General features: G+C 53.8%; 2 protein-coding genes across 3 annotated transcripts; one reads left to right on the forward strand and one right to left on the reverse strand.

Moving 5' to 3' along the window:
- Window positions 1-6,712: 6,712 nt before the first annotated feature.
- THOC5 (THO complex subunit 5) lies at window positions 6,713-31,867 on the forward strand. 2 transcript variants are annotated; one of them, XM_084649140.1, is made up of 20 exons: window positions 6,713-6,827; window positions 8,346-8,456; window positions 9,212-9,355; window positions 10,570-10,683; window positions 12,429-12,526; window positions 13,212-13,358; window positions 15,873-15,987; window positions 16,640-16,772; window positions 19,262-19,339; window positions 19,810-19,850; window positions 22,216-22,315; window positions 23,810-23,918; window positions 25,776-25,877; window positions 26,385-26,481; window positions 27,028-27,142; window positions 28,019-28,122; window positions 28,295-28,382; window positions 29,101-29,216; window positions 29,642-29,832; window positions 31,610-31,867. In XM_084649140.1, the coding sequence occupies exons 2-20, from the start codon at window positions 8,361-8,363 to the stop codon at window positions 31,671-31,673; spliced, it is 2,052 nt and encodes a 683-aa protein (XP_084505266.1). In that variant the 5' UTR covers window positions 6,713-6,827; window positions 8,346-8,360; the 3' UTR covers window positions 31,674-31,867. The 2 variants fall into 2 exon arrangements, with proteins under 2 accessions (XP_084505266.1, XP_084505267.1); XM_084649141.1 differs by lacking the exon at window positions 6,713-6,827 and adding an exon at window positions 7,193-7,626.
- A 13,275-nt stretch (window positions 31,868-45,142) lies between these two features.
- On the reverse strand, window positions 45,143-54,715 carry NEFH (neurofilament heavy chain). Its single transcript, XM_084649417.1, has 4 exons — window positions 53,880-54,715; window positions 49,577-49,776; window positions 48,009-48,133; window positions 45,143-47,278 (listed from the first exon to the last, which is right to left on the reverse strand). The coding sequence occupies exons 1-4, from the start codon at window positions 54,682-54,684 to the stop codon at window positions 45,751-45,753; spliced, it is 2,658 nt and encodes an 885-aa protein (XP_084505543.1). The 5' UTR covers window positions 54,685-54,715; the 3' UTR covers window positions 45,143-45,750.
- Between the last annotated feature and the right edge of the window lie 2,411 nt (window positions 54,716-57,126).

Genomic DNA, 57,126 nt, shown 5'->3' on the forward strand with positions numbered 1-57,126 from the left:
ACTATTCTGCTAGGGGACTTCTTTACAAGCCAGTAACCCCTTGCCATGATTAGTGTTGTAGAGCAGCCAGGACAGCAGCATGCTTTAGCTGTGGCAATGGGACCGTGGTTAAAACCCATTTTGGTCCTGTCTATGCTGTGAGAGTGAGCTGTGTTAGAACTGCCCTGGGGATCATAGAAGAATCACAGAAGATTAGGGTTGGAAGAGACCTCAGGAGGTCATCTAGTCCAACCCCTGCGCAAAGCAGGACCAACACCAACTAAATCATCCCAGCCAAGGCTTTGTCAAGCCAGGCCTTAAAAACCTCTAAGGAAGGAGATTCCACCACCTCCCTAGGTAAGCCATTCCAGTGTTTCACCACCCTCCTCATGAAACAGTTTTTCCTAATAACCAACCTAGACCTCCCCCACTGCAACTTGAGACCATTGCTCCTTGTTCTGTCATCTGCCACCACAGAGAACAACCTAGCTCCATCCTCTTTGGAACCCCCCTTCAGGTAGCTGAAAGCAGCTATCAAATCCCCCCTTACTCTTCTCTTCTGCAGACTAAATAACCCGAGTTCTCTCAGCCTCTCCTCAGAAGTCATGTGTCCCAGCCCCCTAATCATTTTTGTTGCCCTCCACTGGACTCTCAAAAAATTGTCCACATCCCTTCTGTAGTGGGGGGCCCAAAACCAGATGTGGCCTCACCAGTGCCAGATAGAGGGGAATAATCCCTTCCCTCGATCCGTTGGCAATGCTCCTACTAATGCAGCCCAATATGCCGTTTGCCTTCTTGGCAACAAGGGCACACTGCTGACTCATATCAAGCTTCTCATCCACTGTAATCTCATCCACTTGTAAGCAGGTTCCCATGGTGCTGGTGGGGCAGGAGCAGAGGGGCTATCTCTGCCTCTGGGGAGGAGGAAGCAGTTACTGTATTGTGGCCTGGTTCTCAACCTGCAGCCGCATGCGGCCCAATTAGCACACAGCGGCAGCCCAGCTGTGTGCTAAGAAAAATATCAAAATTTGCCACTCAGGTCTGGCAGGAGGTGGGGCTGGCTGATGGGGAGACAGCATCAGGCAGTGAGTGCTCCTGCCAGCAGCGGTCCAGTGAGTGGATCTGTCATAAACATACAGCTAAGGGTAGCATTAAATCCCTCCTTTACCTGTAAGGGGTTAAAAGCTCAAATAACCTGGTTGCACCTGACCAAAAGAACCAATAAAGGAAGATCTTTTTACATCTGTGGGGGGTGGTTTTGTTTGTGCTCTCTAGGGACCAGGCAGGAAAAAAAACCTCTCCTAAAACCTTACCTGAAATAAGCATCTAAAATTACAAAAATTGTAAGTAAAGCAAGGAAATGCATTAGATTATCTTTTGTTTTAGCTTGTGAATTTTCCCTATGCAAAGAGGGAGGTTTATTCCTGTTTTCTGTAACTTTGAAGTTTTGCCTAGAGGGGAATCCTCTGTGTTTTAAATCTTATTACCCTGTAAAATTACCTTCCATCCTTATTTTACAGAGGTGCTTCTTTTACTTTTTCTTTATAATAAAGTTCTGCTTTTAAGACCCTAATTGGTTTTTAGTGCCATAAAAACCCAAGGGTCTGGTTTGTGCTCACCTTTTTACCTATTTGGTTGGTATATTATTCTCAAGCCTCCCCAGGAAAGGGGGTGAAGGGGCTTGGGGGGATATTTTGGGGAAACAGGAACTCCAAGTGGTCCTTTTCCTGAATCTTTGTCTAACTCACTTGGTGGTGGCAGAAATACCATCCAAGGACCAGGAAGAATTTGTGCCTTGGGGAAGTTTTTAACCTAAGCTGGTAGAAATAAGCTTAGGGGGTCTTTCATGCAGGTCCCCACATCTGTACCCCAGAGTTCAGAGTGGGGAGGGAACCCTGACAGGATCTCTGGAGAGGGTTGTGGGTGGGCTCTGTGCAGTGAGGGGCTGGGCTGGGGGGTGCTGGGCAGCAAAGGTGAAGGAACTATGGGGTTTGCAGCCCACAACATTTTGGCACCTGAGGTGCGGAGCTCAAATGATGTCCCCTCGCTTGAGCCAAAACTTTGAAAGGTCTCAATTCTGCTTTCTTCCTGTTCTACTCCTCTCATGGTGCTGCTCTATTCCTACCCCGATAAAGGAGAATTAACAACTTAAAATGCCTTGTTCAAAAATTTTAAGTAACACTTAACTTTCAAACACCTGAACAGCAAATGGAACTTTTCTTTTCTGCCTAGTAAACACTGGCATTTTTATCTGTTTGAATAATCAAAGTGGTGCTTTCCGTGCCTTCTTGGTTGCAAAGATTTGCACTGCTTCAGAAGGTCCACAGGCTGGGCCAGTTCATGCTCTGTTGAGATGGTTGCAAGGCCGACCAGCCTCTCCTGTGTCATTGTGGAGCGTAGATGTGTTTTTATTAACTTCAGCTTGGAGAAGCTGCGTTCTCCACTGGCAACTGTTACAGGAAGTGTTAGATGTATGCGCAGAGCAACAAAAGCATTTGGAAAGAGGGTGGTCATCTTATTTTTGCACATATATTCCAGAACAGCCTTTGGAGTTGATCCTGCTGAAATGTATCTTGAAAGGGCTTTCAGTTCATCACCTAACTCACTCGCATCAATATTGCGCATGTCATCAGGTGTCATCAACACTGTCTCTAGTGCTCTACATTGCTGGTGTAGGTCTTCTTCAGGTATAGTGAGGAGTTTTGGAATATCATGCAACATCCCAAATATACTGCTGTGTTCCTTGAGCTGCATGAAACGTTCTTCAACTGACTGTATTGCACAATCTAGCACCTGGTTAAAAAATTCAACTTTGAATTGTTGTTTGGAGTCTCTTAGGGGATTATCCCATGCCTCATAATCAAAATGTCTTCTTCGGTGACTCTTGTATTCTTGAATGGGTGGGAAAATAGCTTCAGTGTGAAGTTCTTCTGCCAACTTCTATGCACTCTTCAGAACATCTTGAAATCCCGCATCTGACCAGTAAGATTGTAGGTATGACTTTGCTTTGTCCAGTTATTCCATTGCTCCAGATATATCAAGGTCAACACCTTGGAGTCTCTTGCTTACAACATTTATTTCAACCAGTATGTCATGCCACAACACTAAGCCACACAGAAATTTGAAGTTATGTATGTTTCTGGTGATTCCATTTCCCTTTGCCACTGTTCTCCCACGAACAGTTCCTGTCATAGCATTACCTCTATTATGGCAACTATGGCATCATCTGGCTTCCCAATTTGGTGTTTGATAGGCTTTATCGCCTCCACTCAACTTTCCCATCATGTGGGACTCAGTGGTTTCAGTGTCAGAGAGGATGTTCCCAGATGTTGCTTCAAAATTTGCCATCGATGAGTTGATGCAGAGAAAAATACATAGATGCTTTGAATTACATTAAAAAATTCAGCAGACGCTCACTAGAAGCTGATGGTGCATCACTGACTACCAAGCTCAATGAATGAGAACCTACATGGGAGAAAAAAAGCTCGAGGGTTTAAAATCCGTGTCTGCACTCCTCTGTTCTTTCCTCTCATGTTGGCACAATTATCATAGCCCTGACCTCTCATGTTAGCTATTGTAATTCCTGTATCTTCCAGCTTTTTAAGAAGCACATTTGTCATATCAGCTTCTGTAGTACGATCAATGTCAATAAATTCTAGAAAATGCTCTCTGACAGTCACCATTGCAGGGACATTTTCACTAGGTTCTGTTGTTGTTACAAAAAGGAGCATTAAAGTCATTTGTTCCATATGGCTGATGTCAGGTGTGCAGTCCAGAATAACAGAGTAATCTCTTGCTGACTTCAGATTTGCCACAATCTTCTGTTTGACTTTTGTTGCCAGTAACTGTATGATCTCATTTTGAATTGTTTTTCCAAGGTAGTGGGGGGGTGTACATTTCTTGGGTGGTGACTCTTCTTAGATGCTCCTGGAGTACAGCATCAAACTCAGCCATCAGCTCCACAATCTTAAGGAAGTTTCCATTGTTTGGCACATACAGCTGATCTGAAGGGCCACGCAGTGCTAGGTTTTGGGTAGCAAGCATTCTCACAATGCAATGAGCCTTTTCAGAACATTTTGCCAGTAAAGATACTCTGATGCAATCTTTTTTGATGCTGATCATCTATGGTGGCTTTTAACCTTAGTCTCATCTCAAGCTCTTTCCACCTATGGAATGCTCTCTGGTGATTTGCTGCCTTCTCATGGCATGCCAGATTTCTAGCCAGATTCTTCCAGTCCTTTGTTCCTGTAGAACCCAATGTGGCTGGAACATTAGACTGGAAGAATTTGCAACAAAAACAGTATGCAACATTCTGGGTTTTTGAGTACATAAGCCATGGCCTCTCCACTTTGTCACCACTGGGGATTTCACGCCAGTAATGTGTTGGATGGAAACTTCTATTTTCATTGTCTTTGGGGAACATGAAGTTTTTCACTTACTGTGGCCCATGCAGTACAAGCAAGTCCCTCAGGCTACTGCTCAAGTGGATCCACAGTCCTGGATCCTCTAGACTTAAGGAACTAAACTCAGCAGCAGCTGTTTCTTGCGCCTCCACCACACTCTTCTCTGATCTATCCTTTTCTTCGGGAATGTGCATGGCCACATCCATTTGAGATGGAGATACAGATGCTGCAGTAGCTGCCAGGTCACCTGCACTCTGACTAACTGGAAGACCATAGAATCATAGAATATCAAGGTTGGAAGGGACCTCAGGAGGTCATCTAGTCCAACCCCTGCTCAAAGCAGGACCAATCCCCAATTTTTGCCCCAAATCCCTAAATGGCCCCCTCAAGGATTGAACTCACAACCCTGGGTTTAGCAGGCCAATGCTCAAACCACCGAGCTATCCCTCCCCCCCCAAGGCATCTCCTCACCACTCACATCTTCACTGGGGCCGGAAGGCTCACCGTGAACATTTGAGTCTATGTATCTCAGGAGAGCTCCTTCCTGCTTAGATAGAAAAGCTTCCTTTGCTTGCTTGCTTTTACTGAATGCTGCCCCAGAGGGGCGTTTTCTTCTTTCACTCATGACTGCTGTTCTGAGCCAGCGATAGTGGCTCCCAGCACTCAGTTGAAGGGGACAAATAAGCAGGCCGGTAGCAGGGCCTGAGTGAAGGAAGATATCAGCGTCTTAAGGGCCTAACTGGCTCCTACTACTTCAGTTGGCTGCCTGTTCTCCTTAAGTGGGTTCAGGGAAGCAGCAGGAAACAGGAAGCTCCCTGAGAAGCTGGGGTTAATCAGTCCAGGCCCTGGGGGGGGGGGCTAGAAAGGTACATAAGAGTTTCCTCCTCCTCTCTCCCCTTGCAGCTCCTGCTGCTTTCTGTGATTCCCTCTCCCCTTTTCTCCTGCCTGCCTGTTCTGTCTCTTGTGCCCTCCTCCCCATGGGATGTCCCTCGTGAGCGTGAGCGTGGGGCAACCGACCTCCTTCCTGGGCGGGGACCCTAGTGAAGACTGTCCACCTTTCGATGCCGTGGCTACTATGCCGGCCATGGAGCCAGAGCCCGGCATCACGGAGGGCCCCCTTCCCACCCCCCAGATCCCTGAGCTTGCCTGAGAGGAGCCATTTTCCAGCAGCCTGGCTACTGGGGCCCAGGATCCTGCCTCTGCCCCTCTCCCTGATTCTGCTCCCAACCCCTGCCCTGCTCCTACATTGGATCCAGCACAGCATTCCCCCATCTCTGTGCATCTAGCGCAGAGAGAATCCAGATGCACCAGCAGCAGACACCATTTTCTACACTCTGGGTCCTAGTGGCCCCCCCAGTCTGGCATCTGAGGCAACTGCCTCAATTCGCCTCAGGGTAAGGCCAGCCCTGTGCAGCACCCCCAGGTTTTACATGAGACTCCGCTCCTGGCCCTGTGCCTGGGGTCCTGGTTGCCAACCCTGGCCCCAGGGCTCTGCTCCTAGCCCCACGCTAGGGCTCGGGTCCTGGCTACCCGGCCCAGTGTGGCGTGGCTTGGGCCCTGGCTGCCCAGCCTGGCGCAGGGCTCTGCTCCTGGCCCCGCTCTGTGGAGGGGTCTCTGGCATGGGATGTGGAGGGGGGCTGAAACAATTTTTATAGTGGGGGGGCCGAGAGCCATTGAAGCAAACTGTAAACCCTGTATATGATGGAAACCCCTTCAGGCTAGTTCCAGCGCCTCTGGCCTCTGGGTGCGGGGCGCTGGGCATAGCCTGGGGTCTGGGGGGGGTTTAGCAGGAGGTGGTGCTGTGGTTTTCAACTTGTGCCCCACGGAACGCGTTGTGGGCCGCGTTTGCAGCCCACCATGATCCATAGGTTGAGAACCGCTGCTCTAACCCCTGCTATTCGCAGCCCATCAGCTGTCAGTGCGGGTGCAGACCCCGCTCCAGCCTGATGGGGAGTGGGCCCTGTGTGCTGGGGGGCAGGGGCTAACCAGCCAGACCCCCCGCTCTCACGGCCCCGGGGACCTCAGCAAGTCTGATTCCTCCTGCCAAGTGCTGCCCAGCTGGGCCCCGGTACCATGTCCCACACCGATAACCCCCGTCTCCTCCCTGAACCCCCTCTGTGTGGGGCAGAGCCCCCTTGGGGCATTTACCTGCCTGGCCCCCAGGTGCCCCATGGGCGGGGAGCGGCCGAGGGGAGACACCCCCACGTGCTGCGGACGAGGGGCAGCGGCTCAGGGATGGAAGGGACAGGGCCCCTGGTGAATGGGGCCCCGCCCCAAGTCTATGGGGCGGGGGGGGGGCCTGCGGGTGGAGGGATCTGTCTCCTCCAAGGGCCAGCAGAGGGCGGTGAAGCTCGGCGGACGCTCTAGCCCTCGCTGACCGCGGACTCGTCTCCTCCTGCCCCGGCACTTCCGCTGGGAGACTGGAGGTGGCGGGGCGGGAGCCCGGTGAGCGCCCGGGGCAGCGGGGAGCGCGGCGGGGCGAGGCAGCTCGGTCCGAGGGGGGGGGCGAGGCCAGGCCGCTCCGGCGGGGGCTGGGCTGTGTGTGGTGAGGCTGCTCGGTCCAGGTGGCCGGCGGTGCTGGACGCTTGGGGCCCGGGCCCCTGAGGACGTTGCTGGGGCCCGGGCCCCTGAGGACGTTGCTGGGGCCCGGGCCCCTGAGGACGTTGCTGGGGCCCGGGCCCCTGAGGACGTTGCTGGGGCCCGGGCCCCTGAGGACGTTGCTGGGGCCCGGGCCCCTGAGGACGTTGCTGGGGCCCGGGCCCCTGAGGACGTTGCTGGGGCCCGGGCCCCTGAGGACGTTGCTGGGGCCCGGGCCCCTGAGGACGTTGCTGGGGCCCGCTCTGGGGAGAGCTGTTCCCGGGCACGGCGCTCCCCGGGGCGAGACGCGCTCCCTGCCTGTGCGTGTGGCTGGGCGCCAGGCGGTCACGCCGTGGCCGCTGCCCGAGGGGCTGACGCCGGGATCCTGTGCGCTAGGTCTCGCCGCCGCTGGAAGGAGGCGGTCTGGGTCTGGGGGGGCGCTGGCTGCGTGAATCCCCAAGGACAGAGACGAGGAACGGGAGTGAGGGGGTGGTTCTCATTCCCATTTCCTGTACTGATGGTGACTGTATCTGCAGCGCCCGCCAGTGAGCGGAGTTCTTCGTGGGACAGATAGAAAGACAAGGACCCTACCCCAAGGAGCTAGCCATGGAATTTCAGCTGTGATGTGCCCAAGCACTGGGGGAACAGACCCCAGAGAGGGAATGAGGTTCTTGCAGCAATTAGATCAAGCAGCTGGCTTGGGTTTGGTTACATCTGGGGCTGTTTCTTGTGGGCAGTGAGGCAGAGGGATTTGAATGAGGACAGGGAATGGCTTGGCAAGGCAAAGCTGGGAGGGCGTTCATAAGAGTGGCCCTACTGGATCAGACCAAAGGTCCATCTAGCCCAGTGTCCTGTTTTCTGACAGTGGCCAATGCCAGGTGCCCCAGAGGGAATGAACAGAACAGGTCGTCATCAAGTGATGCGTCATGCATAAGACATACATAGCGTGGGAAGCAACATAGAGGTGGCTGTGGGGTGAAGCAGACAAACAAACGAGGCACTGACACATCCTTGGGGGTGGGGATGTGATGTGATGAGGCTAGGTGGGATAAGCAGATGAGGCAGAGTGCTGGAGGGCCTCAAAGGTGAGCAGGAGGGGTTTGACACAGAAATGGGGAGGCAGCGAAAGGATTCAGTGATGTGGGCAGATCACACGAGGAGTCTCATTTTAGCAGATATGCTCTGAGGGGGGTGACATTGCTTTGAGGAGTTGAGAGGGGAGATGATTAGGACAAGAGTTATAGTGACTAGGATAGGAAGGGAGGGGTTGGATTACCCTCCCACTGGAGTACTAGTGCTCTGACAGTAGCTCCGGTTTGTTCCCAAGGAATTGAGGGACTCCCCTTTGGAGAGGAGTGATTTTTGTATTCCTCTCCTGTTCCACAGCCTGTGAAATAAGAAATGTCATCTGATTCAAGCAAGAAGAGGAAACCCAAGGTCATCCGCACCGATGGGGCCCCACAGGAGAGCAAGCGGAGCAGGGCTGACCCTGACCAGGTGGGGTAGAGTGATTGTAAGCCTGTGACAATTCTGCATGCAGATCAGACACCTGTAGGGCTGGTTGGAATGCAGAAGAAGAGGCTGTCGCTCAACTCAGTGGTTTGTTCTGAAAGCTCTTGACATCAGAAAAATATCACCCCTATATGTACACTGTGTTATAAGGGTGAGCTTTTCAAAAGCACTCAGGGTTGGTCTTACGCTACTCTTACCAAAGTAAATGGGAATTTTAGCAATCACCAGCATCCTGAGAAAAGATGGTTTCTGACTCTGGGAGCTAGAGTTTGCGCCTTGTGCTTTCTGAGCAATTTTCTTGCTGTGTCACAAGTTTGCACTGGCCCCCGAAAAGATCTTGGGGTGTTTTAAGAAGCCCTGAAAAGATTGAGGGGGGATTGAGTGAGGGTGGCAACTAAACTGGAGCCTAGTGCTAACGAACTGTCTTCCATCCTGTCTGATAATTGAAAGAACTTTACTCACTGCTCTTGTTCTTCTCTTGATTGTCAAATTACATGGGGTGGGAACTGATACTGGCGTCTGGTGACAGTGTAAGAGACAGTCTGAGCTCACTAGACTTTGAGATCCCCAGTGGAGTTTGCCGCACCAGCAATTAGTTAGATCTTCTGAGGTTGCATAAAGCTGCTTTAAACTTGGAATGGAGGGAGTGTTGATTTGAGAGACCCCACGGGGCCCTTTTCAGAGGAGAGCGGGGGGATGAGTTGTGTTGTGTGCTACTCTGTATTTCTGGCTCTTTGCAGGATGTGAAGTATTACAGTGAAGAGGCAGAGGTGGAACTCCGAGATCCCAACAAAGACTATGAACTCTACAAGCAAACCTGCCAGGAACTTCAGAGGCTCATGGCAGAAATCCAGGATCTGAAGAGCAAAGGCAGCAAAGACAGTGTAGGAAAAAGCCCCTAGAGTTCTTTCCCCTGAGCATTTTTAAATACCTTTCTGCTGCTCCAAGAAAGCCGTGGGTTTGAAGTCCACATGGCATCCTAGCAAGATGCACAAAGGGGGAAGGCGTTTATTACAGTCTCAGCAAAACCAAATAAAATATGAGGACTGATTAGCTCAGGAGAGTGGTGTGGGGATAGGAGGCCTTTTACCAGCGAGAGAATCCAGCCCAAATTATTGATTACCCCTGCCTGATGCCTGTTTGGGGGCCTGTGTGAAGCAAGTTGGTGAGTCTCGTTCTAATTCCGGCTAGGGAGGTGTTCACATAGCAAGCTGACTCTAGTGACTGCTGTTTAGAGAGCAAAGAGCATGGAGATAGAATGCACCTCTGGCCTGCACGGGATGGCCACATCAGCTCAGAGTTGAGACATACTGTTAAGGAAAGCTTGCACTGCAGCTGCCTGTTCTGTGGCTGAGAGGAGAACTTCAGCCAGGGCTGTCAGGCTAGCAGCTCTCGCTACACCGAAGACCATGGAAACAGGGGTGCGAGTCTTTGACTGAAGTCTGTGTGCCTCCAGGATAGGGTAGATCCACCTGGTAATAGTCAGGCTTGTTTGATGATTTTACCAAAGGGTAAACACACTTGGTCTCTGAAAGGTTTAAATCCCAGTGAAGGATGTCATGAAACTGGCCTCCTGAGCGAAAAAGAGCCCTGTACTGAGCCCATGGGGAATCTTGTGATTCTGATCTCTTCCTGGACTAAGGAAAGAGTCTGTGCATGTCTGTTTCCACTGAACCTGGAAATGTGTGGCACCTTAGGAAGTCCTAGAGATATTAACCAGTGTTTCACGTTTGAGAATTGTCTCATAGATTCCAAAGCCAGAAGGGACCATTGTGATCATCCCATCTGACTTCCTGTATAACACAGGCTGAAGACCTGCCTCAAAATAATTCCTAGAGCAGAGCTTCTTGAAAAACATCCAATCTTGATTTACCAATGATCAGTGATCCACCCACCTGACCCTTGGTAAATTGTTCCAATGGTTTGGTACCCTCGCTGCCAAAAATGTACGCCTTATTTCCAGTCTCTGCAGATCCCTGCTTGTTCTAGTTACTTCTCCCATGCACAGTAACAAAGTGGCTCTGCAGTGGCAATCTACGCAAGCAACAGTTACTAGTGAGTAAACTTCCTTACCCCAGCTCTCCTTCCTACTTGTCAGGCTGTTGCAATAGAAGAGCGTCGGATCCAGAGCTGCATGCACTTCATGACCCTGAAGAAACTCAACCGTTTGGCTCATATTCGACTAAAGAAGGGGAGAGATCAGACCCATGAGGTACAATGGAGGCCAGAGATTGAAAGGGATGCTACCTGGAATGGCAGAGGGATTAGGGATCTTCTGGAATGGCAGAGGGGGAGTGGGGGTTACTGTCTGGTACCTTAGTACACACTGGATTAGGTCCAAGTGGTCTCTGAGTTGGAGGCTCACAGGGAAACTCCACTGAAGTGGAGCAGATAATCTAATAACTAGAATGAATGAAGAAGCAGCAGCACCCTCTTAATGTCTGATGTGATTTAACAGTCAAGAAGCTGCTGTTGATCTGATGTACAGCAGGGCTGAGAAGAAAATAGTGCCTTGCTCTTGTGTAGAACTTTGCATCCCTAGATCTCAAAGCACTTTACAAAGGAGGTGTGAGTATCATTTTCGCCATTGTACGGGGAGGAGAATTGACTGGCCCCAGGTTACCCAGCCGAGCTGGTATAGGCTCCAGGGCTCTCAAGTACCAGTCCATGCTGCCCTGCATTTTCTCCCTCCTGTTCTATCTGGAGATCCTGCTTGGAAGTATCCATGTCGATACAATCAGACCGTTCACGGTGAGGGGGATAAAGACACAGTGATGGGTGTTCCTGAAAAAACTTGACTTATGTTCTTATCAAGTAAATATGCACGTAGTGAGCTGAGAAGCTGTGTTGTTGCTAATCGCTGCAGCCTCTTCCCCAGAACGTGGTGTGACCTGTCCCTTGATTCAGCCATGCAGTCTTTATTTTTAATGTGGAGAATCAAGTAGATTATTCAGATTCCAGATTTCTGCAGGGATCAAAATCCTCTCTCTAGGTATTTCTAATTCACCCATTACCATAGCACCAGTAATTGTCATCTTGATAGTATATCAATGTAGAAGTAACTGGTAAATCCCAAACACTATGTTTAAGATAAACCTGTATTAATTACTCATACACCTCCAAGTAAGCTGAGTTGATACTACTAAACTCCTTAGAACAGGGGTCCACAAACTGGGGGGTGCGGCTGGGGCCTTGGAGGAAGTGCCACCCAGCTCCACTGCTGGCCTTGGCTTCCAGTCCAGCCTCTGCCCCCTTACCCCTGTCTGTGGCCTCCCTGCTCCTGGAGCCACAGCTTCTCTTCCGGCCCCACTCCCGGTGTGTGTGGGGAGATGCGGACAGGGGTAAAGTAGGGCATGAGGTAAAAAGTTTGGGGACCACTGCCCCAGAACCTTCCCAGACTGACTAGCTCCTGGAACCCTACATACCTGCATGCTTGCTCTAACCCACTCGCTGGTTTTCAGTTTTGCAAAACTTTTTTGAAGTGAGTAGTGCCCACAGGAATGAAAAGCCTTAGCAGTGTCCTTATAGCAGGCACATAGAGTTACAAAGCCAGCTTCTCTTCTGATCTGACAGCTTTTGTTTGCCGTGGTTATAGATTCAGAAGGGACCACTGTGATCATCTGCCCTGACCACCTATTTAACACAGGCCAGAGAATTAATTATTCTTTGAACTAGAGCAGATCTTTTAGAAGAACATCCAATTTGATTTGGTTCTCACCTTGCATGCCCTGATCTCCCCACTAGTAATGAACTCAAGGCCATTTTGTACAGGCTGGTGGTGGAGTGCCAACCAGTGCCCATGATACCTCCTGGGTTTCACCATGGCCATTCCATAAAATCTGCCATCTCCAAATGGCAGCCCTTGGTCCTTGCCATCTGTTGGGCATGTTGCTCTATTAATTCCGGTTTTATCTGCACTGTTATTTTTACGCTCACCTGATCACATTCTTCTTTCAGGCAAAGCAGAAAGTAGACGCCTATCACCTGCAACTCCAGAACCTATTGTATGAGGTGATGCATCTGCAGAAGGAGATCACCAAATGCCTGGAGTTTAAGTGAGTACAGCAAGAGAGAAGGAGGCTGTAACTTGAGTTGCACGTGTCAGATACAAAGGGTCTTAGGGAGGGTGTAATGCCTAGAGTCACAAGGAGAGCCTAGCTCCCATCACTGAAAGATCATAAGAATCCTGAATGCTGCCATACCAGGGCTGAGAATCTGGCATGTGGTCTGGATATCCTGGAGGTTCCTGGGGCAAGTGGAAGGAGACGGGTGCATAGGGAAGAGTCAGGACAGTCAGGATAAATACTGTGAAGGTTTTTGATAGGAATTGTGCTGGTCCAACAATGTTTTCTTTGGATCAGTTTTTAAAATGCTTAGCTGAACTGCATCAGTGTAGTTATTCCAAAGGCTGCACCTTCCACAGTCAAGTCTCTGAGCTCTTACGAAGTGCGACTGTCCCTCGGCTGACTTCTGAATAAATCTGAGGACAGACAGCCAGGCAGGGAACACACATTGGCAACACCCAGGAAAGGAATGGCCCTGTTCAGATATGAACTGTGCGCTTAGCGGGGCCTGTTGCAATTTTGCTTTCTGGAACGTTAGTAAATTCATGTTTCAAGGTGGGTCTCGTAATCCGGAAACAAATAGTGAATGCTGAGGTTGTGAGATTGCCGGTAATGGTGCAGCTCTGCACTGGGATTCCCAGCCTCCCCCAGACTCATCCCTTCTCCATCCCTGCAGGTCAAAACATGAGGAGATTGATCTAGTGAGCGTGGATGAATTTTACAAAGAGGCTCCTCCAGAAATCAGCAAACCTGACATTACCCTCAATGAGCCGCACCAACAGACCCTGGCCCGCCTCGACTGGGAGCTGGAGCAGCGCAAAAGGTAAGCCAACAGGCCACCATTCAGATCAGTCCTGTCTCTACCTGGCACCAAGCGTTTGTTGGTATATATTTCACAGCCCAGGGATATGCACTTTGAAAATAACCTTTTGTATTTCACTTGTCAATCACTAAATGAAACAAACAATACAGTAACAGCAAAGAAAGGCTACACAGTCAGTTTAAACTAGTTACTAAAGGACAAATGGCAGATCCCTTTTTAACACACAGATGGGCCTGTCTCTCAGATCTGTTTTTACTGTTTATTCTGAACAGTGTCTTGATCCTGTTTTTCAGTTCAGGGAGTCTTCTCTTATGTGGCTAATTAAAGGGAGGCAGAGCTATGCCCTGGTCTCTTCCCAGAAGAACAACACTCATTGTTTGACAGAAGTGGGCTGTGAAGGGTGTAATTCTGCATTTAAAATGGCCCCCTCAAGGATTGAACTCTCAACCCTGGGTTTAGCAGGCCAATGCTCAAACCACTGAGCTATCCCTCCCCCCACATATTATATGCACCACAGGGTGGAGCTGAGAGCATGCAATTCTTTGTCCATTGCTCCATTTCAAAGAGTCGTCATTAACGGGCTCGGCCATCACCAATCTGAAATCATCCATCGGTAACCGCAGGAGGAGCGTCCTGCCAACGGATTACTTTAATGTCCCACTAAAAATGTCTGCACCTTGGAAACCGACTTTAAAAAGCAAAGAAGAGCTAGGATGAGGTTTCCCCACAGTAGTGAGTGGAAGGTGTGTGGTTAAATCACTAGTCATCTGTGCAAATCCTAGCCCTAGTGCCTACAGTGTTCATGGTCTCTTTCCCCTCACTTGGCAGCTCTAATTTGTGGGGTGTACTAGCTTAAAAGTAGGTTTTATTTATGAGAACTCTTCTGACTGGAAGCTTTGTGGTTTTTCCATTTCTGCCTTCTCCAGCCAGTCACACACCCTCCCATACTATCATCTGATAGTTATGACTATGCCTCTTAGCTAAAGCTGTGCTTCTAAGTGAGGGCCTGTGTAAAACTGGCATTGTGGGGTTCTGTGTTTGTCTCAGCAGGTCCATTCCAGACAGCCTTAGCTTTCCTGTCTAAACTGTTTTTCTGATGGAAAATTGGGTTTTCCACAATCAGAATTTTTCACAAACGGCTCTGCTTTCCCTGTCTGTTTCACCCACTCCATTTGTTTGGGGTGAAAAACTGAATGCTCAAAAGCTGAAATATTTTTATTTTGAAATGCCACCGCAGCGTGTAATGGGAGTTGTGGTTTGGCTGCCCCATGCTTCCATTCTTCTCTATGGGCCAGGTTCCCCTGCTGGACTTCATCTGCCATGATGCAAAACTGCTATGATACATGCCATCCCTCTTCAAGAGGGGAGACCATGGTACATCCTGGGAGATGTAGACCAGTTAAGTAGCCTGTATAGAGCAAAATGGAAGCATTAGGCACCCACAGTACAACATGAGACACTGCGGTGGCATTCCCAAATCAAAATATTTTGATTTTCAGGCTTTCTGTTTTCTGATGAAAAAAATCACAGGGAGAAAGAACCATTTTCTGATCAGCAATTGTCCTCAGTTCACAATTAAAAATAGTGAGGGAGGTTTCCCCTCTTGGGCTCTGAGAGTTAAGCTGGTGTCTCTCTCATTTATCAGAGCCAGTAGTAAAGATTCTTTATGTCAAATAAGTCCTTCAGTGTTATGTGAAACCTCATTGTCTTCCAGGGGTTTGCACAGCTATTACTGATAGGCACTTAATAAAAATTAAAAAACCAAAATGCTTCTGTTGACAGCACAAGATGGAAAAGACTCTCCTGTAGCTATTTTAGATCTACAGGGCTAACAGACCCAATAAAGCAGCATGAAGAATGTACTTTGTCGCTGAAGTCAGCGGTTGAGATGCGAATATGGGAGCAGATCAGGGGAGTAAGGAGGGGCCGTTCGTATGTCCTCATTTCTTAGAGTAGAAGAGAGCTTGGAATATGTTGCTGTGTTTACTAAATGGCACATTTACTCTTCAGATTTCTCAAGTAGTTTCTCCTCAGTTTTATTTTCATAGATTCCAAAGCCAGAAGGGACCAGCTAGTCTGGAATGGAGTTTACTACCTGCTTTGGGATGCTTCCACAGGCATCTGAGAAGATCCGTGCGGAGATCCCACCTCAACAGTTATCTTTTAACAGTTTCGCGCTCTCTTGAACGCTCTTCAGAATTCTTTTCAATTTTCCCAGTTTTCCAGCTCTGCTAGGTTTCTTGCGGTTTGTTTTCCCTTTCCCTTGGATTTTAATGAACTCTTCATTTATCACATCACTTCAGAGGTGACAGCAAGGTCAGATATTGATCAAAATAGGCTCTGAAGCTGACTTCAAAGCATAGAGTGACCTATCTCAGTTCGGGAGCTCCTGCCCATGGAATCAGGAGCCCTGGATCCTGAGGTTTAGAAATGCACCAATAGGGAGCAGAGATTCTGATCTGACATCTGTCTCCTTTGTGAATGCGGTGCTGTAAATGAGCTTCTCTTGTGCAGGCTGGCGGAGAAGTATAAGGAGTGTCTGGCCAACAAGGAGAAGATCCTGAAGGAGATAGAAGTGAAGAAGGAATATCTGAGCAGCCTCCAGCCCCGGCTCAACAGCATCATGCAGGTACTTCCTGAGCTCAACAAAGCCCTCCTCTTTGCCTGTGAGACTGGCTGCTTGCAGTGAGAGTCTGTGTGTTTCCTGCTAGATGGATCAGAGCCCTTTGTGCTGGCCCTTGCCTGTCTGCCCTCTAACCTTCAGTTGTTGGGAGGTAGATGGTGTGGGGACAGGCTGGCGAAATCCGCAGTAAGGGAGGTTCAGAGCACTGGGAGCATGGGGACCGAGGCTGTTTGGAGGTGTTGGAACTGCTCCTTTACCTGTGCTTCCAGATCCTCACAGGGCGAGGATTTCCTGTGCAATCTCATTGTGCAGCAGTCCCTGCTGAGATGCTGGCAGAAGACTCGTTAGATGGGACCTTCCATGGAGAGCAATTGTAGCTTCCTCCCCTTGCGTCAGACTTGGCTGGGAAGAGCGGGTGAAAGAAGTAGGTTCTCTCCCGTCTGCAAAGCCATTAGTCCTCCCCCTAAGGAGAGCTGAGCTTCCCGGTGGCTGCTGCTGAACATCCCAAGGGGCATCTCTGCCCAGAGGGTTGTGTATGTTCCTGGCGCAGGTTCCAGGTCTCCTGCACAGCCGCATCGAGCACAAACCGCTCGGTGACTGGGCTGGTGTGCAAACAATTCCAGTACCAATCGTGTGTGTGTGATTTGTGTCCCACCAGGCCTCCCTTCCTGTCCAGGAGTATCTCTTCATGCCTTTCGACCAGGCACACAAGCAGTACGAGACAGCTAGACACTTGCCACCACCTCTCTATGTTCTCTTTGTCCAAGCCAACGCCTATGGTCAGGCCTGTGGTGAGTATCAATGTCGGGGGAGGGGAGTAAGGCGGTTGTGACAGCCTTCATCTGTGTCACTGAAAGCTGTGATGTGAGTGGAGCGGGGAGTCCGTCCCCCCATGGGCCAAATTTCACAGCTGCCTGCAGAAAATCCTGCTGTTGTGAGATGTGCGGATGACTCTGCTGCATCCGATCCACTCTGCCTCCGCCACTTCAGCATAGCTCCTCCACCGCTGCTCTTGGAGCCTGCTTGGGGGCAGCCACAGCCTGGGAGCCGGCCTGATGAAGCAGCATCATATGAGAACCTCGTTCGTTTGGCTGCTGCGGCTGAGCCCCTCGCCCCTCCCTCCCTCCCACGCCTCTCCTGGAAGAGTTGCTCTGAGAGCTCTTTTCAAACCTGTGCCCCACTCAAGGGATTGTGGGCACTGCAGCAGTGATGGCTTTAAAGCCAGCCGCCTAGCTCAAGTATGCTCCGTCCACAGCCCCCATGGTATGGCGCTGGCATTCGGCACTCCTGCCTGTTGGGCTGTCGTGATCCGGGACCATTCAGAACGGGCTGTCGAAGGCCATGTCCGCGCTGCTGGGACAACAGCGGCTTAGCTATGCAGGCATAGCCCCATGGTGGGAGGGGTTTTTCCATCAGTGTCAGCACTCCAGTGCCCCAAGCAGTGGAAGCGTTCTTCTGTCAATCTAGCTGTGTCTACACCATGGCTTAGGTCAGCATAGCTATGGCACTCGGAGGGGTGGGATTTTCACACCCCTGAACGGTGTAACAGCCTGGAGCAGGCCTCACTGCTTGCTGGGTCGGTGCTGAGGGGGTGTCAGTTCCTGCATGGCTTCCTGTAGCAGGACAAAGCCCATAACTTGTCGGGGAGACTGGTCCAGGGCAGAGCCTTGAAACTGACATGGCTCCTGTCCTCTATGTGGCTCGTGTGCAGTGAGGAGGTGATCCAACCCTTCAAGTCCTCTGTCAAAGCATAAGGGTTGGCAGCTCCCAGGAGAGCCCAGACTAATGCCCTCTGTGCTTACTGTGGCTCAGTGCACTCCTGCAACTTCATCTGCCAGTCAAGGGGCCCCCTTCCTTGCCTGGCAAATTCCCTGTCGCTGAGACCTGTTTAACTGTCACCTGCTTCTCAACACACACAGCAAGGGGATAGCACTTCTCTTCTTCACTCTTCCCCTCTCTCCCTCCCTCCCTTCCTTCCTGTCCTTTTCCGGCCCACCCCATTAGCTAACATGAAACCCTTCTCCCAGCCGCTCAGGTAGGGTGAGTACCTTTCTTTCCTTGCGTCTGAAATCTGCCAGAAGCCCCCTTTGTAGCAGAAGGTGGTTGTTTTTAAAATAGCCAAATCCCCACCCCTGGGTTTAGAGCTTCCTAGGGACCAGACAGGGCACAGTGTAGAGCCCCAGTGTGTGGCCCTCTCTAATTCTCTGTTCAGTGCTTGGATACTGTGGTGATGGGCACCCTGGAAAACCCTAAACCGGTCCCACAGTGAGCTCCTGAGGCTGAGACTCCTTAGGGGTTGCCAGCCTAGATTGGACCAGGGGCCAGTCTACTCCAGCATCCTGTCTCCAAGAGTGGCCAGCACCAGATGCTTCAGGGGAAGGTGTAAGAAACCTGCAGTAGCAAATGTGGGATAATGGACCCCCATATTAGGTCTCAACCTGATCTCTAATAGTTATGTCCTGGAGCACCCAAAACTATTATTAATATAACTGGATATTCTTGTTATCCATATGCATGACCAATCCTTTTTTAGACTCTTGCCAAATTCTTGGCCTCAGCAACTTCCAGTGTAACTGAGTTCCATAGTCTTAATTAAATGTGTGGAAAAGGATGTCCTCTGATCGTTTTTGAATTATTCTTTTTACTCACTCATTCCAGTTGCTGACATGTAGAGATGTGCATGCCAAATGCTGCTGACCAGCTTTCATCTCTGGTTCTCCTTTCTTCTTGTGATGTCTCATTTCAGGCTCCTCAGCCCACATGCAGTTACCTGCTACAGCGATGAGCCTGGTAAAAATACCTTGATGGGTACTGCATTGCACAAAAGCCATTTAAGACAGGATCACAACCCATCTGGCATTTTGCCCCTGACGTAGGGGATACCTTGCATTTGGGGAACGGGGCATATTGATGGAGGGTAATGTGAAACAATAATCGGAGTGGGAAATTTGTGATCCCCCTCGCACCACAATGTCACTAGTGTGTCTGTGTGTCATTACTGCTGTTCCACCTGTGGAGAGGTGCACAGAGCATTGGATGGGAAGGTGATCTCACCACAGCTCTGGAGCATGCTTACAAACAAAATGTCTTGCATCTTGGCTGCCCACTAGGCCCTGAATCTGCCTGTTGCTAGTGGGGAAGAGGCTACAAAAGTAACTTGACAAACTCTTTGGCATCCTTGCTTCCAAGCTTGATGCCTCTCTAGGTGGCTGGCAGCAGCAACCTTCCCTTTAACTGCATGGCCCTCAAGAAGTGCTGAATGGCGCTTTGCCCTCCACAGATAAGAAGCTGGCTGTGGCAATCGAAGGGAGTGTGGAAGAAGCCAAGGCCCTCTACAAGCCACCAGAGGACTCCCAAGGTAAGTTATAACTTGGCATCCCCGCCTGCCTTGGCCCAGCCTGGGGGCTGAAAGCTGATACGGGGGGTGGCGGGGGAAGGATCTGAGGAGCAATATTGTTCCTTGGGCAGGGCTGCAATAGCTCTATAGCTTATCTCTGTGCAGTGGCTGCTTAAATAGCCTTGGCTCCTCCCTCACACCCGACTCACCCTCCTGGGGAGACGGGTGGCCGAGTGTTAGGAAGAGTCCCTCCAGCAGTGCCCGGTGGCACATGGGGGATCTCGGTCATGTAGAGGCTGTAAAGGGGCCAAAAGGCATGTAACACATCGAGGGCCTCAGCTGTGCTAAGTTCCCCTTTGTGGGCACCTGTGTCTTCTAGGGATAACACTGCAGTGCAGGGGTAGTGGGTCCCTGGGGCATGACTGTTTGGACAGTCTCTCAAATGGATCCCTGCGCTTGGCTCTTGCTTATCCCTCTGTTTGAATGTGCAGATGACGAGAGTGATTCTGATGCTGAAGAGGAGCAGACCACGGTAAGGGACTAGCACTGCCCCAATATTGAAATTCTGGGATCTCCTCGCATGGGTGGACCCACTTCTGTTTCTCCCAGTGAAGCATTGGGTAGTGCTTAGAGTGGGGGGCAGGGCTGGGGCTTCTCTTTCCTGCTCTGCCACTGATCTGATGTGTGACCTTGAGCCTCAACGTTCCCATCTGTAAATAGGACCAATGATGCCTCCTGTCACAGATCCACAGGGTCTAGTCCATGCCCAGCCTATAACCAGTCCCTTGGGAGTGATCCCTTTAGTGCACTGGGCCCCAAGGACCCTCACAATTCCACAGGGGCAGGCCTGTGGCCTCCACAACTCCAAAACTGGGCATTTCCTGTTTCTCCTTGACTCCCTGCAGCAAATCGAGCCAAGCCAGACTCCTGCAGGAGGCTTATATTGTGCTCCTAAAGTATCTGCAGTACCACCAGACAGCCTTTCCAAACCAAGGTAACGATTTCTTAGTCTCCTGGCCTCCAGAATCGGAAAGTCCTTTGGTTAGCAGGAAGGGTTTATTTAAATCAGCAATGTAAATCATGATTTAAATCACCCAGTGGAAAACCTCACTTATATCATTGATTTTAATCACCTTTTCCATTTGTACTTCAGTGATTTTTATGAAGTGCAACTTTATTGGTTGATCTAACCATGAAAACTTGTTGATTTACAAGTAAATAGAGTCTGTACACTAGATTTGATACATCTTTTTGTTACCTTGGAGGATAAACTATAACTATATCAATTTATTTAAATAATTATATAGCTTAATAGTTTCAAATTCTTATTAATTGTACACGTTCAGTAAGTTAGAAAAGGGTGAATGACCTATTGCTTATTTACTAGGTAATTCACTTTTTGCTCCTGATTTGTGTCATTCTGCGTTAGGGTGGTAACTGGAATTGAATTAAACACACAAATCAGCATAATAAGATTTATTTTTATTATACAAACCAACTTTTAAATGTTTTGGATACATAAACTTCTCTTACCAAAACGTGTTTCCCATTTACAACTAAATAGGGATTAATTGTAGTCAGTGAATTAAATTGATTATTTCAGGTCAACCTGGGAAAATTTTCAAATATGCCGATGGGAAAGTGACTGGAGCTTAAGTTCCTACTCACCTAAGTCTCATAAAAAGGATACCATTTCCTAAGTTACTTGTGCTGTCCTTCAGACTTTCAAAACTAGTAGATTTCATACCCTCCCTCCCTCCTCGTTTTCATTCATTTTAAACTGGTTTACAAGAAAAACTTACTATGACTGGAATAACAACATCAAAAAGAATCTGATTTTAAATAAAATCTAATTTAATTTTTTTTTCTTTTTTCAAAAAATGCCTCACTGATTTTTCTGAACCCTGGTGTGGAGAGGCAAAGGTTGGGGTAGAATTCAACCTGGCCAACACTGCCATCTGTCCCTTTCTCCTGAGTCCCTGGTGTCTGTCTGCCTCCAAAGGCGAGCTCTTAGCTCATAGCTCCTTTCCCCTTTGTTCTCCAGCTCCAGGCCTTTGCTTTGCTTCTCCCTGCAGGGGGGGATCTGCTTCCTCTTGGCTGTGGGTTTCTAGGTGTGAATGTCCTGGCTATTGGGGTTCCCTTTGCCTTTCCAGATCCCCCATTGATATGGGTCAGTTTCAGCCAGTCCTGACACACCCATTTATACCATCCCAGGCAGTTACATGGCCCAACACCTCCTGTCCACTCCTCTGCCTCATGAACAGCTTTTTAACCCTTTATACTCCGTGCATAGCAATGCAAAGCTTGGGGGAAACAGAGGCATACAGAGGATTAATAAAAATATTACCAAAATTCTCCCTTTGTCACACTTCCCAAGAAGGGGATGTGAGGGTTAATGTTTGCAGAGCCCTTTAGGGGATACATTTTCAAAGGCAGTGAGAGTTGAGCACTGAATTGCCCTAAGTGCCTTTGGAAATCTCCTCCTCAGAGGTTTGCATGACTGGGGTATGTGTATGCCAAGCATTGCTCACAGCTGGCTCTGGCAGGGTTCAGGTTCTTAGTGCTTTGAGAGAAGGTCCACTCCGAGTATGGGCCGTCAGACGTGCAGATGCTATTGGAGAGAGCACTCAGCAACTCCTGAGATCTGACCCCAATTACCCTTTGTGGACTTGACAAGTCACAGCTCTGTGCCTCAGTTTCCCTCTCTGTAAATTCTCTACCTGGCACCCAGGATGCTGCATGGAGTAGTTATAATTAGGTTGCTGTGTAAGTGCTAAGCATTGTTTTGCCTGCAAAAGACAGAGAAGCTTGCCCCATTTGCTGTGAACACATAGCCATGGGGTGGGAAGAATGTGACATGTTTTCAGGTGCTGTGATTCTGCTCTCCCCTGCCGCAGAAGCGTCGCCGCCCCACGCTGGGCGTGCAGCTGGACGACAAGCGCAAGGAGATGCTGAAGAGACACCCACTGTCTGTTACCATTGACCTCAAGTGCAAAGGTACAAGGGCGTTAGACTCCAAGAGTCAGGTTCTGATCTCAGTGTAAATCCATTGACTTCAGCGAGCCATTGGATGTACACCGGTGCCTGTGAGATCAGAATGTGGCCCTAGGAGTCGAGTTTCAAAGATCCACCTTTCTGGGTAGCTGGGGGTGAGTCACACAAGAGTCCCCCCTACGTGAATGAACGATGATCTTCACGGCAGGTCGGCCCAGAGTGAGCCAAACCATTCCATGTAGGCGGGGGGGACAAAGACGGGAGAGACCACTGCCCTGGCCTCTCTAACAAAGGGGCAAGTGAACTCGAACTGTGGTAATGGCGGAGTTGCCAGAGTGCCTTGGCGCAGCTGTGCTGGGGAGAGAAACTTGTCTGGCTTTCTACTGTATGGTATTCTCATGCCCTCTGGATGGGCCAGGGTGTTTGTTCCTCAGTAGTCTCTAGGCTGTTCTTTGTTTGCCTCTCTGCTCTTAGGCACAGAGGGAGCAGAGTTTTATCTGTTGGTTCTGAGACCATGGAGCCATTGGTGCAAAAATGAGGGCCCTCTGGCCGTGCCCTTTGGCCTCTGCACCAGCAGCTCTGCTCTCCCGGGCTTGCAGGGAAGTGCTTGGCTCTGCCTCCTCCAGCAGAGACTCCTCTGCATGGAGCTTGGCACCCTGCGACACCAGGATTCAGGAGCTTCTGCTGCACTGTTAGTCTTGACAGCCTGTGAGACCACCTCTGAGGGGAACCTCGCCCGGCGTTGGTGCGGCCTAGCACAGGACAGGGGCCGTGCTGCTGCACGCATTTCAGAGGGCACCTCTGTGCCATTTCCAGATGTGGCAGGGCTTGTCCTGTTGGCGTGAGGGGCCAGGGAGAGAGGGGTTCCTTGGCCATGTGTTGCACTCGTCTCACATGCGTGGGATTCCCAGGGTAGCAGTATGTAGGGTCTCTAGCTGTCCAGTCTCAGGCTTCCACAAGCGAAGCAGGATCAGGCGGGTCAGTACCTGGATGGGAAGGCTCCAAGGAAAAGCGGTGCTGGCAGCTCAGCAAGGGGCACGCTTTGCTTGGCGTCAGTATTGCCCCAGGGCTCTGGCCTGCGGCTAGGGGATCAAACTACCTTTCAGAGGAGACCTAGAACCACAGGCCTCCCACCTATGCTTATTCAAGATCCTCAGCACATCTCGTTAGAGAAGGGGTGTTCACTCCAGTGGCCTGGCCAGATCCCAGGCTGGGATATTGTATGCTGCCCCTGCACTTTCAGTTCACCTGGATCACTGACTCCCTTATCTCAAGTTTCCTTCCCCTGATTTCTAGCTTAGAATTGTACATAGTTTCCTCCCCCGATTTGGTGTCCGTGTCCACATCTGGCCAGTCAGTCAGCAGCCACATGAACCAGTGAAAGCAGCATGGGGTTTCTGCTCCTCTTGACTGTTTTCTTCCTTTCTTGTCTGCCCTGCTCCTTCATCCCCACAAATGGCTTTTCTTTCCCATGCCGTCACCAATGTCACCACGCAGATGACAGCGTGCTCCACCTGATCTTCTTCTACCTGATAAACCTCAATGTCATGACGGTGAAAACCAAGGTGACCACTGCTACGGAGATGACCACGCCCATCAGTGCTGGGTAAGCCAAACCCACGGAGGTGTCAAGGCCAAGTCTGTTCCCCGTCCTTGCACTGGGAATGGAATTTTTCTGACCTTGATCTCACCGCAGAGGAGCTGCTGTCCTCCGCATTCTCTGTTCAAAGTGACCCTAGGGGGATGTACCAAGCACCCCACGTGACAGAGGCTTGACTGGGGTTGAGCTCAGCAGAGTGCTTAGCAGGACTCCTTCGCCCTGGCCTCTAAGAAGCAGCCGCGGGGCTGCGAAGTGAAAGCTGTTGTCAGGATGTGCCTCGCTCCTCTCTTCCCTGGCTGAAAAGCTACAAGCTACTTTCTGTTGAAATGCTGCCTGCATTTCTCCTGCCTCCGCTTGAGCAACCCAGCGGAGCTGGGACCTGGCGGCTTTATCTCAGCCTGCCCTGCGTGAGGCAGAACGTGAAGCGCCCACCAGCAAGGGGAGCTGGAGACTTGAAAACCCTCCCGAACGAGGCAGTGGGCCGCATTGCTCATGCAGCGTCCTTCCCTTCAGCAAGGGGGACCCGTCCTGCAGCCCTTTGTCGGCCAGCCGCCAGGGTGATGCAGCTGCTCACGCAGCTACAGTTCGGAAGGCAAGGGACTGAGTTGTCGGTACAGAGACAGAGTCTTTCTCTAATCTGATTTATCCTTTGCAGTGAGACTGAAGGATCAGGGTAAAAGGAGACGGTCACGTGGCTTTGATCATTGGGAAAATAAATCTGCTTCCCTTGGAGTACCGCGTGTCTGCTGCCATGGCCAGCGGGCCCAGATTAATAGGTTAGCGCACAGGCAGAGGAGGAGCTGGGGCATCTCATCTGCTTGTCACATTTAATTACCATCTTGCAGATGAATGGTTTCCTTCCCTGCCCCAAGCCTGTGTCTGGCACTCTCCCTCCACCTCCTTGTTCTCCAGGTCACCTTGTCTCGAGAGCCGTGGATAATGCCTTCTGCTGGAGAACCCATCCAAGTTTGATTAGTGTGAGAACTGGGCTGAAACTGCAGCTGCAGAAACCTGCCCTGGACGTTAATTCAGTAGAAAATGCCCAGTTCTGAAGGAGCTCCAGGGATGAGATGGGAAGTGGGGGCTGCTTGTCTGTGCATCTCATAGCATGAGCTTCCACGTGGCAGTGGACAGATCCCCCGGCTTGGAGCACTTTCTCCATGGCAGTGCCCCCTTGCTGGTCAGGGGCAGGGAGGAGGGATGTTCCTGTGCAGCAAATCCTTCATCTGCTGGAGTCGTAGTTGGCAGCAGGCTGCCTACAGACTCTCCCAGCTGGGTCCTTTGTCACCTGCAGCTGCCCTTCACCAACTTACCTCTCCTCCTCAGGGCCCCATGTGCTTTGCAGCGAGCCGGCCCTGTGTTCTGTCGTGGTTTGGGGTGTGGTGTTGATGCTGTGGCAAGTGCAGAACACCTTTCAAACAAAGGTTTCTGTTGCATGGTGTGATCAGCCAGCCGCCCCTCTTGTCTGCGGGGAGATTAGCAGCCATTTCTTTTACACCAGCTCTGCAGTTTGTTTTCAGCAGCCCACAGATTGGCCATCTTTAGGTTTCAGCGTCAACCCATTTAGATGGCTTGGCGAAGCTCACCCCTCAGTTGCTCCTCCAGGTTCCCACAAACTCGGCACATCAGTGCATCAGATTACACGCGGGTCGTGTTTTCAGTTATCGCTACAGCTGGACAGGGGAAACAGCTTCCAGGAAAAGGATACTCTGATTCCAGTTCTACGGCCAGGGGTGAAATCCGTGGCTGTGGGGCCCTGAAATGCGTCTCGTCCGTTGCCAGTGCACTCTGCTCTTAATGATCCCAAAGAGCACTGTCATTCTGGAAAATCTGTGGCTGACTTTAGCCTTCCTTCTCCCCCAGAGATCTGCTGTCTCCAGGCTCCCTGCTGAACTGCCTGTATCCTGGGGATCATGGGAGGAGAACTCCAAATCCAGCCAACCAGTTCCAGTTCGATAAAGTCGGGTGAGTCAGCTGCACACCTGCCCCTGCCCTTAGTCATGTCCAGCATTGTCCATGGAGGCCAGTCAGGCAGGGCAGCCTAGAGCAGGAGACTAGGGTGCTTGCATTGTTCCCATCGCGATGTGGGACCTAAAGGGCTTCTTCTGCCAGTGTGTGCTGTGGGGAAGCTTTCTAGCCCAGGACAGCTGGGGCAGCCAGGCCAAATGGCAATACCCTACACTCAGGGCTGGACTGCTGCTTCTGGAACAGCTGGGTGAGATGGTGGCTCGTCTATAATGGAAGCCTTGTTTAGCTGGGAAAAGAACTCTGATACCTGGAGTTCGGGACACACATGCCTGCCCGTTTGGTGTGTGCATGGCTGCATCAGGAGCTGGAGTCATACTCTTGGCAAGTGTCGGGGAGGTGGGTCTGTCTGCTGCTTTCGGCACTCCAGGTCTGGCTCTCTCACACTGGGGAGACCGCCCCCTCTGTCTTAGGTGGCACTGTGATATTTTCCTTTTGTTTCCTAAGCATCCTGACCCTGAGTGATTATGTGACAGATCTGGGGCACCCCTACATGTGGGTGCAGAAGCTGGGTGGCCTGCATTTCCCCAAAGATCAGCCTCAGGTATGTCTGAGGCACAGCCTCCGGAAAGCAAAACCCTAGTGAGGGAAGGTGTTTCCTGAGGCCCTGCCAGGCTGTCATCCCCTCTGCTCTACCCGGTGGCTACTCTCACACTTGGGATCTCAAGCCCACGGTTGCCATTCTTTTAAGCTCCAAAGCCAGGTGCAGCCAGCTTTGGTGGCTCCTGCAGTATCAAAAGGCAGTCACTCCTGAGCTCAGGAATCTAACTGCAGCTGAATTAGGGGCTGAATTGGGGCGAGGACAGGCTGGTGTTGCCACAGTCTGGCTTGGCAATGGCCCAGCCTTGTTAGTTTGCTGGGAGCCAAATCTAGCTCCTCTTCCCAAGTGGGCATTAGTCTCCTTCAGGCTAATTAGATGGAGGAAGATGAGCATGTTCCAGAGAGTAACCAGAGGAAAATGTATTTTCCCAGTGTGCTGTGCACTGTGGAATACTGTGCTTAAGGGATTCCAGTACAACCAGCTGTCGGCCCCTGCTAGTGGGTAAGGAAAGAAATCCAGGCTCTAGGTCACAGTCCTTCCTGTCCGCAGCACACAGTGACCGCAGATAACTCGCTGAGTGCCAGCCACATGGAGATGACTATGAAGTTGCTCAGGACGAGGCTGCAGTCCCGCCTGGCTCTCCACAAGCAGTTTGCTTCACTTGGTAAGGACAGTGCACCCTCCCAGTGGTCTCCCTCCTCCCCTGAGCGTAGGACATTGGCCATCAGAGCAGGGTTGTCCATTTGAATCCTGTTTAGAAGAGGTGACAATAGTGTTTCCTTGAAGGGATTCCAGGGCCCTCGTCCTTCCGACAGACATGGTACGCAGCTCCTGCTTTCAGAGCAGAAAAGCGAGATTCTGGTCCCTGTAGTGATGGTCTCTGACCCCCCTCGTTGGAGCTCTGCTTACAGTGGCTCTGTACAAATGTCCCCGTGGGTGTCTCTGGCCAGATCGAACTCCCCGTATACTCAGTGGAAGGTTGGTCGAACTGGCCAGTGCTGCAAGTTCCACCTGGCTTCAGAAAGTCCAGCTGTTCTTTCTGCCTTTGGTGCTGTCACCAGCTGTGAAGGCTCTGCAGATAGCGTGTAGCTAGCGGTTTTACTGTTAAAGTGTGAGGCAGGCTTTGCTTCAGCTCGCTCGCTCCTAGCAGCTGGACTGGGTTGCGTTCACTCTGCCCTCAAACACCACACTGGGAATCAGTTCGGCATGTGGAGAGAGATGAGTTGCTCACCTCACAGCCTGCACTTTGCCAAAGTTTCTCCCATCCATGTGCAGACCTGCCCCACCCTGCCCAGCCTGTGGGCTCTGGAGGGATCACGGCTCAGGTTGGTGAGCTGCCGGATGCTCTCGCATGCCCCTCTATTCAGTGTCTGTAGACATCAGCTGCAACTAAAGAGGCCCATGGACTCCAGATTTGACTGTACCTGAGCTTCTTCCCCCCTCCCCTGTTCTGTCTTGGTTGTCCCAGACAGTGGTAGTGGGGCTTGATCCTGCCTGTGGGTTTTCAGTTCAGCTCAACTGGGTTTGTCGTTGCTTTCAGAGCATGGCATCGTGCCGGTCTCCAGCGAGTGCCAGCATCTCTTCCCTTCCAAGGTCGTGTCACGCTTGGTGAAGTGGGCTGCGCTCCCCTACGAGGATTACCTGGTAGGTGCAGATAGCCTTAGGTGCAACGCCAGAGCAAGGGACCAGCTTCAGCTTCCCACTCCCCTGGCAGAAGCAGATCAATAACCCTGCACTTTCCCGTCTTCGGTGCCCACGCTGCAGATCTGAGCACACAGCTTTGTTTATCCCCATTCCCCGGCGTCTCCCCCTGCAGGAGCTGTCCTACACCAAAGATGTGGTGGAGGCTGGCTTGGCTGAAGACACTCACCTCTATTATATGGCTCTGGTAGAGAGAGGGACAGGTGGGTGTGTTTCCCCTCCTTTGGTCTCAGGCTCCAGGGAGTGCTGCGTGTGGCTTCCTTTGTTCCCTCTGACATTACACTCAGAAGCAGCCAGTGGTGTCCTCATGCCATCTGTTCACCAGCCCTCAAGCCCTGAGGAGAGGCTGGCACGTGGTGATTGTCCTTGAAAGGCTGAGACGTCACTAGCAGGTGTTAGCAGCAGAAGCTGTTGGGACAGTTAGATCAGTGGGTCTCAACCTTTGTGGACAACTGGGCCCTTTCACTAGACAGTGGCCCCGTGGCAATCTGCCACTGTTCCTCCCCCAATAAGTGACTGGCATGGGCTCTTCTAGACTTTGACTTGGGCCAGTGCACAGCTCCAGTCTGCCATCTGGGGGGCCAGGCAAAGCTGTCTTCCCTCCTCCCTCACTTAGCCCGCACCCTGGGTTCTCCCTGGAATCCTGGGAGGCATAACCATGCCTGGAAGCTATGCTGGCTTTCTTTCCATCATTGCCTCCCTGACGGGCACCAGTGTCGCTCTCCAGAATGCTCTGGCTCCATCACTGTGAGTGGCTGGTTGGGGGAGACAGAGTCCTCACAGGCCATCAACCTAGATTCCGAAAAGCAGATCCAGTGCGCTGGAAACAAGCCAAACTGGGTGAGAGGGTTAGGGAGCTGGTGCGGGGAGGAGGTTCAGGGGTAGTGTGTAATCCTAGATCTCTTCCCTTGCACGTCTCAGCCAAACTCCAGGCAGCTGTCGTGCTGAATCCGGGCTACTCCTCCATGCCACCCATCTTTAACCTGTGTCTGAACTGGAAAGGGGAGAAAACCAATAGCAACGATGACAACATTCGGGTAAACTGGAGGGGAGAAGAGTCTTCTCTCACGGGGTCAGATCTAATGTGGTTTGGAAGCGCCAGAGCCACTGTTGGGTGATGCCAGTTGCTGGCCTGTTGGAAAGAGTAGATCAGCAAGCACGGCAGAGGCCAGGGGGTGAATGGGCTGTGGAGTCTGAACTCCCCTCTCGCCTTCTGGAGGTAGCCTGGCTGAAGCGTCTTGGTAGCAACTGTGCCAGGGCTGCTGGAGGGGAATGGGGGAAGACGGAGAGATCTTGGGTTTCTGGGGGTGTCGAGCCAGCCCCTTCACCAGAAAGCGAGGTTCCTGCAGCAGACCGGGGGTCCCTGGAGGAGACACTGTCCATAGCGTAGGAAGGGAAAGTAATTAGTGATCAGCTAGCCAGAGTTCCCTGGGAGACTGATTCCATCCCCTGGCTCTTGCAGGCAATGGAGAGCGAGGTCAACGTGTGCTACAAGGAGCTGTGTGGGCCAAGGCCTGGCTACCAGCTGCTGACCAATCAGCTGCAGCGCTTGTGCGTCGTGCTGGACGTCTACCTGGAAACAGAGTCCCATGACACCAGCGTGGAAGGGCCCAAGGAGTTCCCCCAGGAGAAGATGTGCCTGCGTCTTGTCAGGTGAGGGCCCAGCCCACTGCCAGGAGGCTCTGGGGAACGGGCAGAGGGCTGCCCTGGAGCCAAGGCAGCCACACAGGGACTGTACATAACTCTCTGGCCAGCAAGACTCCATGTCGGGGACACGCCAGGGAGGGAAACGATTAATATGAAGTGAATCAGAGGCCGTCTAATGAGGCAGTTTCTAGAGCTTCACTGTCTGCACTGTTCCCTGGAGTGTGCAGCTCTGCAAACCGCTTCCTCCCACCTTCCACTTGATACCAGCTGAGCATCACTCGGCGCACCTCGTTCGCTGCCTGCAGAGACCCCCCCCCCCCCCCCCCCATGAGATGCGGTTCCTCCTGTCCCCGCTTCTTCCTGCTGCTCCCGGCATGTACACAGTTCCACCAGGAGCCAGCCTGGGCTGCTCCGAGATCAGCCAATGCCATTTACTCCCTGTTTTCCAGGCCTTGGTCTTTGTGGCTGATGCCTCCCCTCCCTGCCCCCTCCTTGCCTGATCTGCCCCACACAGGCCCTTGATTGAATCCTGCACCTGGGCAGTGGAGATCCTGGGTGGAGCCATTCAGGATGGTGCCCTGTGAGCTGAGGCTCTTGTTTCTCTAGTAGCTGCCCCTTGCTCTCTGCCATGGTGTAGCGTAGATGGCAGCTGCTCCTTGCCAAGAAGTCTGTCCTGGGCTCATCCACACCTGCTGGTCTGGCCCTTAACCATGAGTGACGGACCTTAAAACTGTGAAGTCCCATGGTCTGTCCTGCCACTAGGTAGAAGCTTCTTCCCCACCCCCAAGAAATGGTTTCTCAGGAGCATCCCCCTGTGTCTCCTGCTGAACCCACCACACACACCTCATTCCAGCAAGCAGGTTCTCCTGCTCTGGCAGGTGCCTCTTGCCTTTTTATCCCTTTCTCCGAGCACTGGACTAACGCTCACCAGTTGCCCCAGTCCACACTCAGCCAAAGAATAGTCACTGGGCAGGCTTCCCCCAGATAGTACTGCTGTTCCAGTCTGAGCATCCTCCCAATCCCTCTCCCACTGCGCCGTGATCCTGCCCTGCAGCTCCCTGGCCAGCTTGAGCAGCTACTGCCTTTGAGCCTAATTGTCCTGGCAGTTTTACACTGGGGCAAATGGCTCTTGGAATGAGACTGTGAAGCTCCCTGCAGTAGTGACTCTGAATGAGGCTCAGCCCATAGGCTCCTGGTTTGTTTCCTCTGCACCCACACTTGAGAGATCCCCCTCATCCCCTGTCGATTCTCCCCCTCTTGAAATGCCACTGATTCCCCCCAGCCTGTCTCGCCTGCCGCTCTGTTTGTTTCACTCTGTTCTTCCCAGCTCCCCTCCCCACTGTGCTGAATAAGATTGAGACATAGGATAAAAATCCCCTTCTAGTGCAGTGGTTCTCAACCATGAGTCCAGGGCCCCCTGGGGGGCCGCAAGCAGGTTTCAGAGGGTCCTCTAAGCATGGCCAGCATTAGACTTGGGCCCAGGGCAGAAAGCCGAAGTCTCACTGTGTGGGGCTGAAGCCCTGAGCCCTGCCACCTGGGGCTGAAGCCAAAGCCGAGTAACTTAGCTTCACGGGGAAAACGTGTGGCATGGGGCCCCAGGCAATTGACCTGCTTGCTAACCCCTAATGCCAGCCCTGGCTTTTATATGCAGATAACCAGTGGTTGTGGTACAGGTGGGCTGTGGAGTTTTTATAGCATGTTGGGGGGCCTCAGAAAACGTTGGAACCCCTGGTCTAGTACATACTGCAGCCTAACCTCCCCGCTCTCTCATCCCCTCTTGCAGGGGGCCCAACCGCATGAAGCCGTTCAAGTACAACCATCCTCAGGGGTTCTTCAGTCACCGCTGACCCCATCACCCGGATTGTCCTGCCTCCAGCCACTGAACTCCCGCAGCACTTGAATCTCTGTGTGACCGTGGTTCTCAGCTGGTTGGGGGTCAACCACGTCCTCCAGGAACCTCCCCTGCCCCTTCATGCAGCGCTCTCATTCCAGCGTTGCTTCCCAGGGGTGTTGTAAAGTATTAAATTGTAGATGAAGAAAAGTCCGTGTCTGATCCATGTGTGTGAATGCCAGCTGCACCTTGGTAGGTGGGTCTGGTGGCAGCCCAGCTGAGGGGAGCGGCTGGATCATTGCTAGCGATGCCTATTAGGGAGCTATGCTCACAGCTTCTCTAAAGGGTCCCGGGTGGATGTCCCAAGGGCGTGGCTTAGCAAATAGCCCATGAAAAGTGGCAGCTCCCAGGCTTCTGCGCTAGGGACACAGAGATGATGGAGGAGATGTCATTGGACTGTCACTCCCTTCTCATTCTCTGTGCCCATGCGGGCCTTTTCAGCCACCCGCCCCCATTTGCCCCTCTGTCCTGCCCTTCTGCTGGGCCCAAGAGAGGACTTTGATCACCCCTGCACCAGCACTTCCAGGCCTTGAGGAAGCTCTTTTGATCAGGGATGGAAAATCCTATCCCAGCTCCTGTGGGAGGAGCTTCAGCTCCTTTGACTTCAGAGCCACTTCCCTCCTTTGCCGTGAGCCCCTGGCAATGGCAAGTGGAATGGGTGTATGTGTGAGCCCACAGCTGCAGGAGTGTGGCTGGGCTCAGAGGAGGTGGCATATCTAAGCTAGCTCGGGGTTTGCTCTGAAACCTAGCAACAAATCTGCTGTCTCAGAAGGGGGGTTCCTGGTATGCGCTGCCCCTTGCCTGGCTCTGTCGGTTCTCCCCCTCTTGAAATGCCACTGATTCCCCCCAGCCTGTCTCGCCTGCCGCTCTGTTTGTTTCGCTCTGTTCTTCCCAGCTGCCCTCCCCACTGTGCTGAATGAGATGGAGACAGAGGATAAAAATAGCCCCTTGATGGAACCTGCACTGCAGCCTGGACTCTCACCCTCCTTTGCTGGCAGCGTGCCAGCTGACTAGACAGAAAAAGCACTTCTCACAGAGCAGGAAATGGATTTGGGGAAGGGAGGGTGAACTTGCTCTTGCCTGCCACTGGTGGCATTGCCATTTAATCACCTGCAAAGCTAGGCTAATCCCACTCTAGGCTCAGCTCTGCTCTCCTCCAAAGCAGCCCATGGAGTCCCATGCTGCTTGCTGTGCTGAGGGCCTCTGCCACGTTCTCACTCGGGTCCCGTCTGCACTGCATAGATGTTCGAAATCCCATGGTGCTGCCTATTACAGGAGAGCTTTCCCTTATGTCCTTGGCCAGATGTACATCCTCTCCCCACCTTTCTGGCTCTGTGTCTTGGGGCTGAGCCCGTCCATCCCACAGGAGGCGGCAGTCCAGGGCCAAAGCAATTCCTGTGAGTTTACAGTTTGTGACGGGGGGTTGAGAGCTCAGGTAACCTGGTCTCAGGCTTTAGGATTCCATGTGGAGCTGTTCAGCTGACTTGGCCTGGTAGCCAGAGCAGGGGCGGGGGGGTGTGTGTCTCATTAACTCCATCTCTGGAGTCTTTAGGGGACTTTCCCTCTGTCCTGGCTGCCTTCCCACTTCATATGTGCAGAGCTCTGCCCTCCTGCACCTCTCCCAGCCTTCCTCTGTCCCAGGGAGGCAATAGGGTAGAGTGGACAAAGCACTGGACTGGGAGGCAGGAGACCTGCATTCTATTGCTGACGGCCACTGACTTGCTTAACCTCAGTTTTCCCAATCTGTCAAATGGAGATGATTCCAATTTACACACTTTGAGAGCTGTGGAGGGAAAGTGCCATAGAGGTGATTAGTGTTAATCACCCCTTAGCTCTCCTCTGCCCCCTTTTCCCAAGTGGCACTCGGGAGGGTCCTGATCACCCAGCAGCTGGCCCTGTTCCTCCAGCCACTCCCCTCATTCTCACTGCTGCTTCCTCTGCCTGGTGCGTTTTCTGAGTGCTAATCAGAGCAAGCAGGTACGTGCCCCCGAGGCTGGGGCCCAGCACACCCATCTCAGCCCCGTGCAGGAACAGGGGGAGGTTGCTGAGCCTCCGCCCCAGAATGGAGGCTGCCGTTGTCCCTGGAGGGGTGGTTGAGGACAGCATCTGAAGCGGGGAAGGCTGGATCGAAACTTCTGGAGCAGCGAGGCGATGGCAACCGCAACTTGCCTTCAGCTCTAATGCAGGCGACGGGGCCGCTCTTGCCAGCTGTCTGCCAGGGGACAAAATGTGCTGAGACAGGCCAGGTTTACACACTTCATCCACGCAAATCTGAGGCACTTGGCTCAGTTGGGGCTTTTGCAACCTTAACATTCGGGGAGGGGGAAGCTCTCAAAGGGCTGTCGTTGGGGCATCCAAGGACCAGTTTGCACTGGGCTGGACAATAAGCCACCCCAGGTAAGGGTAGTGGTGATGTGGCATTTTTAGGGAATCTGAGAGGGGAAATGGGAGAGGTAACCCTGGCATTATTGCCCCCAGCTGCAAGAGGGGATTTGGGGTGAGGTGGAATCGTGACAGGCCTCTTAACCCAGTATGGCACAGTCCCCTTCCTGTCTGGGAATAGCTGTGGTCCCCTGGAGAACTGTGCTCGGTCTAGGGCCCTTGTACTGCTTTTTCCCAGCATAGTTAAAGTCCTTGCGTGTGTAGCTGGTGCATCTGGTGGTGCTGCAGCCCCAGAGAGAGAATCCCAGAGGTGGTTTGAGCCTCCAGAAATCTCAAAATTAAAAAATTGGGGGTAATTTGTCATTCAGCTCACGATTCAGCCAGTGGCCAATGGAGAGGCTGCCTGCCTTAGGGCATGTCTACACTGGCAGAGTTACAGCACTGCTCAGAGAGTGCTGAAGGGCAACCGCTGTTGTGTGTTCACACTGACAGCTGCCTGTGCAATAATGCAGCGGCATTCGGAGCGGTGCACTCTGGGCAGCTGTCCCACAGAACATCTCTTCCTCTTCTGCCACTAAGACTTCTGGGAAGACGGAGGGGTCACGGGGCATCCTGGGCCCTGTCCCAAAGCCCCGTGATGCACGGCTTCGCATCCCAGCAATCCCTATGCTTCCATCTGCATTCGGAGCCATCTTTCAGTGGTTTGTGTACTGCGCGCTCTGCCTCTGCAGGAATGGATCCCGCACTGTTGACCAATATGCCGCTCGCTCTGACTAACACGTCACGAGTGGCAGTGGAGTTACTCCTGAAACTACAAAGGCAAGAGGAGTGTGACATTGATCTCGCCACATGTAGTAGCTACGACAGGAGATTGTTTGTGGCATTCACGGAGGTGCTGACCACAGTGGAACGCCACTTCGGGCTCCGGAAACGAGCACTGAGTGGTGGGATCACATCGTGATGCACGTCTGGGATGACGAGCAGTGGCTGCAGAACTTTCGTATGAGGAAAGCCACTGTCATGGGACTGTGTGATGAGCTCACCCGAGCCCTGCGGTGCAAGGACACACAAATGAGAGCTGCCCGGCCATTGGAGAAGAACGTGGCGATTGCACTGTGGAAGCTGGCTACTTCAGACTGCTACCGATCGGTCGCGAACCAGTTCGGAGTGGGAAAGTCGACCATTGACCATTGGACTCATGTTGATGGAAGTGTGCAGGGCCATTAATCACATCCTGCTCCGAAAGACTATGACTCTGGGCAATGTGCATGACATTGTGGATAGCTTTGCACAAATGGGTTTCCCTAACTGTGGAGGGGCGATAGATGGGACGTATATTCCAATTCTGGCACCAGACCACCTAGCCACCGAGTACATTAATCACAAGGGGTATTTCTCTGTGGTTCTCCAGGCACTTGTGGATCACCATGGGCATTTCACAGACATTAACGCAGGCTGGTCCAGAAAGGTGCATGACGCACGCATCTTTTGGAACACTGACCTGTTCAGGAAGCTGCAAGCTGGGACTTTCTTCCAGGACCAAGAGATCACCGTAGGGGAAGTTGAAATGCCAATTGTGATCCTGGGAGACCCTGCCTACCCCTTAATGCCGTGGCTTATGAAGCCACACACGAGGCACGTTGAGAGCAGCAAGGAGCGGTTCAACAACAGGCTGAGCAAGGGCAGAATGACTGTGGAGTGTGCTTTTGACCATTTAAAGGCCTGCTGGTGCTGCCTATATGGGAAGATGGACCTGGCCAATGACAATATTCCTATGCTTATAGCCGCGTGCTGTACGCTCCATAATATTTGTGAAAGGAACGGTGAAAGCTTCACTCAAGGCTGGACCGCTGAGGCTCAGCGCCTGGAGGCTGAATTTGAACAGCCGGAGACCAGGGCTATTAGAGGGGCACAGTGCGGGGCCATAAGGATCAGGGGTGCCTTGAGGCAGCAATTTGAAGCTGAAAGCCACTAATATTTGTTGCTGTGCTCGGGAATGCAGTGCTTGTAATGCTAGGAGGTGATTGTGATTGGTGCAGATGATGCACTATGAAGGTTTAAGAAAATTATCTGTTGCTTTGCAGGGCTCTGTTTGCTTTCAATTAATAGAATTAAGATTGCTTTCAAAGCAACACAATTCTTTTATTAAAAAACAACAACCGGAGGGGAGAGAAACAAAAGAACACCTCAGCACTGAGGGGGATGGTAGAAGGGAAGGCCTCAAGAGGAGAAGGGGTCTCGGGACGGTTAAAAATTTGTGTATGTCCAGGGCTCATATCCATCCTTCTCCTTTGGAGTACAGTGCGAGTACTGTACTTCAGCAGGGCAAAACTGCAGCGGGACGGGTGTTGAGTGCAGTGGGTAGTGGGAGTCCGCAGGGCTGGACTGTGATGGGGCAGGAGTGGAATGCTGCGGGTACGGACTGGAGCCAGGAGGTTGATAAGTGTGTTGGTGGTGTCTGGGGGGTGCGTGGGAAAGAGTTTTGCGACAGCGGCTGCAGGGGAAGGCGGGCGGGCAGCTGATTGGTTTGCAGTGCTAGTAGCACCTGGAGTGTGTCTGCTTGGCGCGCCATAACATTCAATAGCTGCTCCGTGGCTTCCTTCTGGTGCGCCGTGTTCTCCTTTCGGTCCCTCTTCTCGCTGTCCCGCCACTACTTCAGTTCTTGTTTTTCGGCCGCAGAGTGCATCATGACATCACGCAGAAAGTTCTCTTTAGTTCTTCGTGGCCGCTTTCTAATTCTGTGCAGCCATTCAGCCGGTGATGATAAAGAGGGAGGCTGGGCTCCCAAGGTCTTATCTATTAAGCCAAAGTGCAACAATTTACAGAAACCGCATTGTTTGCAACACACAGACCGCTGATTCAGTGATTTAAAATAGCCACTATTCACATACCTGTCACTAAGTGGCTGACCCCAGGCAAGCACACATGAGCCACAAGACCCCCAAAATGGTGAGTAGCCGCAGGGGCAGGGGAAATCACTGTTCCTGGACCCCGCTGTACACTGGGCATGTGGCTCTTGGGGAAAGCTGGCATTGTAGGGGGGCCTTCTAATCATTATGGTCCCCACATTTTCCACAGGCTGTGTTCATTATGGAAGATCTCGTTGCTGAGGGTGAGCACAGAACCAAGACTGTGGATTCCACCCGGGCCCTTATGCGGCTCACCTGTGCACAGTCATGGTCCCCACCCCCCATGACAGCAGAATGGCGCAGGAAAGTTACCCTTAATGGGGCAAGAAACAAAGCAGCTCTGCCAAAGAACCTGCGGCAGCAGATTGCCCAGCATCTCCATGAGAGTTTCCTGGAGATCTTTGAGGCAGATTCCCGTAAAGTGAGGGAGTCAATCAATACCTTGCTCTGCCGCTCAGACTAGGCATGTGGTGGTACCCACATCATACAGACACAAGCCTGCTTTCTCCAATCCTCCTGCCCCCAACAACTCACTTCAGTAATTCCAAAAATCAAAGCCACTTACCAGGGGCCTCCTCTCCTGTTTGCGCTTCGCCAAGATCCGACAGCTGTGACTAGCTAGGGCTCCTCTGGGATAGAGAAGAGCTCCTGGCTGCATGCATCTCTGACCTCCGAGTTGTCTTCTGGCTCTGGGTCCCCCTACCCCGGCACATCCTCGTCCAAGATTTCCTCCGCCTGGCTCTGTCCACTCTCGACTGGCCCGCGAGCCACCAAAGTATCCACAGTGGCCTTCGCAGTGGAGGTGGGGTCGCCACCAAGGATCGCGTCCAGCTCTTTGTAGAACCAGCAGCTCGTGGGTGCAGCACCGGAGCGGCAGTTTGCCTCCTGCGCCTTGTGGTATGTGTTCCACAGCTCCTTCGCTTTGACCCTGCACTGCAATGTGTCCCGCTCACGGCCCCTTTCTGTCATGCATCGTGAAATCTGTCCATAGGTATCATAATTCTGACTGTTGGAGTGCAGCTGGGGCTGGATAGCCTCCTCTCCCCAAGTGCTGATGAGGTCCAGCAGCTCGGCACTGCGCCAAGCGGGGGATCGTCTGGTCCATGGAGCAGGCTTGGCCACCTGGAAAGATGCGCTGAGACCACTGCACGCACCACCAAGCCAACAGGACAGGGACTTTCCCAATTCCCAAGGAATTTACGGGGTGGGGCTCACGGTTCGTCACCTGAGGACAGAGCAGTGGAGTTCAAACCAATGACCAGAGAGGCAAGAACAGGCATTGTGGGACACCTCCCGGAGGCCAATCGCAGGGCTGTCATCGACCAGGGTGTCTGTACCCCCGGCGCAGAAGGCTGCACGTCTCTCGTCGGGGTGGTGTTTTTACAGCACTGCAACTGTGCAGTGTCTGCACACTCAGCGGCTTGGCCGCGTGACTCCTGCTGAACGCTGCTTTACTGCGCAGAAACCGGCCAGTGTAGACAGGGCCTTAGGCAAGGCTGCTGTAGGGCCAGTCCGTGCTCCACATCAATTGCTAATGAGGGCAGACAGCCGGGCAGGGTGTGTCTTTGGAGCTGTCTGTTGCACTAGGTGTGTTGGCCTGGGAACTTTTGCTGGCTCCTTTTCTTCTCCATTCCAAGCGTGCAGGCTGAGTTTTGCCCCATCTACTTTCCCTCTGCACATGCTGTTCTGATTGCCTTGTCGTCTTCTCCCTCTGCTCTTGTTACCCAGACACATTGACTTTCAATGGGACGTGCATTTCTAAATCGCTTAGGTGCTATTGAAAATCCTTCCCATAGTCCTCTTCTCCGATGGACTTGCCTCATTCCCCTTCTGCTAGGGACAGCAAAGGCACCTAGGTTCCCTTTTGTTGTCCACCTGGGATCAGGTTCTGCTTTGCAACCAGGAGCCTGCAGCTTGAAAGGAGGAGGGGAGCCGGTTCCCTCTGGATCACAAGCAAGTGTTCCATGGACCGCCTCGAGGAGCCCCACTAAGATCTGTAAGTACCGTCAGAGAGAGATCAGCTACTGCAAGTACCGTGTGCTGAATGGTACCGTGCCCTGCAGCCACCGAGGGGCGCTGCTGCAGTGAGCGCTCATATCCTCACCTGCCCTCTTAGCTTGTATTCCCAGAGAGCCGTGACTCTCCCACGGTCCCAACGGGCTTTACAAACTGAGCCATGCTGCCCTCTTAGTCTGCCTCTTGCATGTAACCCCCACCACAGGCAATGGGACTGCTGAAGTGGGGAGCCAAGAAAGATCTATTCCACTGTGGCTAGGGCCCAACCCCACAGTGATTCAGCCGCTCCTAGGCCTACCCCATGAGTAGGATGTTGCATGACTGGGTAAGGATGGGGGCAGTAAAATATTTGGGAAGGAAACTGGGCAATCTCTGAGCCTTAGGGAAGAAAGCAGCATGGCAGCCGTAGTGTCAAAGCTCTGTTTGAACACCACCTTTATTAGGCTAGGGATTAGGAGCCAGCTGAGATCTGTGCCCCATTTTGCTCATTGCTGTACTTTCATGTAGTAAAAGACAATCTCTGCCCCAAAGAGCTTGCAATCTAAATAGGCAAGACAGACAAGGGAAATACCATTATCCCTATTTTTACATATGGGGAAACTGAGGCGCAGAGTTTAAGTGACTTGGTCAAGATCACACAGGAAGTCTAGGGCAGAGTCAGGAATTGAGCCCACTACTCCTGAATCCCCGTCCGCACTCCCAGCCTTCCTCACTTCGTTCCTTGTCTGAGCCAATCCTACACGGTTCAGCTGCCTGCAACTTAATTTGTCTACCAGTGTGGAGAGAATTAGCCAGCTCACCAATTAATAGTTAAACAATCATGTACCTTTAATTAGTCCTGGATCTCCATCATGAAATTGCTGCTTTGTTTCATCTTTGATGTGATGGTGGTGATTCTCCTGAATGACCCTCTTCCCAGGGAACCGCAGAGCCTGCGTTAGGTAGAACCGGCACATTTCCCTCCTCTAAAGCAACTGATGTGTTTTTGAAGCAAATTTAGGAGCTCAGCAAGTGTGACTGTGAGATCCATGGGGACAGCTCAGTGACAGGCCAGGCCAGCATGCAGCAGATGGCTGGGATGTGTTAAAGCTCTATTAGGTGGCGGAAGGTTGTGAAGAAATATTAAAAATAATTAGTACATCTTCCCTCCATTCTGACAATCAAAGCTTTGCTTCCTGGAATTCTTCCCACTTCATTTGAGAGACTAGGAAAGTGACTTTATTATAAAATGATTAATTAAAAACCTCAGTAAGATCCCAGCTCAGTAATGGGAAATGGGCCTCGACTTCAATTCCAAATGGCCCAAGGGGATGATTTAATCCCATAACCATCAGGTCTGAAGTGTCTAGACTTCCTGGAACTGCCCATTCCTGACCCCAGCAGCACTGAGTCAGCCCTTCACAGCAGATGAATTGCATTACAAGGGATGAATATTCAAAATCCGGTTCCTTTTTTGCTCTGTGTGGCCGTGAGATCCCACGGCCCTTCTCCTCAGCATGGGAGAACACCAGCCTCGGAGTGTGGCATGGGTAGCTGTAGACACAGAAATACTTTGCTTTTCTGTGCATTGCTGTTTAACTTGCTGAGCACCCTGCCTGTCTGCAGAGGCAGCTGCCTCGAGCTCTGAGTCTGGGTCAGTGGCATCACGCACCCTTTGCTCTCCGGCAAAGACTTTTGCTCTTTCTTGCTCTTTGTACTTAGTATGAAAAGTCAGCGCAGCCCCAAAGTGCCTGGTTGCTCATGGGGTGGAAGAGGAAGGAGGGCTGTGGGGTGAATGCACTGGCCTGGGACTCAGGAGATCTGGACTCGCAGATTCCAAGGTCAGAGGGGACCACTGTGATCATCTAGTCTGACCTGCATCACCCAGCCCAGAGACCAGCCCCACAATAACTCCTAGAGCACGGCTTTTAGAAAAACACCCAGTCTTCATTTACAAATTGTCAGTGATGGAGAATCCACCACGACCCTTGATAAGTTGTTCCAGTTGTTAATTACGCACATCGTTAAAAACTGCCAAAATTTGGATTCAATTCCAAATGTTGCCACAGACGCCCCATATGGCCTTGGCCCAAGGCTACCTATAGAGGGATCATGGGGGCAGGGCTCAAGCAGACAAGTCTAGCGAGCATGAGTGCCAGATCAGCAACGCCACAGCGTGGGCCTGAGGAATCCTCCAGCTTTGCAGGGCCGGGACCTACCTAGCTAGATTATGTCCACATAAGCTGCAGTTACACCTCCGATTGCAGTGTACTCTTCATCTCTCTGCGGCTCAGTTCCTCCTCTGTAAAATGGGGGGTGGAAAATATTTATTTTTGTCTGTCTGGTCTCTTTAGCCTGTCAGCTCTTAGCATGTCTCTGTGCAGTGCCCAGCACAATGGAGCCTCTAGCTGCTACTGGAATACAAATATAAACAACAGTAGGAAGGGACTGGGCCACAGAAGATCTAGCTTCAGTTCTCTGCTGTGCTACAGACTGTGTGACCTTGACCCCTCCGTGCCTCAGTTTCCCATCAGTGAGGATAACAGTCCTGACCTACCTCAGAGGTGGGTGGTGAGGATAAATGCATTCATGTGTGGGAGGCACTCCCGTACTACAGTGATTAGATGGTGTAGGGGAAAACCAACATACTGTTAGAAGCTTTTCTGGTTGCCATGGTGGAGCTGTCTTGTCTGTCCCCCAGGTGCCGACTCTCAGGGATCTCAGGAAGTGTCTAATACTAGATGCTGGAGGGAAGGAGAAAAGGGAGGTCTTGTGCTTCTCTCCTTGGTGGTACAGCCCTGCCCAGGGCCACGTGTCCTGAGCTGATGCCAACTGATGTTCTTGCACAGGCAGATCTGAACTGGCCTTGCAGTGTCGGGGAGGAAAGAGCCCTGAGCCTGATTCTCAGAGCTGTTGATTAGCCAGGACTGCAGGGAAAGTCAATGGGACTTGCCAGTGCTCAGCGCTTCCAGAGCCCTGGTTCGCAGCCTGGGGCCCTGGCCAGGAGGTTGGGCTGATCCGGCAGGGAAGTGTCGCCCTTGGGTAAATGTAGGACAGCCAGGAGCTGATCTGCTGGGGGCGGGGCTACCTGGGATGCTGGGCGCTAACAGCCCCTCTGGTTGTGATGCTGTGGTCACAGGAGGACGTCATCTTGTTGGCATGGTGATGTGACAATGCCAGTCCCAGACATCACCCAGCACGAGGGCTGTTCTTAACAGTGAGTGCCAGGGGGCAAAACAAAAGCTTCTTTGGCCTGTCCTGCCACTGTCCACGAGCTAAAGGTGGGTGAATGGCCAGGGGGACTGGGCAGAAGAAAATTTACTGTGTCTGTCAGAACATTTCTTCACCCCTTAGGGCACAGGGGCTGGAAATGAGCAGACTACACCAGGGAGGAGGAAACAAAAGGCCCCGGCTTGGAGTCAGCCCATTTCTATGAGCCTAGGTGTGGTACCTGACCTCTCCACACCCTGCTGTTTGCTGCCCCTTCAGCCACACATTGCTCTTCCCTCCAGCCCACGGGGGCTAGACACTGCAGCACTGGGGATGCTCTGTGTGGAGGGTCTGAGTCTATGGGATCCATGGGCTTGGGGGAGCTGGCCTGATGAACACAGCCTTCCCAGCCACAGCCCTCCCCGCTGAGAGGACCCCATGAAGATTTCCTCCCTGCAAGTGCTCTCCCCTGGGTGTCCCTGCAGGACGGGGCACTCCAGCCCTACGTGAGGATGAGAGAGGCGGCCTGTCCTGGAGCTGAAGGAGGTACCCATGGGAACAGGAGCAAGGCCTGGGAGACAGTGAGGTTATACAATGAAAAGAGGGGTCCCTCCGAGAGAATGGGGGCAGGAGGAGCCTGGTGGGCAGGGATGGGGTAGCTGTCTGCTACGGGGCTGTCTCCTGGGCTTCTGAGCTACAGCGCAGCACGGTTGCAGCTCAGAGCCTGGATGACTGACTGCTCCCCGGGAGCTCAGCGGGCGATGTCACCCCTTTGGCAGTGCTTAATTTGTGTGGGGCTTGCCAGGGCGGAGCCCCAGCACCCCTGGGCTTGGTGCATCAGTTATGAATGTGAAAAATTGCGTGAGCCCTGGCACCTCTCTCGTTACAAATTAAGCCTGGTGGGGAGAGATTCCTCTGCAAGCCCAGCCCCAGCCTTGCACAGTCTCTTAGAAACCTTGGGAATGGGTTCGGGAAAGCCGCTGATTTTCCAGATCAGTGGCCTGAACCCATCAAGAGCTGCCAAGGCTTGGCACCACCTCAGTCCACTGCTAAAAGCAGGTGCGAAAACACTCACCCCCTGGCCACGGTGCTGCCCTGGGAAGAGAAGCGAGGCTACAGGGACCAGACTACCTCGGGCACCAATCCCTGCCATCTAGCACCAGCACCTCCAATGACAATTGGTTTTCATCACCAAGTCTGGGTGGGTGGAGCTGTCGCTCCAGGCTGGCCGGCCACCTTGAAAGCTGAGGTCATGGCTCCGGGATTCCGCCCTCTCTAGTTATCCCAGCTCACTCTCCGTGCTGCCCTGCTCCCGTTCATTTAATGACAAAGCACTTGTGCTGCTGCCATTGTACGCACGGGGCGGGGGGGTTCATTGCTGGTTTGTGAGACATGCAAGGACTCCTGCTGTGAGATGCACAGACGGTGGCAGAACTGGGAGTCAGGAGTCCTGGGTTCTGTTCCTCACACTGCCACGTGGGAACTTGGGCAAGCGATTTTATTGTTCTGTGCCTTGGTTTCCCCATGTGTAAAACGCGCAGAGGAAGAGGGTTTAATGGTGCTGACCAACCTTTGGAAAGTGCTTTGAGATCATGCTAATGTGCAGTGTTGCTCTGTGCAGGGGGCCCCACCAGGCCTGGGGGGGGGAGAAGATAATGGCCCTCCCTGTGGGTTGCCTGTAAGGAGGGTCTTATTAATCCCTCGGGGACTCACTCCCCTCTTGCTGAGAGGCTGGTGACCTGCAGATGGTCAACGAGTTCCCAGTGTCTCTGTGGGACCTAGCTCCTCCATTTCACCCCATAATGCGTAGCGCTCCAGGCCCCCAGTTCTCTGATGCCTCCTCTGCAAGAACGGCAGCACCAGCTTCTCTAATGATCAGCTCCATGCTGGCCTGTGCAGCGTGAGGCAGACGGCACAGGCTTCTCCCCCCCCGCACACACAGCCTGGAAACTAGGGCATTTCTGGAGCTTGTCCTACATCCTCTCGTGCCTGGCCTTTGCTGGTCCCTCTCTCGGTTCTGCTCTCCCATGTCTCCTCTGGGCAGGGAAGAACACAGGCCAAGCAGCCAGTCTGCATTGCAGTGTGGGACTGTGCTGATACTGTTGTAATAAACCAGTCCCCAGAGACCCCTAGGACTCTCACTATTAAAAATCCCTCTCTCTCCTTGCTGCTGGAACACATTCCTGCTGCCACAGCAGCCCCTGCCCATGCTGTGGTTATGCACACACATGCCATAGCTCCGAGTCCTGCACATGGGCTGCCCCTTCCCACAAGCAGTGGTTCTGCCTTGTCCGTTTGTTCATCTGAACCTCTTCCGCTAGTTTCCTCTCTCCGGGTGGCAGCCTCGAACCCATGGTTTGTGGAGCCAAGTTGGCTCCTGCAGGCACTCCCTTCGCACAGCTGGCTTCCTTGCTGGGGTACCTCCTTCAGTGCCAGTGGCCTGGGGCACAGACTGAATCCCCTACCTCGCTCCGCTCCACGTTCTTTGCAAGTTGGGCTTCCCAAATTCTAAAGGAGGGCTTGCCGGAGCATTGCAATGAAACCATTGCTAATACAACTGGTGAATGCTTAAGAGCGCTGGATGCACTGTGGAAGGGCCTAGATCTAGCCCATCTGTTAATTCAACAGCCAAACTTCCTTCTTTAGAGACCAAGGCCTAGATTCTCCCAGGTAGTTGGGTGCCCAATTCCCATTGATTCCAATGGAAGTTAGGAGCCTACATTCCTTTGAGCACCTGGGCCCAAGTCCTGTCACAAGGACCAATGTCTAAGGGTGATTGAATGGGAACTCCAGCTGTTTGTATCAAATCCTCCCAATCCACACATTTGCATAGAGCCCTGCCCTCCATTGCTCAGTGGCCTTTCAACAGTGATGAACTGTGGTCCTGTTCTCCTCTGGAAGGAACTGGCAGATAGGAGACAGAGAGTAGTTAGTCTGTAAGCATTTTATTTCTTATTGCACAGAAGCAATTGAAAGTGGACTTGTATAGTGCACTTCTTATTTCTTTGTGTGTTTCTGCAACTAGTGTCTAACCTGCTTCCCTTTAAGTCAACCACAGACGGTGCAGTGTACAAAGGAGGATTTCAATAATTTCCTTTTGTAAAATGAAAAGGCATTTACAACTCTGAGTTTCCTACCTTACTGTACTTCTCCGCAGTATAACAGAGCTCTAACTGTGTACATTCCTTATTGCATTTGTCCATCTATTGCACATATCGTAAATAAATGCACTTATTTGGAAAAGGGGCAGGTTTCTTTTATAATTCAAGTGTTTAAATGTGGCATTCTGCATGTATCACATTCTGCTATTGAAGCTATCATAACATAACATCATTGGTGGAGGCTCAGGTACTGGGTTTTGATTTCTTTCACATAAATATATTGCTAACGTGAGCTCCAGCTCAGAGGTGGGAGGGCACCCACCATCTAAGTAAAGGCTCCTCTTGTGAAAACAAAAATATAACTGACCACCTGGCAGGGAGAGCCTCCGAGTTCTCTTTGGTGGTCCATCTCCTCGCATGTCCCAGCCTCTGCTCTTCACTTCTCGCTCTTCTCGGCAGCAGCAGCAGCTTTCTCTGTGGGTTTGCCCTCTTTTGGGTCTGTGCTGGAGGACTTCTCCACTTTCTCTGCCTTGGGCTTGCTAGCTTTTGGCGCATCTTTGGGTGTCTCCACCTTGGGGGTCTCCTTGGTGTCTTTGCTGGGTTCTGTCTTGGCAGCCATTGACTCTTCTTTGGGTTTAGCTTCAGCTTTGGGTTTCTCCTCTTGGTCCATTTTGGGCTCAGCCTTCTCCTTTTTAGGTTCTTCCTTCTTTTCTTCAGACTTCTGTTTCTCAGGCTCCTTCTCTGCTGGTTTGCTGGGCTCCTTGGCCTTGGCTTCCTTTTCCTGAGGTTTAGGTTCAGGCTTCTGCTTAGCAGCTTTCTCCTCCATCTTCTCTTCTTTGGGTTTTGGTGCTGGTTTGGTTGGCTCCTTCTCCTTCACCTCTCTCTCTTCAGGCTTTACAACTTCCTTTTTCTTCTCCTCGGGGGCAGGGAGCTTCGGCTTGGAAGCTTTTTCCTTGTCATCTTCTTTGGGCTTCTCCTCTTCTTTCTTCTCTTCTACCTTAGGCTCAGGTTTGTGAGTCTCCTTGGCTGGGATTTCCTTTTTTGGCCCCTCCTCTTTCTTCCTGTCTTCCTTCTCCTCCACTTCCGGTTTGGCTGGGGCTTTCTCCTCTCTCTTTTTTGGCATCTCTTCTTTTATGGGCACCTTGGATTCTTTCTGGGGTGATTTGATCAATTCCTTTTGGGGGGTTATTTCTTTCTCTGGAGGCTTGGCCTCACCCTTCACAGGAGGCTTGGCCTTCTCTGGAGACTTGGCTTCTGGGGACTTGGCTTCCTCTTTGGTGGGAGATGCAGGCTTCTCCGGAGACTTGGCTTCCTCCTTGGTAGGAGATGCCGGCTTCTCCGGAGACTTGGCTTCCTCCTTGGTAGGAGATGCCGGCTTCTCCGGAGACTTGGCTTCCTCCTTGGTAGGAGATGCCGGCTTCTCCGGAGACTTGGCTTCCTCCTTGGTAGGAGATGCCGGCTTCTCCGGAGACTTGGCTTCCTCCTTGGTAGGAGATGCCGGCTTCTCTGGAGACTTGGCTTCCTCCTTGGTGGGGGATGCAGGCTTCTCTGGAGACTTGGCTTCTGGGGATTTAGCTTCCTCCTTCATTGGGGACCTGGCCTTCTTTGGAGACTTTGCCTCCTCCTTTTCTGGGGACTTGGCCTTTTCTTCTTCACCTTCCGCTACTTCCTCAGGTTCTTCCTTCTCTTCCTCCTTTGCCTCAGCTTCTTCCTCACCCTCCTCTCCAGCTTCCTCTTTCTTCTCGGCCTCCTCTTCCTCCGTTACCTCTTCAGTCACCTGGATTTCCTCTGTCTGCTTCTCCACAATCACGGTTTCCTTATCAGACTTCTCCATCACTTTGACTTTCTCCTCACGTTTCACCTTTATGTGGGTGGAAATGCTGGGGGGTTTAGGGGGTGTGTCAGGGAAGGGGAAAGGTCCGAGTCCAAACCCGATGCGGCATTCCTCTCCTTCCAACAGCTTTCTGTGAGAGAGACAGAGAAAGGAAGTCAGAGTCCACTTTGCAGTTCTCAAAATGTTACTAGTAAATCTTAACTTTGCTTTTGTGAACACTTGAGTCTGACCCAAGCCCACTGAACTCAATGGGAGTCTTTCAGTTAAGCACAATGGGCTTTGTATCAGGCCCTAAGGACTCCCTTGGGGTCCTGGTTTCTCTTTGACATTCACCCTTCAGGCTCCTTGGAGGGGGGTGTATTTTGCTGTTCACAGTATTTTCCCCAATGGGGCTGGGGAGATCAGCTTGCTGTCCATACAAGCCTGCTGTAAGATTTCATCCCTTTGCCTCCACGTGCATGCTTTAGCTGGGGATAAGCCAAGGAGCCATGCAAAACCTGGAGGCCGGAGCAGCTTGATGCTTAAGATATTGGTTCCCTCCTGTCCTTGGGTAGGGCCATCTGCATACCCAAGTCTCTGTCTGCACTGCGGCTGGGAGGTGTAATTCCCAGCTCGGATAAACATCATATATACTAGCTCTGCTCAGCGAGATGAGGGTGGTGACTTGGCAGAACTGCCCAGGAGAGGCTGTTAAATGATTTAGGGACTCTGAAAGGAAGGCAGTGGGGGTGATGATATTGTCTAGTGAAAAGTCCCCTGTGCTGGTGTCTATTTTGTACGCTTAGCATTGGATAGTTCTAAAGAACTTGCTGAGAGCTGCCTCCATGAGCTCACCTCTACCCCTGCTTGTGGCTCTGTACCTGTAAGCAGCAATTTCTATATCCAGGGCCATCTTGACATTCAGCAGGTCCTGGTACTCGCGGAGCTGGGCTGCCATCTCCCACTTGGTGTTCCTCAGCTCGTTGTCCAGCTGCTGGATGGTTTCCTGGGGCAGAAACACAATTAGGGCTGTTTCCAGGCTGCACTGCCCCTGTTCCAGATTTCCACTTTCCACAAGCAAAGCAGAGACTGAGCTGCCACTGTGCACCTTGGGATACCATGGCGTCCAGTGCTCATCTATCACTGCCGTTAGATCCTGCAATGCTAGCTTCAAGTGGATGCGCAATTCACTGGGCTCATTCTGCACTCAGATCATCACCTCTTTGCTAGGGCCAAGTTATCTCCAGATTCGCCAGGGACTGTTCCCTCTAATTTTTTACATCCATATGCAGAATGAATTGTCTTATGTGCACCAATAAGGAGGTGATGTGTGGCAGGAGTGGGGCCAAAGGGTTCAAAGTGTGGGAGGGGGCTCAGGGCTGGGGCAGAAGGTTGGGGGTGAGGGCTCTGGCTGGGGATGAAGGCTCTGGGGTGGGGCCAGAGATGAGGGATTCAGGGTGAGGGAGGGGGCTCAGGGTAGGGCAGAGGGTTGTGGGGGGGGTGAGAGTTCTGGCTGGGGGTGCAGGCTCTGGGGCGGGGCCAGGGATGAGGGGCTTGGGGTTTGCGGCAGGAAAAAAGGACTCCCCCCAGCCCTCTCGCCCCACAGGCAGCAGCTCTGGGGGAGAGGTGCCTCTCCCTGTGGCAGCCCTACATGCCCCAAATTGCTCCCCTCCCACCCCCTACCTCTCTCGGCCTCTGCGGCTGCTGTGTGGCCCCACAACTTAGAAAGAACTATCCACCCCGTCTCCCCCATGTGGTGAGGAGCTGCTGTATTGGATTTGGCTTGTGATAGTCGAAGGAAAACATCCGGAGTCATATCCCATCCCACTGAGTCTCCCCACCTCTCAAAGAGCAGCAGTTCCCCTTTGGTGATAACTTGCGGTGCAACTGTCCCTAGTAGATCACAGCATGGTGCTAAATTCCCCAAGCCACGAAAGCAAGCCTGTTCTCATTCTTAGTGAGTGAACTGGCAGGGCATATTCTAGGACACAGCTGGTGATTCAGGGCTCCTCCCTTGAGCCATTCCACCATCAGCTGCTTAAACCCTGTATAGGGATGCAGAGGGATAGTTTGATGAGTCACTGTGGGGATAGTTCAGACTGGTCAAAACCTAAGAGGGTCTGGAGTGTCTCTCTGAGGCAGAGACTGGAACAGATGATGTTCTGCAGGGACAACCCTAGAAACAGCCAAGCCTGGGGAGAAAGCTTAGGCTGAAGTTTACAGTTTGGTGGTGTCTGAAGTACCAACAAAGCCGAGTCCCAGGAATGGGGTGGGCTTGGATTCTACCCAGTGCGTGTGTACTCCGCTCAAAGCCTGGAAGTAATTCCACCTTCCTACAGCTAGGCTGCCATGCCACTTCCCGCCCCCTGCATATCTGGGAAGAGGGTTATACAGGCCTTGTCTGGCATGGGACACTGGCAGCTGGGTGATGTCCTCTGCTGTATGTTACCTGACAGGACAAGACATTAGCATGATGACGGTCTTCTATGTCCACTCTCTGCCTCTCTAAGGATTCCTTGGTCCCCTTGAGGGCTTCAAATTCGGTGACCTTGGACTGGAGCTGCCGGCGGTATTCTGAAATCTCCTCCTGAGCAGAGCGGATTGCATCTGTGTTCACCTTGGCAGCTTCTGACAACTTGTCCAGCCTCACTGCAGTGGTGGATGGAAAGAGAGAACTGGAGAGAGGAAAGAAGAGAGAGACTCTCTTCCTTCATTAGATAAATCCTATGTTGTTCTACGGCACCCTTCACTGTAGTGTCAGAGTGCCGGCCATTCAGTCCCACCTCCCTCCCAGCGGAGGTTCTCAGAGGGAGGAGGTATCCTGCAAAAACCTCCTGCAGCTCTGCATTTGTTCACATACCCAGCACTGCTTCTTTTAATTGCAAAGAGCTGTATCCTCGTCCCTGAAAGGCTAGGAGAAGCTAAGGTTGTCAGAAGATGACAATCTGCTGCAATCATTTACCTATGATGGGAGGAAATTCTCCAGTGCATCGGGTGGCCATACACCCCATTTTGGCCAGGACAGTCTCTTTTTATGCCCTGTTCCACCCGTCCTAACATTTTGACAAAACTGGGCATTTGTCTGGTTTGCTTTTCCCAACTGATCATCATGCAGGGGGACAAGTGGCAATGCCAGCTCTGTGCTGGAGGGAGGGCTAGGAGGAGCAGCTCATGCCAGCCAGCCCACCCCACATGCAGGGGGATGAGAGAGGCCTCGGGTGGCCCCATGCAGGGGCAGGTGGCGGGAGGGGGCGGCTTGGACCACCAGCCCCCCACATAGAGGGCAGGTTCAGAGGACCAGCCCCCCATGCAGAGGGAAGCGGGGGGGGGGGTCTCAGGTAGGCAGCAGGGGGGCTCAGGTCAGCCCCAGGCACCAGTGAGGAGGGAGACCTCAGGCTGGTCCCCCGTGGGCTGGAGGCAGGAAGGGCTTGGGCAGCCCCACATGCAGGGGTGTGGTGGGGGGGCCCCCGGGGGGGGGACCTCAGCCTGGCCCCATGCCAGTGGGAGGCAGGGAGGGCTTGGGCCAGCCCTGCACACAGCAGGGTGGGGGGGAGCCCTCAGGCCAGCCCAGGGGTGTCACCCTACCAATGTAAGCCTTACATTCAATCCACTCCTTTCTCTTGCAACATTGTCACAAAGCTGACTGCTTTAGAAAGCTGCCACAGAAGATGGAAGAGACCAGTTTGATCAGAAAATCCATCTCCCTGAAAGCACAAGTTACAGTCCTTCTCCTTCACACATTAAATGTCTATTGTACTTGAAATTAACCAAAAGGCCATGGAGAACCTTCCTGAGAGGAATCAAAGGGCTGAAGAGCTCAGAACTGGAGTAGCCTGATTAACATTCTTCTTGGAAACTTTTCCATCTTACCCAGCATCACAATTTTGCAAAGCAGGCGAGGAAAGCCAGCACGCGTCACCCTCAGCTGACACGCAATCCCAGGCTGGCCAGAAGACGTGCTGCAATGACACAGCATGCTTTCGGGGGCAGTTTGCTGCGGTTCCAGGCAGCTGGCGGGTCGTCTTCATTACAAGGCCCCTCCAAGAAGCTTGTTAATGGAGTGGGGCAGTCACTGTACTAGCAGATTGCCCAGATTCAATCCCCCCCTAATAGCATCAGAAAATAAAGGATTTGCACTCCGACTGGCAGGTTCAACCCCCACCAGTGTGAGCTAGCAGGCTGAATAGTGGGGCGATGGGCAGCCAGGACAGGGCACCTGAGTCTGAGACCCTTGCTCCGCGGCACTCCTGCCTGGCAAAGGCTAGGAGGGCTGCAGAAGGCTCCTCCTACTCTGGGTAAGAGGGTTGGGGGAGGTCAGGTTAGTCTGTTGCAATCTCCTGGCATCCAGAAGTGGCAGGGGTCTGAAGGAAGCTGCACCCAGCCCACATCTGGTGGGAAGATGATCGTGATACAGGGGCTCCAGAGTGGGGTAGCAGGGAAAATACAGAATCCCACACCCCCATGAACACCCCCTCTCCCCAGGTACACGGCCATGCCCAGAGCTGGGAGGGCACAGCGAGGCTCCTGTCCTGCCCTGGCAGCCAGCTGGAGCCAGGGTAACAGGGCTCTGCCATCGGGAGAGCACTGCAGAAGCAGGCAGGCCGATGTGAAGGGGCCTGGGGCAACCAGACAGACAGACAGACAGACAGCGGCGCTGGGCTGCTCGGGCCCACCGCCCCTCGCCTGGCTTTGGCGGCTCAGACGGCAGGCCCCGGGGCTGTAACGCCCTGCGCACCCTCCGGACCAGGCTGTAGGTAACCAAGCCCCGCCTGGGCCTCGCCGGGGTTTGCACAGTGCGAGGCAGCTGCTAAGGGCTGTGATTTTTACTGACTGCGGCGGAGCCTGGAGGGCCCGTCTCGGGAGCCCGGGTCCGGGGCTGCAGCGCCTTCTGTCTGGGCGTTGGCACCGAGAGTCGGGCCAGTCTGCCGCTCGCTCCTGAGCCCAAGCAGGCTGCGGGCCTTCCCGGGCAGGGGGCGGAGCCGGACTGCAAGCGGGGAAGCGGCTGCTCGCCGGTGCCCTGCCGCTGCTCCTCTCCCCGGGCGGGCAGCGCTGCGTTCCTCGGCCCGTGGGCAGCGTGCGGGCTGCCCCGCCCAGCCCCGGCAGGAGCTGTGAGGATGGCGGCGGGGAAGCCCCGGGGCAGAGGCTCCCCAAGATGTCTGGTCTCCCGCAGCGCGGCCCCGCAGCCCAGACAGGGACTGGGGCGCACACCCGGGCCGGGGCACCGGGGTCACCGGCAGGCGCACCGCAGCGCGAAGGCGCTGTCCCGGGTGCTGATCCCGCGCCGTGCCCGCCCAGGGGCGCTTTGCAATGGGGACGGGACAGCTCCCTCCAGGAAGGCCAGAGGCGCAGCTCGGCTCCGCAGCCGGCAGAGCTCCGGCGACCCCAGACCCTGGGGTGGGGGTGGGGGGGAGATCCAACCAGCGGGGCACGTCCCCACGCAGGCAGCCCCGGGGGCAGGGAGCTGCAACCTCGCAAACCAGGGCCTGGCTTTGGGAGCCCCCAAGGGCACAACGCCACCTTGATGCCCCCCCGGCCCCCAGCAGCGCGCCCTGACACAGGGCGTACGGGAGCCTTGGAACCCCGCCCGCCGCCGCTGGTCTCCAGGGCCGGTTCCTGCCTTGCCCCCCGGAGAAGCGCTCCGCCCGGGGAGCGACACGGGCGCGCTAACCCCTCTCCCCAGCGCAGAGCCAACCTGGGAACTAGGCGGGCGCCCGGGGCTGCTCTGTGGCGGTTAATCCGGGGGCAGGAGAGCAGCGGCAGCGTCCCGGGTCCGCACGGCCCGTGCGAGGAGGCCGACTGCGCAGCTCCAGCCCAGCCCGTCCCGAGGCGGTGGCTGCCGTGCTGGGTTATGCCTTACGGAGCTTGACTCACCTTGCAGGAGCTCGGGTTGTCCCGGCCTGACCCCCAGGAGCCTCCGCCCCCTGCAGCACCCCCCGGGAGTGCCTGGCAGGCCAGGGAGTTCCGGGCGGCTCTGGCCTTGGGCTGAGCTTGCGGCGGAAAAGTCCTGACTCAGCCCAGACTGCGACGCCCGCTGCTCCCACCTCGTGCACATCCCTCCGGGGCCGACACCCCCGCCCCCGCCCTGCTGCAGGGAGTGGGGCGCCCCAGCCCCCTGCGAGTTCCCCAACGCCCCTTCCCTCCAGAGCAGTGGGGATGCCGCTCCCCACAAGCTGCCTGGCCCCAAACCCCCCTCCCTCTCCCCTCCAGGCAGTGCAAAGGGGCTGCCTGCGCCCCACATTCCTCCCTCTTGGAGAGCTATGGGGGCTGGAGGTACCGTGTCCCCCGCCCCGCCCCGCCGCGCCAAGGGGTCTCCCCAGCCTCCTCCTCCGATACCGTGTCCCCCGCCCCGCCCCGCCCCGCAGCGCCAAGGGGTCTCCCCAGCCCCCTGCTCCGATACCGTGTCCCCCGCCCCGGGTCTCCCCCGCCCCGCAGCGCCAAGGGGTCTCCCCAGCCTCCTGCTCCGATACCGTGTCCCCCGCCCCGCCCCGCCCCGGGTCTCCCCAGCCTCCTCCTCCGATACCGTGTCCCCCGCCCCGCCCCGCCCCGGGTCTCCCCAGCCCCCTGCTCCGATACCGTGTCCCCCGCCCCGCCCCGCCCCGGGTCTCCCCAGCCTCCTGCTCCGATACCGTGTCCCCCGCCCCGCCCCGCCCCGGGTCTCCCCAGCCCCCTGCTCCGATACCGTGTCCCCCGCCCCGCCCCGCCCCGGGTCTCCCCAGCCCCCTGCACGGGGGCGACCCCTCCCCGGCGCTCACCGCGGAACCACGCCTCGGACTGCAGCGTGTTCTGCGCCGCGTGCCCCTCCAGCTGGGCCCGGATCTCCTTGAGGGCCGAGGTGACGTCGGGCTTGGCGGCGTCGCGGAGCTCGAGCGAGGCCTGGCTGCCCTGGATCTGCCGCAGCAGGTCGCTCACCTCCTCCTCGTGGCCGCGGCGGAGGAAGAGCGCCTCGTCCCGCAGCGCCTGCGCCTTCTTCTCCAGCTCGCCCTGAGCCAGGCTCGACTCCTCCGCGTAGCGGCGCAGGGCGCGGGCGGCCGCCTCGGCCTCCTCCCGCTGCCGGGCCTCTTGGTCCAGCCGCTGCCGGAGGTGCTGGATGTCCTCCTCCAGCCGCTCCAGCTCCAGCCGCAACTGCCCCTTCTCGCTGCCCAGCCGCACCACGGCGCCCCGCAGCTCGCCGGCCTCCCGCTCGCCCAGCTCGCCCAGCGCCGAGCGCCCGGCCTGCTGCTGCCGCAGCGCCGCCGCCTCGCCCTCCAGCTGCCGGTTGCGCCGCTCCAGCTGCCGCACCGTGTCGATGTAGCCGGCGAAGCGCTCGTTGAGCGCCTGCAGCAGCTCCTTCTCCGAGCGGGCGCGCAGCTCGCCGTTCAGCGACTCCAGGCTCTCGGCCGACGAGCCCAGCTGGCTGTAGCCGCCCGCGCCTCGCCGGAGCGGGGAGGCGGCGGTGGAGCCGCGGGACCACGACTGCGAGTGGAAGCCGCTGGAGGCCAGCGAGCGGGCGCCGCTGCGGGCGCTCTCCTTGCGGAGCGAGCTGGCCCCGAAGAGCGCGTCCACGCCGTAGCTCAGCATGGTGCGGGCGAGGCGGGCCGGGGCACTGCGGCAGGCGAGGGGAGCTGCCGCTTATATAGGGCTCCCGGCGCACGGAGCCTCCTCACGGACACCGAGCCGGGGAGGGAGGGGCTCTCCTCCTCCCTCGCCCCCCCTCGCCGGCTGCGCCGCCCGTTCAGTGCGGGGGGGGGCGAAGGCAGGAGCCAAGTGCCGGGTGTATGAGCGGGGGGGGGCGAGAGCCCCGAAAGGATCAGGAATTAGAAGATCCCCTGACCCCTTCCCACCAGGGGGATTCCCCACCGTGGCCCCAAAGGAGCAGGCGAACCCCAGGAGAAGAGAAGATCAGGAGTTAGAAAGACCCCCCCGCACGCCTCCCTTTCCTCGCTGGCGAGATGAGGCGGGCAACCCCCCAAGAACACGGCCCCGCTCCTGACCCCGCCGCCAGCGAGATTCCCTTTGCGCTGGGGTGAGCGGGGCAGGGCGGGGACTTGGAGAGGCGACCGCTCGAAGGGACCAGGTGATGGGAGGGCGGCAGGTCCCCCGGCTCGGCCGCTCTCCGCTCCCTCCCCGGCGCGCTGCGGGGAGTCACCCCGCTGGGTTTTGCTGCGGTTGGCTAGAGGAGAGGCTGGTCAATGTCCCATCCCCAGCAGGGGCAGGGAGCTGAAGCTCTGCTGGGAGCTCTTCCCAGGCCCGCGCTCTTCTCTGTGGCTGGCTCGCTAGCCAGCTAAGCTCCGGCCTCCACCTCACCGGCAAACACTTGGAAAGAAACCCGGGAGCCCCACCGAGCTAGAGCCTTGCGGGGAGAGAGTGGGGACAGGCGAGTCACTTCCCTGAAGGCGAGCAGGGGCCATCCCTGCTGCGCGGGGCCCGTTTCCCTCTAGGCAAGGGAACCGCGCAGGCTGATGACTTGCAAACTCGAATCACCCATGAGCCACCTGGAGCTGCCGCAGCCCGGCCCCGCCGGGGGAAGGAGCGGCTGCTGCAGCAACAGCAGAAAGACGCTCAGAGGACGCGCCAGGTCTCGAGAATGACACAGGCAAGGCCTGAAACGGGTTATTTCTCTCCCCTTTCACCGGTGCTGCGGGGCCTATCTGTGCAGGTGTGTGCCTGCCGGCATGCCCTCTTCTGGGGGAAGGGCAGCCTCCTCAGGAGAGTTTGGGAGGGCGAAGCCCCTGGGTGGGCACCCAGAGCCATCTATCGCCTTACACCCCATCTCTGTCTGCATTTCTAACCCATCCACCCAGCCCGCCCGCAGCACCAGGCTACACATACAGACAACATCCCTCTTTCAGCCTGTGCTGAAACTGGGGGGGTTGAAGGGCTGTGGCTGGGTCCCTCCAGTCTTGTTCCCATGCTAGGAGGGAGAGCTCACTGCTTGGGTGGGGGGACTCTTGCATGATGCTTGTGAGCTCTCATAGCCAGGCTGTGACCACAGGCGAGTCCCCAGGGCAACATCATTGGCACACTGGGAGAGGAGGAGCCCTGAGGAAAGCAACTGAGGGTGAGCTTGGGGTGGGGGGGTTGGTTCCTTTCCCTTGTGCTGCATGCAGAGGGACTTTCTTTAAATAAGAGGGGAGCTGGGAGTGGGATTTTACTTCTAAGAATGTCACTGCTGAGCTGGTTTGACATGGGGTGGGGAGACCTCTGTCTATGGAACACGTATACCCCTGCTAGTCACAAATGTGCCTCAACCCTGGCCCAGAGGGGAAAAGAGTGGATCTTAGCTGCCAGAACCAGGCCTTGCTGCCGAGATAGCCAGCAACAGGGGACATTGTCTACAGCTCATTTCCATCGGATGGTGGCGTCTTTCAATCTCTACCCACTTGGACTAGGGGCCTACAAGTGCCAATCTTCCTTTACCACCTCTCTGAGCCCTTCGGACCCCTACATTGCTCAGCTGTTTGTTTTTCAATGACCTAACAAACACTAATTCACCCTTCCACTATCCAGATGGAGCTGAGCTGAACTTGCTTTACTCTTCCGTATTAGCCTCATTTCACAGATGAAGGAACTGAGGCACAGAAAGGTTGAAGCCAACATTTTCAAACCTGGATTGCTAAAGTCAGGTGCTACAATCTAATGTAGGTGGCTAAATAAGTGGCCTGATTGTCAGAGGCAAGGAGCAAACACATTTGATTTCAATGGTGCTGCAGGAGAATTTGCCCTAGGAATTTTACATTTACCGAGCAACTCCATTGTTGGTATGGTGTTGCCAATTTGACATTTCCTAGTCAAAAGGAGTTTGCCCACCACTTTTAAAGGCACTCTCCCTTCTCCGACACTGACCTGCAGCTCCTTGGCGAGTGAGACAGCAATTTAATAACCCATTCAACATATACCGCAAACGTATGTAATGCCCGAGCGAAGCCACAAGAGGGAGGCAGAATGAAATTACTTGGCCAAGATGCTGGAGTTAGCACCCAGACTCTTGCAAAAAGGGCCCTGGACTATTTGCAGATCACA

This window comes from Lepidochelys olivacea (assembly GCF_965140295.1).
Source record: "Lepidochelys olivacea isolate rLepOli2 genome assembly, chromosome: 15".
Taxonomy (NCBI): Eukaryota; Metazoa; Chordata; order Testudines; family Cheloniidae; genus Lepidochelys; species Lepidochelys olivacea.

Coding starts and splice junctions, on each gene's coding strand:
- NEFH (XM_084649417.1), bottom strand. CDS start 54,684: ATGCTGAGCTACGGCGTGGACGCGCTCTTCGGGGCCAGCTCGCTCCGC. Junction 48,134..49,576: donor CTAATGTCTTGTCCTGTCAG/GTAACATACAGC, acceptor TTTCTGCCCCAG/GAAACCATCCAGCAGCTGGA. Junction 47,279..48,008: donor ATAGAAATTGCTGCTTACAG/GTACAGAGCCAC, acceptor TCTCTCTCACAG/AAAGCTGTTGGAAGGAGAGG.
- THOC5 (XM_084649140.1), top strand. CDS start 8,361: ATGTCATCTGATTCAAGCAAGAAGAGGAAACCCAAGGTCATCCGCACC. Junction 12,527..13,211: donor ACCAAATGCCTGGAGTTTAA/GTGAGTACAGCA, acceptor CCATCCCTGCAG/GTCAAAACATGAGGAGATTG. Junction 15,988..16,639: donor GGCTCAACAGCATCATGCAG/GTACTTCCTGAG, acceptor GTGTCCCACCAG/GCCTCCCTTCCTGTCCAGGA.